Below are 72089 nucleotides of genomic sequence, written 5' to 3'. Positions count from 1 at the left end.
TATTTATTAAGAAAATCTCTGAGAGTTAAATAACTTAACCTTAAGTCTCCAGCCTGAGATACACTGAACCCTTATCTAAGATGGCAGCCTGTGGGCCACATTACCTATTACCTTTGCATATTTTCCCACAGATTTTTCAGTCATCTCCCAGGACTATAATAACCAATGGATTATAACTGTTATGAGAATACTTATATACTATATTACCTGGAGAATAATAGAAATAATAATATGCCCAACAATACACATTTTTTCTCAGTCTTTGCCATGCATGTTTGGTGGAACCCATGGGTGGAGAACCCATTGATGGGCTGACTGTGAGATCAGCTCTGATTCACTCATGGCTCCAGATCTTTCCAGCTTCCTTCAGACCAAGAATAACTTCCTGGTTCTAGATGGCTGTAAACCAAGGACATGCAGCATTTCTGACAATCAACTACAAGTGGTGCCATGGGTCATGATGTAGCTAATATCAGGGAATCGCAGTGCTTCTTTGCGGCAACAGTGGCCAGACTTATGAATCCATCTTGGTCCACTTCTTTTTTGAAGCTGCACCTCACTCTACCCTTATCAGTCATCTTCTCTACTAGGGGGTTTCTATAGCCACTGTCTTGTATACTTTGCCTTTTCAGCAGACAGAAATCCTTCCTGAGTCCGTTGTTTTGACATTTATTTAAATAAAGATTCACACTAAGCATGAAGCCAGGAAAAGCCAACCATTCTTACTTCATATTTTCTCTCCACTCAATTGATGTTAGGCCTGGAGCCCCATGGCAAGAGAAGACTGGGAGACACTAGCACACACAAGGGTAGAGCCTTCAATATTTGATAACTGGATTCTGATGTGAGCATAGGTTATGAAGACAGGGGAAGGTATCTTGCATTAGTCTCTTGTTCTATCCTCTAGGCACTGTTCCCCTTCACCCATGCTTCAATTTTTCTTCTTGGAGGAGGAAGCATGTTTGGTTTGAAATTCCCTTCTGGTAGTGGTTCATGTTGGAGCCAGTTTAGTGCTTGATCTTCTGAGAAGACAGCTGAGAAGTCAATTGGCCACTTAACTGTCTGTGCTACCAAGTGTCAGAGCAGAGATAGCCACGAAGTCTCCTACTGCTGACTTCACCGCCCCTTTCTACTGCCCTCCTTTGTCTTTCTCCATGTACAGCTGGTGATGGTTTATGTACCAGGAATTTATATACTTGACCTGATAAAGAATTGTTTTTTTTCCTGAACGGTGACTATTTTTATATAAGAAGCTTAGCAAGGTTATAAAAAAAAATGGAATCATCTTTAGTTACACATTTAATGAACTGCCTTCTTTATTGAAAAGAATCAGGTTACCTGAAACCAGGATGGTCTCTGAATACCAAGAATGTATCTTTTGCATTAAAAATGTGTAAGAGGAGAACTGACTTCTAGCACTCTCTCAACTGTGGCTGTGGGCATATCAGAGCTGGCTTTTCTTTTATTGTGTCTCCAAGGTGTTTTCTTACAAGTCTCCCTGCCTCTCCACCTTCAAGTCCCTTAATATATTCCTCCTATGTGTTTTTTTTAACTTTCTGTGCAATTTCGATGGATTTCTGCTCTCACCGAAGAGTTTCAGTCAAATTTACAACTTGTAGCCCCCAGAATTTCCAGGAAAGTGTTTAATGTCTATGAACTGACTTCTACCTTTGAACCAAGAAAATGGAGACATTCATTTACCTGTGTCACATGACATTATGTATGTTAATGCATGGAAAACTGACAGGGTTTGTTAATGGAGACAGCTTACAGCACATTGAAAATGATGAAGCCTTGGGGAGCTGGGAGAGAGCGTGGAGATCTCATAAGTCATTTGCCTGCTTTGAATATTCTCACAATGAGTGAGACCCAGAGTGAGGTAGAATGTTCATCACCTCACTAGCAGGTAACAGGAGATTCAAGCTTAGGTCCATGAATAGGAGCTCCATGTGGTTTTCTCTTTGGCATTCATTCTGTTCTGATCTCTGAGTCTGTTTCCAAGAAGACATATATTCCAAAGCTGTCTTTTCTTTTAATTTATGGATTGGAAATTGCTGTCTTGGCAATAGATTGAGGAATGAGTAACATTAAACAATGGTTGAAAGAGCAGAGAAGTTCATTCCAATTGAATTTCAAGAAATCTGAGGGATTAATTGGCCCTGCCATCAACTTTAGGACTTAAGACTTCTTTCTACTCATTGTTTCATCAAACTTCTTAACAATAGCTCTCATCTTCATGAGCCACAGTGGCTCCTGGAACTCTAGCAATCATACTACACACTGGGCCAAATATCTCTGAAGGTGATTTTCCAGAAGCTGTTATCTGCCATACCAGTGGCTGGGATTTACTCACAGTGTTACAACTAGCTTTAAGGAAGCCTGGGAAATACTGTCTTAGTTTCTACAGATCTCAGGGACTAGGTAAACATGATAGGTTCAGGGCAAAGGAAAAATAAAAGAATGCATGTTGTGGGATTATTAATCTCAACCTCAAGATGAAACTTCCGTAGTTTAAATAATGATTTTTGTATGCACATAGATGCATATGGATCCCCAGATCACTGATAGTTCTTCTGTTTTGTTGGTTTTTCTTTTTTTTTTTTTAATGTCAGTACTTGGGCTTGAACTCAGGGCCTGGGCACTGTTCTTGGTTTTCTCAAGGCTAGTGTTCTACCACTTAAGCCAGAGCACCATTTTTGGCCTTTTCTGTGTATGTGCTACTGAGGAATTGAACCCAGGGCTTTGTGCATGCTAGGCAAGCACATTACCACTAGGCCATGCTCCCAACTCATTTAGGCTTATCTTTTGAGTTTCAGTCTAATGAATGTTTCTCAAGCTCCTTCCAAACTATGATCCTCCTATCTCAGCCTCCTAAATAGCTAGGACAACAGGTATCCACCAGTGGCATCTAGCTTCACTTGAGTTTTTTCAATTTTTTAACTCACTATATTGAATATGCAAATCAAACTTCTGATGTAAGCACCTTTTAATTTCTCTCATTTTATAAATGAAGAAACTGGTCCTTAGATTTGCCTAAGAGTTTACACAGTAAATAAGTAAATAAGCCTGAATTATAGCCCAAATTTATCTACCATCCACATTCAGTGCTCTTCCTGCTTCACAAGAGCACAGAAATGAACTAGGACAGCTGAATTTGCTGGACGCAACAGAGTGGTGACAGTCACAGGAATGGTCACTGTCTGAAGCCACCCACTGGCCATGTGGAATTACTAACATGGATCAAATATCTGATGGACGCTGCTATATTTGGTAGAAACTATTTTATTTTTATGTGTGTGTGCATGTATGTGTGTGTGTACTTACGTGTGTGCACATATGCACAGGCATGCACACCTTGGAGCCTGGACACTGTCTCTGAACATTTTTGCTCAAGGTTAGAGTTCTACCACTTGAGCCACAGCCTTGCTTCCCATATTTTGGTGGTTAATTGGAGATACAAATCTCACAGATTTTCCTTCCCTGGGCTGGCTGCAAACTACAATCCTCTGATGTCAGCGTCCTGAATAGCTATGATTATAAGTATAATCCACAGACGCCCAGTTCTAATGAGACTAGCTTTTATTTATGAACCAAGACAGAGCCTTCTTGGCTTCTGAGAAATGTCCAAAACCATGAATGCTCTAAGCTACGGAGGAAAAAAGAAAAAGGACAAAGGAATAACAGGGATAATTTTTCGGGCTGATGAAACTCTCAGTGTAAGACTTTCTCTTATTGATCCTACCCTGCATACAATCATGTCTATTCCATAAATTAGAACACCTTGGTTGGCTTTCTGTTTACTTATACAAGTAAGCCTGATTTCCTCATGGTGCTACATTCAAAGCCAGGCCGAACAGAGATCCTGGCCTTGATGCCTGTTGCTGCTGCACGCCGACATTGTCTTGTTATAGTATGTCACTGTTGCTTGTGGGACACAGCAATGCTTCTCTTTGTCTTGTCAGTACTGGGAAAGGAAGCAGTCCAATAACTCTCCTAGGGACTTCTTCCACACCCAGGTGGATCAAGACTATTACCTTTGAGCAATTACTATTACATTTGTAGTCTTCTGTGCTCTCCTTCAGTGGCCTACAGCTTTCAGATTATAATTAGCGGTCATTACCTATGAGAAGTATGTTTTTAACATTGGGTTGTGGCTTCTAATTCCTTTCTCCTAAACAAAATATCTACTCTACAGGACACACACACATTTTACCTTTTAGAATTGTCTCTTTATGCATCAGCCTGGCTTGGCTGTTGCTCCTAATCATGCATTGTAAAGGTATCTTATCCAGGTAGTTAATATACATAAATGATTGCTTTTAAGTGAACAATAATCTCCAGTAATAGTAATTTGGAGTATGGAGCTCCAATCATTTTCAAGGACTTAACAACTAAGGTTTCTAGAAGAAATTATATTTTCATATTGTAACTCCAACTTTGTTCTAGAGTTTCAGCCTACTCTTTTTGATGGCCTGCCTTACAAACTTCAAACTTGCCTCGCTAGTCTCAGCATCATATAAGCTGATTGATTGAGATACATTACAAAACACCTTCTGTTTTTCTGGCCAAATTCTAATGAATACACCTATTTTTGTTAGGATCACTTGGCTAGAAGACCATATAATAATAATCTGTACGTTCTCTGAAGTTAATTTTTCAGAAGTAGCCTTTCTATCACACAATTCCAAGAGTTTCAGGCTTCAAGAATTGCAGAGTTCTCTTTAGCCCAGTAGTTACGATGCATCTACACAGAAGAAAGATGAATTTCTCATCATGCACTACTCTCAGTCCAAGAACATGTGAAGAACTCTTTTTGTTCTAGAAATGATTTCCTAAAAATAAATTCTTCATAGTCAGGCAAAGATACTTCATAACTCATATTTTCTAAGCTCTCCTTCCTTCTGGTTTTGGAAACATTTTTAGATTTTAAAAAAATTTTCAAAAAAAACCTAGTACCTTTTCCCTTTTATCCCCCCTCTATAGCAAACATTGTAGTTAGTAGCGAACAATTAGGAGAACTGTTTTTAAAAAAGTGAGGAACAAGAGAAGAAGTTCTAAAATGTGCTTGTATTTAACATGGCTATAATTATCCTAACCTGTATAATGGCTATGGTGAAAAGAAGAGGAAAAATTTATGTCCTCATTCTCTAAAAGAAACCAAATAATTACAGATAAATGATCAGAACTAATAAAAAGTTTGAAGAATATATCTGGGTAAAACAAAAATACAAAAGAGTGGGTGGGCGTGGCATCTGGGTGGGGCGTGGCAAAAAAAAAAGAAAAATACAAAAATCAATCTCATTCTGATGTACCACAAGTGATAAAATATTAAGTGTGAAGATGATATAAAATGTGAATATCCAAAGAAATCAGCTAAAGGAAAATATATGTAAAGTCGTATATAAACAAAACTTGAAATCATATAAGAAAACATAAATGAAAAGATATACCATGCACATGGATAAAATGACAAATTGATTAATTTTTTAAGTAGTCATATAGAGGAGCTGTCATTTAACGAAGTTTATGAATATAGTATATCTTTCATCAATGTTTACTATCTGATTGGCTTCAATTTAGAAGCAAATAATCCAAGAATAAAGGAGAAGTCCCTTCTCTTCAAGTTGCCAATTGACTACTATGAAAGTCAGCCATATAAACAAATATCCTGCCACGGAACAAATATCAACCTCAAATTTTTCCTTTAGAATAAGACCTGTTAATAGTTTGAATCAACTTCTGTGTTGATTTTCAGAAGTATTAGCTTTTGTGATCAGTTCAAAAATTTTCTGTTCCAGCCCCAGATGCTTGGGTCTAAAGAGGAGGAAACGGCTTGGTTAAAGGAAGTTGAGTAATTTTTGTTGTGTTGTTCTTATATGTGTTCAAGTAAGTTTAATGGCTCATGTGAAAACAACAAGTATTGATTTAGTTTATCCTAAAAAATTACCATGAATGTGACCATCAGAGAGAGCTATGAAAATTAGAGACAGGCAACCTGGATTCGAATTCTGGTTTTGCCACTGAAAATCTCAGATTTTTTTCAAATGCTGAAACTAAACTGAAAACGATAATGAAGTATACATCTTGTAAGTAGACAATTAGGGTTAACTGAGTTCATATGTAGAGAATGAATAGAATTCTAGTAACAATGTATCTACTGCTGTAATACTATGAAGTACAGTAATAAAAGCTATTGAAGTAGTAAATATAAGAAGTAAATGTATGCACTAATAATAAAAAAGCAAAATGTGCAATGAGTCACATAAGGCATGAACTAAATTTTAAGCTGATGCTAAGAATATTTCTTGCTTTATGGTGATGTCTCTACAGATGAAAAAATTTCAAAATAATCATCTCCCTCTATTTTTTCATGTTCTTTAATGATATTTTGAGGACTAATTCAGCTTTCCAGATACTTCAGGTTTAGAAAAGTGGTGTCATAGAAAACAGGAGGTCTTTCACCACAGAAAAGTGGTAAATTGGCATTTCAAAGTCAATCGTGTGTGAAATTAGTGTCAGCATGTCACACACAAAAAAATCTCCTTTCCAGAAGCATCAATACGCTCATGTTCTAGGATATCTAGGACTGTAGACCCATGTTGAATGTATGCAAACAATGCTTCTTTGGGGGTTCCTTAGTTAGGCTTTCCTTGGAACCATTCTTTTGTTCCGTCATTTGCTGGTGCCTACAATGCTGAGTTCAACAGGCTATGCTTTAGTTCAAATGGAATAGCTAAGCTTACCCATCTACGATGAAATGATGGGTTTTCCACAGCAGGGATTATGGGCTGGAAACTCAAAAAGTTTAAATCTGTCTCATATGCCTAGCATGGTTTCAGGCATGTAATTGGAATCAACTCATTTGTGCCATAGAGTGTTAAATTCCCAAGATTCAGGGGGAGAAAAAAAAAGCCTTCAGGAAGAATATGTTTAAACTCCTTTTATAAAGAATAAGAGAAAATGGAGTCAAATAATCACATGGTCTAATGGGTTGCATGTAATTTTAACCTAGAAAATCCATTGTAACTTCCTGTCTTGGGGGAAAAATACTTCTTTGTATAGAATACTATTTCCAATACTTTCAAAATGTTCTGATTTGCTAGTAGTCGTGAAGAAGAAGGTCATGAAATTTCTCCTTCCAGAAATTTAAAAGAAAGGAACGCCATACAGTGCAGTCAGAATGAGGGGGATTCTGATGTCTATTTTTGAGAAAAAGGTCAATTTAAGGTTAGAAGACATTGTAAGGAATTGCCAGAAATGAGAGACTATGCTTCCTGTGCTTTAGAGATTGTGGCAAAAACCTGACCTCCTTGAGCTTCCCTTAAAAGTGTGAGACCTCTTGTTCAGTGATCAAGTGCAATGATATCAAAAGGAACGATGGGTGTGGTAGGGAGTACTTGTAATCCCAGTTTACTAGAGAGGTGGGAATCAGGAGGAAGATGGTCTAAAGTCTGGGCAAAGAGGCACGACAGTTTAGCTAGAAATAACTGAAAGCTAAAACAAGCAGGGCATATAGCTCCCACAGAGGAGTGTCTGCCTACTACGTACAAGGCCTTGACTTCAGTATGGGAGAAAAAGCTGCTATGTTTTCAATTTGAAACAACAAAGCATTTACCTGCTTTTAAAAAGAGTCTCAAGCTCCATCTGGGAAGGTAAAAAGAGAGAAATGCCTGTGATATTGGATATATTTTCCATTTCATTGATTTCTTCTTTTGTTCTTACTACTTTATATATTCAAAATGTATATTTAGGTTGGTTTCATGGAGAGTTTTGCATTTCTTCAACTAAACTTAAAGGTTTCCACTTTGCCCACTTGACAATTGCAAGATGTATAAAATTATAAGCGCATGTAGGGTTCTATTTATATTTGAATACTTGGTTTGGATTTTGTTTGTTTTAAGCAAGTAACTTCTTTTATTACAACTTTATTAGTAGACTTTACTCATAAAATTGACTTTTTGAAAATGGTTTTCATTTCATTTGTTTTAGTCACATTTTATGATACTCCTACATGTTTAGAGACAGTTTTTCCGGTATTGTCTTTTCTCTGTATTTGATCAAATCTAATAATATATTACTAAAGTTCATATCTTTATGTATTTTGCTGGTTTGATATTTTTGAGAATTTGTTCATGTTTTAAATACCAAGTTTGTTCGTTTCTTTTTTTTTTTTCCTGTACGTCACAAAGTTTGAACTCAATTATTTTGTTGTTAAACTTTAGGCAAATAGAAGTAATTTCTTTGTGGCTATATTTATCAAAAGGAAGTGAATATTTTCTTTTAATTCATTTTTTTCACTTTGAATCTTATTTTATACGGTATGAACTTGATTGTGTCTTCTGTGTGTTTACTCAGCATCTATACCAAGAATTTGCACTCCATTTAAATAGAAATATTATTTTATCTGGAATTTCTAAAAGTATCTAATGGGTGAATTTTAAAATTAGAATCTGAGCCAGGTGTTGGTGGCTCACGCCTGTAATCCTAGCTACTCAGAAGGCTGAGATCTAAGGATCTTGGTTCAAAGCCAGCCCGGCATAAAAGTCCATGAGACTCCTATCTCCAATTAACCGCCAGAAAACTGGAAGTAGTGCTATAGCTCGAGTTGTAGAGCACTAGCCTTGAGCTGAAGAGTTCAGGGACAGTGCCCAGGCCCAGAGTTCAAGCCCATGACTGACAAAAAAGAAAAAAAGAAACAATCTATAAGTGTGAAATTTTTTCATGCCTCAAAAATGGACTTGAATTTGAGGCTCTCACATTTTTGCTCACAGCTAGTATTCTGCTGCTTGAGCCACATCTCATGTCTACCTTTTTAATAACCAGCAAAAATGGAAGAGAAGAATCTCTTGGGTTTAATCATTTTTACATACCTGATCCTCAGATCTCAGTCTTCTGACTCTCTAGGATTAGCGATAGAAACTTTTACCCATTTAAAGTACAAAAGTCAATGAATTTTCATAAACTTACAGAGTTAGAAGGCCATCACTATGATCTAACTTCAGAATATTATTATCACACGGGGTGGGGCATGGTACTCAAGAAAATTCATGGGCCATCATCTGCTGCCATCTTGCCTCTCTTTTATCCTTTATCCCTAATAAAGCAATAATATCCCTTCCCTGGAGAGAGCCACTTAATCTGGACACTTTGTATTAATGGAATCATACAATACGTGGTAACTGGCCACCCCATTATCTTCCATAAACTACTGGGTTTTTATTTGAAAGATTCATACATTCCCCCCCCCCTCCTCACCACCGTGGATCAGTAATTCAGCCTTTGTATTTACACTTCTACTCAGCTGGGTTGGCAAGTGCTTGACACCACACCCAGTATTTTACTGGTTCAGATGAGATCTTGCTAACATGTTGCCTGGCCTAGCCTTAAACTGTGTTTTTCCTGATCTCAGCCTGAGAGTTAGCTAGGATTATAGGTGCACGGATGACCTGACACATATTTTAGTTACATCTTATTCTCTCTCAATTCATACATCTAATCTTGCAATCTAGTAAATCTATGTCAAAACCATCAATATATTAGTCGATTAGATTTTTTCCCTACACTTCATTGTTTTATGTGTGTCATTTCTAGCTTCTTAATTATTTCTACCTCTTATAAAACATTCTCTAGCATAACTTTTCAGAGTATATGGGTAACACATTTTGTGAATTCATATATTTCTATAACTATTATTTTTCATAATTTTGAATGGTCAGAATTCTAGATTTTAACTCATTTTTACCTAAGATTTCTTGTTTTCATTTAACTAAAGCAATAGCTAATAATAATCTGATTTCTTCCTTTATGGGTGAATTTTCTTTTCTTTCTCAGAATGGCCTTTGATTTTTCTTTCTCCCATTGAGTACTGACATTGTTTGTGTGAGATTGTTTAATTCTTACCAGGGATTTTCAACTTGTGGAGTTTGATTTTCTCTACTTTTGGGAATTATTATTTTCTTAAACATTTATTTCTTTTAAACCACATAAGAAAGAGGTTTTAGATACTTGGTATCTGTTTTCCATGGTTCTTAACCTTTATTTGCAGATTTAATCCCCTTATTCCCTTTTTTTCTGCTTTCTGTAAGATTTCCTGGGCTCAATCTTTCAGCTTCTAGTTTCTCTTTTCAGTTTGGCCCATTGTATTATTCAGTTGATCTATTGAGCTTTTTTCTTTTATTCAGTGACTATCTTTTTACTATTCATAATATAGAGTTGATGTTTTATAGCTATAAATCCCTTTAGCTCTATGTGAAGTTCTGTTCACTCTCACCCCACTGATTGACTAGGTATACATTCTGAATATGTTGTTTTTCATCATATTGGATTTCCTCAAATTATTTGATGAGAATGGATTAGGAATTCATCTTTGCAGCTAACTTTCTCCGCTTGACTTTGCCTTGTTTGTTCACACTACATATTAGAAGGGGTTGACTTTTGGGGGAAGTTTGGGGAGTCTTGGGACCTGAGTTTCATGTCTTTGTGTGGTAACTTCTGTTCTGATGGGACAGTCTCCTTCGGGGTGATCAGTCATTTCTGGTCATACCTGATTTTCCCAATCCAAAATTCTCACAATGTAGCCTTTGCCTGGAGGCAAACACTCTTATAATGTCCTGCTGCCCTTGAGAGGGGGAATGGAAGTCAGATCTGTAAATTATGTCACCCCTGGGCTTTCTCTTATTCTCTGCATCTATCCCTAAGGGGTTTTGGAACTTTTCCAACAGCACTTCTTTTGTGTCATTGGGTTGTAGTTCTCATTTTCACACCAATCTCCTGACTTTCGGCTTTTAAAGAATTCTTCATGGCTTCTGGGACCATGGAGGGCTTTGCTTCTTAGTTTAGGACCTCATTTGGGATTTAGTTAAAAGCATTTTTTTCCCATGATTTTAACCAGTTATTTTTGTGTGTGGGACAGAAAGTGATAGAAAAGTTGAGGTTGTCATCATGTATCAAAAACTAGAGGTGCCTCATTGGAATGTAGCATTCTGTCACCACTGTCGTCTTCATTCAGTTGAATCTTCTGATTGAGAGAAAGAAACAGTGAGAGATGAAGTTGGTGAGCCATTTGAGAGGCATTTGAAGAAGGGGCATCTCTTAAGTAGCTTGGGGCTGTTGATGCTATTTACATGTCCTGTAATGACAGGTGCCACCTGCAGCCAAGGAACAAAGAGGGTATTTTTCAGAAGTATGGGACAGAATCAGAAGCCCAGCTATAGACAAACCCCAGCTGGCTTCTTTTCACCCTGTCAATAAAAGGCCCCGTGCTTGCACTGTGGTTCCATTATCCCCTGCAGCTTCAAAGCCAGGACAGGCTCCTCCTATCTCAGATGCTGACTGCAGCTCTTCAGCAGAGCTCTGCTTCCTGGTGCAAACGCAGCTGCGTACACTCCACTGGCTCTTTGAGTGTCTTCTTATTCTTTCCTCATCCCTCACCAAGGTCGGCAAGATGTTTCATCCAATGGAGTTAAACCAGAGTAGATCCAGTGTCCAAAAGTCTACTTGCCACATTATTTAATTCTTTTGCAGTTATCTCTACTGTTACTTTCTAATCTTCTGGGTTTTTTTTAAGCCACAAAAATGATCAGGAAGGATCTCTCAGACATACCAGTGGCAAGTCCTCTGGATATAGAAAAGGTGTGGGAATCTCATATTCCCAGAGGCACAACATGGAGAAGGAGAATCCTCAAGTGAATGCACATTTCACTTCTTCCACAAACAATGAGAGACTCTAGCTCTCCAGAGTATTGTAGCAGAATTTTAGAATAACCTTAACATTGACATTTGTTTCAATTTCCTTTTTCTTCTACCAGACTGTGTATTCTTTGAGGGCAAGGGTTGTGTCCAGTTCACCTCTAAGTTGTCTTGGTCACCATGCCACTTAGACATGACTTGCCCATAAGATGAAAGGGACCATGCATGGGTGTGGGGTGGAAGATAATTCTCATTCCTGCCATTGAGCCTCCTAATCTTGTCTCCTGAATCTGTGTTGTACTGGTTCTCTGATTCTCATGGTGAGTATAAAACAAACCCCTTCTTGTGGAGGAAAATGACTGCCGTGGGATCTTAGAAATAGGTCTAAGGAGGTCCTTTATGCCATGACAGGTAATTTACTCTTATTCAGAGTAATGAGGGAACATCAAGCATATGTTTGGTCAGGTGATTTAGAAACATCACAAGACAATAGTATAGAGGCTGAACTGGATATAACTTGAGGCTGAAGACAGTAAGGAAATCAATGTGGATGCCTGATCTAGGTCATCACCTTGGTGACAGAGCCATAAGGACAGAGGGAAAAGGACAATGGTCTTCCATTTCCCCTCACTCTTGCTATCCCCAGGATTCAATTGAACCTTCTATCAAATGGCCCTTGGATCTGGCTTTTCTCATTCTTCTCTGTCTTGTCTGAAAAACTCACAGTGCCTCTAAATCAGGAAAGAGCAATGTTTTCTCCTTGCCCTCAGAATCCTTGGGAGTTACATCTTTGTCAGCACTTCTGTTTCCAGCTCCCAACAGATCAGTTAATGTTTCTTTTATGAAGCGAGGACACCTGACTTCAGTCAGTGCAGAGCTTGAGGCCGCCTCATCAGCACTGCCTTCCTGGCTGGTTGTATCAAACAGGCAGATGAAGAGAAGCAACCAAACCCGTGACTGAATGCCAAGAGGGCTCCATGCTGATTGAGAGGGCAGAGCTAGATGAAACTGAAAGGTCCCTTAGTGCTAGGGTGACATGGCAACAGTCATGGGGGATTTGTGTTCTAGCGTTAAAGGAAAAGCCAGCTATTGGTTATTCAGTTCCTCTATGAGGTATCAGTGATCCTTGAACATCTGTGAACAGCTGTGTCACACACAGCTTCTGTAACCCATGACAATCACAAGAGTAAAGGCAGCCCTTATTCTTCCTGGGTAATTCATATACTTATTTATTTAGTGAATAAACTAATCATTTATTCATTCAAGACATATGTCATCTTTATCCTTTGGCAGGCTCTGTGCTCGGTCCCATGGACACAAATATAAATGAGAGGCACTGTGACTCTTAAGAGAAAGATCCAGACATATGGCTAATCACCAGAAAGTGACAAAGGTAGAAGAAAGTGAATAGGACTACGGAGTCCAAGGATCATTACTGAAAATTTCCCTGTGGTTTATCTTCTGCCCATCCATTATTTTTCATGAACACATTCTAGACCTTCAATAAATGAATGAAGCACCATTTTAGCTTGCACTAAAAATGAGTAAGTTTTCCCGGTAAGGAAGGGAAAGGGAAAGTGTTCCAAACAGAGCAACTATATGGAGTAAAATCTGTTAGCTGAATGAGACTGGGCCATCCTTGGAAAGGGTGAGCAGTTCTCTACCCAGAATGAGAGCACCATCAGGTCCTATTAGGAGATATAGTTGGAGATCTGAGTGGAGGGAAGATTGAGCTACATCAAAAAATTTAGGCTAAAGCCAGGTGCTGGTGGATTATGCCTCTAATACGAGCTACTTAGGAGGCTGAGACCTGAGGACTGTGGTTCAAAGCCAACCCAGGCAGGAAAGTCCATGAGATGTTTATCAGAAGTTGAGCTGTGGCTCAAAGTGGTAGAGTGCTATCTTTGAGAGAAAAAACTCAGGGATGGTGACCAGACCCTGAGTTCAAACCCCATGACTACCACCACTAACAACAGAACGAACAAACAAACAATCTTGGGCTATATCTATACCAATTGAGAACCACTGAAAAATACATCATGCCAACTTCTGAAAGGCCTCCTCTGACTTGATGTCAGTGTACTCCAAGGCCTAACAGGGGCCCTTCTCCAACATGGTGCTATTCTTGGTTGAAAGCCAGCTGGAACAAACAAAGCCATTCCAAATCTGGATTCCCTTCCATCTCAACAGACTAAAATAAGTCAAGGACTGCTGATGATCCTAATGAGTAGGAGTAGATGATTTAAAGGGCATTGTGATCTAAGAAATGTCCTTACAGAAAGAATATATCAGAAAACTCACAATTGCTTGGACACTAAAGTAAAACAAAAGTTTAACCATTTGAAATATTGGGCTCATCTCCCCCCCACCCATCTCCACTAGCCTAGATCTCTATTTCACTAACAGTAATAGCCTTTATTTCTATGTTGCATATAAAAACACAAAACATTTTGGTTAAAACCAAAGCAGAACCACTGGACATGGTCAACTTTATGGAGAAACTACTTAATATCCCTATTGTTTGGTGGGAATTTCACAGAGCCTCATAGAAAAGACTCTGATCATGATGTCTCAGCAAGTACGTAGGAATCAAGTTTCTTAATTTCAAAAACTTTGTCTTTTCCCATGGCTCTAGGCCTGTGGCTGTGGACATCACCTGAAATACTCAACTTACCAAGATATCACCATTGTGCTGACTTAGTTCCCAAAAGCAGGGTTACTTTTCTGCTTGAAAACCTTGCTTGTTCACAGTGGATGTTCAAAGTGAGAAAAAAAAAGTGGCATCTAGTGCCTTTCATTCTCATATCCTTCTCTTGGTGCCAGACTCATTTCTCGCTCTAATCCTGAGAACCTGGCTCTCCACTTCACCTGGGAAGCTTTTGAAAATTACATTGCTCCTTAGACTATACCACAAGGGATGTTGGAGACTGACACATGGGTATAGCATGATTTAAATCCCCCATGTGATACTAGTGAACAGCTCAAAAGGAAAACCACTGCTAACTCATAGCTGTCTCTTTCTATTATCTAGGTCAGTCTTGCCCTCTCTGACACCTTGGGCATAGCATCTTTTTTCTGTCTTGTCTCCACTTCCCCACTTGGCCTTCCTCTGAGACTCCAGAATGGATTCTCCTGCTGCTCTGGGTCTTGGTACATGCCACCAACGTAACACATCCTTGCTTAGGAACCCTGCAGAGATTGTGAGCTCATCAAGGAAGATACTGTTCTTATCCTTTCTTTATCATCAGAATCACTGGGCCTGACACACAGTAGGTGTTTAGAAAACAACTGTGGTCTAAATATTTTTCTGAACTTCAGAAAGCTCCACACATTCTTAGAGTGGTGAGTTATAGGGTCAGTGCATCTGAGAATTCCCAGAGTGCTGTGCTCCAATTCCCAGAGTTTTGAGGCCCTAATCGGCCCTCTCCATTTCCTATTTTTCAAGGAAGAGAAATGATCAAAAAGTTGTACTCACTGAATCTTCTTTTCATGTGGCTGAGCAACCTCAAATAAGAAATACAAGAATATTTTGACCCAGACAGGCACTGGTTGGAAACTCACAGCCCTTATAAATTACGTGATGTGGTTAACTGGAGATAGCTAGGCCTCTGAGAAATAATGAATGGAAGTTCCAAAAAAGAAAATGCCTGATGTAAAGTGAACTCTCAATACATGTGAGTTCCCTTCCTTTCAGAAGAAATAGTTGTAAGAGTCCCACAGCATCCCCTACCACTGTATTGTACATGTGTATTCCCTACCATCTTTTCACCTTCCCTCTCTTCCTTTCTGTGATTTTTGTTCTTCTTGACCTTTTTTATTCTTTCTCCTTCACACATTCCCTCTCTCTATTCTGACTGGTTCTCTTAGGATTCATCCCAAAAGAAGGAATGGATTCCTCTGGCACCCTTCCTTTCCATCTGTGTCATTTGGGGACAAGATGAGTGCAGCCAACAAGTAAAGAGAAAAGTCTAATTCTGACTTTTGTTACAATCTCAGTCCAGAGCAGCAAGAACCTGGCTTCCTTGCACTTAGGAAAGAGAAGGGCAACCTCTGACATAAATTGTGTGCAGTGTGTTTTTATTACTGCATAATCCATGCTCGTGCCACTTGTCTGCATACCACCAGTAATGGAAACCTCATGTTTTACTGATCTGGGCTGCATTGTGGTTAACTCTTGCAGGTCCAGGTATGCACCCAGGCCAAAGGAAATCCTTTCCAGAAGGAAGCTGGGTTATCAGACAGGCAGGCGCTGCCTCACATGTTGAAGGAAGTCCCCATAGGGTGCGGTTACCGATAAAGGCAGGAATGCAGCAGGCAGGCACCGGTCTAGACCTGTCTGCAGAGCTGCTCCTGCAGTTCCATATGACATGCAGATCCACTCTGGCAGAGACCATGAGCTACCCCTGGCTTCATGGGATTGGCTGTTACCTCTCTTGTGGTTCTTTCGAAACTTTGATTCATGTGGTGAGAAGAGTTTAAGGAGTCTGGACACAGAGCCAGGCACAAACTTAATGCATGGGACAAAGAGCTGTATGGAGCTCCAAGGAGAAAACACTAATCACTCCTGGAGGTGTCAGGAACAACATTCAGAGAAAGGGATGCTTTATCTTGAAGGTCTTCCTAAACAAAGAGATGTACTCAAAGTCAGACAAACCAGGAAGAAAAGCCAATCAGCCCTATGCCAAAAAAATCTATGTGTCCAAATCTCAACTATTTCCTCAGCCAGGTAATGAAGAGGTTAAAGGGATTACACCTTCTCAAATCCCAGTCTTCTTAACCACTTTATGACCCAGTTTTATAACCTCTTTACTTTTGTTTCTTCATCTGTAAACTGATTGCCATAATAGTGTCTACCACAGAGTTAGCTCTGAAGAGATGAAACAGTCAAATCTACAAGGCACTTCGCCCAGTCCCTGGCACTTTAAAGGCCTAGATAAATGCTAGCTATCATTGCTATCCAGAAACAAAGAACAGTCTAGAATGTTCAGAACATATGTTGTCTGGCTAGTCAGGGGCCAGATGGCAGAAGAACTAGATGCTGCATTCAGGATTTAGACTTGATCCTCTGGGTCACGGGAAACCACTGATGATCAACTCATTCAAATACTGTTTGTTGCCCTTCTTGAGAGACCCTTCCCACAAAGCCTTTTTTTTTTTTATCCTTTCTCAGTGATCTCAATTGCCTGGGTGATGCTTGTCTTTCTCCAAAGAGAAACATTATCCCCATTCACTACCCGCCCTTCCACTATCAGACCAGCTCCATCTGCCTTAAGCCTGCAGGATATCAGGTTCAAGAGCTGGCACCTTCATTTTGCTTCTCATCCCTACCAATGAATGTCCATGATTACAAAACTAGGCGAGGGAACCAGGTCTAGGATCTCCCTAAAATTTCAGGCCCCCAGGGTAAGTTTACAAAACACTGTCTCTTTGTCTGAGTTAGGGCAACTAGTCTGGCCTGTGAAAACTTCTGGAAATTTGCCACGGAGTGCTGATGTGTCCAGCAAGTAACACTGATGGGATTTGAGCAGCCTTTCACTCATGGAGGCTGCAGGTCTGTTTGTGGGGTTATCAGGGTAATGGATCCTGGCATTCTGCTCGCACCATCTTTACAGACATCACTTTCACTTTAGTGTACATTAACCTCAATCTCTTCACAAGCTCTAAAATAAAACTTCTTTTGCAAACAACCAAGGTCCATCTGGTGTGTTGTTAAAAATACTCCAGCATGAAAATAATACTGGAGCATTAGATAAATCCATGATAAGAGACAGCTACAGTGGACCCACCTGAAAATGCCTGCTTATGATGAGGAGAAATCAGACTTTCCTTTGGGTTGAAGTAAGACCTTGATACCCAACCCCCATGCTCACAATAGAGCCCCGCAATCTCCCAGATCCATTTCACATAATGCTTGCTGCTGAACTTATGAGCCCATACATAACTCTTCAATAGAGCTCCACCTATCTGCTGGCTGGCAGCTTAATTCTCTAGGTAGGAATGAATGAATGATCTAATGAAAGATGAGCAAGTAAAAGTCTATGACCTCAGTGAGTACACACAACTTTGATCTACTTCTCTTTCCATTCCTTGGTTAATTATTCATAGCACGGAGAGAACTCTTCTCCATGTTATTGCTGACCCTCTGCATGTTCTGTTCCATTTTCCTCTCTAAAAGAGCAACCCCCTATCAGTGGACATTTAAATTGATCCAACTCGGCTGCCATACTGCACAGTTCCTCTATCACAGCAATTTGTACAAATGCCACTCTCACAGCCAGTCCTATGTATCATGTATTTTGAGATTGCACAGCTCCTCGGCCTTTGTAAAGCAAACCTTTCATGAATAAATCAGGAAATACCCCGATGCATGCTTTATGTAGAGGAAGAGATTCTATTTAGGTCACGCAGGGAAGTTCTGCCAAGTTTGCTAAAATGAACAAATCCCCTGAGCGCTGTCTACCTCTACACATTCCCACACACAAGCCAGTATCTCCCAGGCCCCTGCGGCTCTGCTCTACAGACATGGAGGGCTCCAGGTCTATAAAGTATTAGTTTGATCACCTGAGGCTCCAAAGACTTTCAAGTCAGAAACCAGGCAATGACTTTTACTAGTCCATGGGAAGAACTTTGCAAATGGGAAATTTGTCTACTGTGTGGAGCCTGAGGCAAGGAGGAGTTCTGCAAGCAAGCAAGGAAGGAACAAGAAAAATTACAGTCTGTCTGTGGTCTCAGCCTGTATTTTGAATCCACTTAAGAAAGTCCCCTAGTTGGTTCAAGTCCAAATCATCGCTATTGACTCCTTTCGAGCCTCTCCCAGAGTACAGGATGTGGCCTAGTGTACCCTCCCCCTTCAGCAATGGAAATTCTCCTGATAAGTATAAGGATTTCCAGATTTCCAGCCAACCTCGAATTAGAGGAGGCTATCTGGGGTAGAAGAATGCAGAACCAAATGCTGAATGAGTCCTTTTAACGAGGGCAGGCAGACCCACTCACTTTTGCCTAGGAAAAGCTGCATGGACTTAGAAGAAATTATTTGAAGAAACAGATGGAGCTACTAACTTGGATGCTGGGTGGTCAGAATATGGCATAAAGAAAGTGGGCAGGATGCTTACAGAGGGTGTAAGATGACTGTATTTTGTTTCAATCAAGGACTTTGGCTTATTAGTTCCCAAATTTATCTCAGGCAGTGTGGCTAATAGTAGTCATCTACTTAGGTACCAAAGTTTCTGAACAGAAGTTTCAAAAAACAGTCTAAAAACAAATAAGAAAACAATCTAAGCAGCTAAATTGATTGCTTGGATCCTTTCAGCCTATACTTTGATGCTTGGGAAAGTCAAGAATAACCTAAAGATTACTGGTAATTATAACACTAGAACAGAGAGACTTTGTTCTTATAGATGTCCCTAACTCTAGTCCATAGCATTGCCCCTTGAATTGTTCTGACTATATAAAGACCATATCCACTTCCTTCCTTCTGTTTCCAGTACTCTCTTCCAAACATCTGTCTTTGGTTGAAGCTTTCTTCCTTAGATTTGCCAATGGCCAGATTTAGAAAACTGGAGTCTTCGAGAACCCTCTTTAATGGTCTGATTTGGTCCCCCTCCCAGATTCTTAACCTCTATTGCCATTTTGTTGCCAAGGTAAAGATTTTACTTATGGTTGGTCACAGTAATTTAGTCATTTATGATGTGTGTGTGTGTGTGTGTGTGTGTGTATGTGTGTGTGTACATGGGCTCCAATTCAGGGCTTTGTGATTTTGCTTAAGGCTGATGCTCAACCACTTGAGCCACACTTCCACTTCTGGCTTTTTGCTGGTCAACTGGGGATCAGAGTCTCATGAATTTGTCTGCCTGGGCTAGGTTTGAACCATAACCCTCAGATGTCAGCTTTCTAAGTAGCTAGGATTACTGGTGGGACCTCTGAATGCCCAGATTATAATTCAATTTCTTACTATAGTTGTTTCTTGGTATCCATAAAGACTGGTTCTAGAACACCCTATGTATACTAAGATCTGAAGTCCCTTGTATTTCAAGTATAGTATTCACATCCTCCCACATACTCAGCCACCTCCAAACTACTTAAAATCCCTAACATAATATCAATGCAATGCAGATAGTTGCTATACCATATTGTTTAGGTGAATAATGACAAGAACAGAGTCTGCACATGTTTAGCACAGGTGCAATTTTTTCAGGGCAATTTTGACCCACAATTGGTTGAGTTCATGTTTTGAGAACACGTGTATATGACAGGCAAACCCTACTACATTTTAGAAATATCGTGAAGTTTCAAGTTCTTTTGACTGTTGCTTTCATGCTGTTATACTATTCACATCATTTAGAAGTTAGAGTTCAAACTTCTCCTCCTCCTCCTTCTCCCTCACTCTTCCTGCTATTTTTTTTTTCAGGGATAGTGTTGAACACAAAAGCTTACACATGCTGAGCAAGAATGTCACCAGGCTACAGCGCTAGCCATGACTTCATTCTTAATATCCTAAGTGACTTTGGACAAGATTATTCATTCATAAAATGTCGACCACAACACATATTCTTTCAAACCTATAGAGGAAGACCACTGAAGCATGGTGTGAACTGCAACTTGTTATATAAATGGGAAGTGATTTTTGCTTTTGGGAATTACTTTTGGAATAATGTCTCTGGGTTTTTCTTTTATTTCTTAGCACTTATCTTTTTTTTTTTAACACAGGATCTGTCCTAGAGTAGCTAACCAATAAGTTTGTTGCTTATTGATAGTTGTGTAAATGAGAACCTGAATCCAGGAACCAATTTTCCAAGGATGAGGAAACAGGAGAGGACTTGAAAGAAATACGTACATTTGTTCTCATTATAAAAGTTACAAACTCAAATGATAACACTTAGAAAATACACAGGAAGGAAATAACAATATTCTTTATTTGTAACCAGTATGCAGGTTTAGTATGATATACAACCCACCCCTTTTTCCTCCACCCTCTCTTTTTCTCATCCCATCTTCTCTCTCACTTGTATGCACACATACAACCTCAAAGCACAAAATTGTCTTTTGAAGAGCTCAGACCTAGAATATGATTTTTTCAGCAGTCAAAGAATATTAGTTATCCAGTGAATCTATTAGTTGATTCTTAGTACTTAAAAAAGTCAGGGAGATCCTGTGATGTAAGGTAATGCAATAAAAATAGTAACAGATAATATTTACTCAGTGCTTACTGTATACGATGCCCTGGCCTAAGCCTTTTTCTTTGTATTAACTTGCTTTAGCCTCATGGCCATGTACATTAGAAAGCACTGCAGATTCACCATCCTATATCTACAATTTCACAAACCCAAGAACCCTGAATATGGGAAATTCTTTTGCAAGTTTGGTGTAAACTTATGTGGCAGCAGACTGACAATATGAAGCTGTTCGTGGTCCTTATTCATCTCACCTAGAAACAATCAAGTTTCACTGGAAAAACAAACATTGTGCTTGATTACAGGGTGTTGTTCCAGAACCTTCTAAGGATTTCATGTATTAAATTCTATATATAATTACCCTTATAAAAAATTTAAAGCTATGTTCTTCAGAACATATACTATGCCAGTGTTTGGAATGCTGAACGTGCTTTATTAGCCCTAGTGAACCCATTAAAAATTAGAGTCATTAAGAAACTTACTGACGTTGGATCAGGTGTCTATTTCTGACTGACAACTGTCTTTAAATTGCACTAAAACTCCTCATTGCATTTGGATCTCACTCAGCTCTTCTCAGCATATTAACTTTGCAACTCCTTCATACATTTTTTAAAAATACAGTTTAAAAGCAAGAGATTTGGGGAAATTACAAGACCCATCAAAGGTCTCAGAAGTCTATGACAATAAAAGTAGGATTGAAGTGAAGGTCTGCTGCCTCTAATACCACACTATCTTAGTGCTGTTATGCCTGATCTAGGATTACCTGGACAGTCATTCAACTCACATCATAGCAGAGAGTTAAGTTTTCATATATACCAGCCTGGTTACAAAGGCAGCCCGAATAACAATAATTCTACTTCATTCCAAGATACCACTCATCAGAAATAAGCTGATTTATGCTTTTGGAGCTACTAAAAGTAACTGATTTACATACATATCAGAATTTCCTTGCCAAATCCACCAGGCCAACCAGCATTTATCATACAGATACTCCAGAAAGCAAGGAATAGATTCTATAGCTAACAATCCACTTTGCAAAGGGGAAAGTAAGTGAGGAAGAGAAGAAGAAGAAGAAGAAGAAGAAGAAGAAGAAGAAGAAGAAGAAGAAGAAGAAGAAGAAGAAGAAGAAGAAGAAGAAGAAGAAGAAGAAGAGGAGAGAAGGAAGAGGAGGAGGAGTAGGAGGAGGAGGAGGAGGAGGAGGAGGAGAAGAAAGAGAAGGAGGAGGGGGAAGCAGCAGGGAGTGGTGGCTCACGCCTGCCTGTAATCCTAGCTACTCAGGATCAAGCTACTCTGAAGATCAAGGTTCAAATTCTTGGGAATTGGGGCTTGGCTAAAGGGCAGGGCCATAGCCTTGAGCTGAAGAGCATCCAGGCCCGAGGTCCCACAGGGAGAGAGAGAGAGAGAGAGAGAGAGAGAGAGAGAGAGAGAGAGAGAGAGAGAGAGAGAGAGAGAGAGAGAGAGAGAGAGAGAGAGAGAGAGAGAGAGAGAGAGAGAGAGAGAGAGAGAGGGAGAGGGAGAGGGAGAGGGAGAGGGAGAGGGAGAGGGAGAGAGAGAGGAGAGGGAGGGAGGGAGGGAGGGAGGGAGGGAGGGAGGGAGGGAGGGAGGGAGGGAGGGAGGGAGAGAGAGGGAGGATAGAGGAGAGAGACACAGAGAGACAGAGACAGAGAAACAGACAGAGAGACAGAAAGAAGGATAGAAAGAAAGAAAGAAAGAAAGAAAGAAAGAAAGAAAGAAAGAAAGAAAGAGAAAGAAAGAAAGAAAGAAAGAGAGAAGAGTGAGCAAGCAATGGAATATGATGTCAGGTAAACGAGACATAGATCTGCTTTCCTGGCTTTGGACAATTTATGATGTTCTGAGCCTCTCTGAGGACAAATGAATATCCTATAGATGCTACATAAATGGTATATGGATCTTGAAAGCAGTTGCACGCAATGAAACCCAGAAACATCCTGTATCGTGACATAGAACATAAAATGAGCCAAGCTTCAGGACTTCATCTGGTCACTGGACATTTTAATCATGTGAATAGAGCTGAATGGTATAATTGACAAAGAATATTGCCCAGGTGCTAAGCCTGGAGGACAGAAGTGGCCATGCCCATCTGTGTTCAGGTCGGAGATACGTGGGTTATAATTACTGATTTCCACTCTCACGTACTAAGTCAAACCAAGATAATCCTTTCTGTTGGTTGTTTTCTCTCCCTTTCAAAACTGAATATTTAATAGGAATTCATTTCCATTCCAGGAGACTTGATTCCATCTACCCTGGATATTTTAACACAGCAATCACATTCAGACATACCACCCAAAGAGAACTGTCTATTTCCAGTTGAAGACTTGTTCAGAGCTCAAGCATAGCATTCAGTTCAATTGCTTTACTGAAGTTAGATTTGGACTTTGATCTGCTAGGGAGTGATGGAATTCTCTTTCTGGAGCAATTTCACAAAGTTGAGATGTTCTATGTCCAGATATAATATTACACGGCTACTGATACTGGTCACAGTGAAGCTGGAATAGATATTTAGAACTATACTTAATTTTAGCATTCAGAAATACCCAGCATATGGATCACCTAAGATTTCTAAAAGCAATCTCTAAGATCCTCCAAACCAATGTAGTCTAAATCTGAGAATGGAGGTCTAGGTATTGACATTTTTAAATCTATCCAGGTGATAGTCTAAGGCTGCTATGTCTGAGAACAATTCTCCAAGTGATGGTTAAATACTAAGTGTATGCTTGATATCTTTTCTCATTACTACCAGCTCTGTAGTCCTCAATCTATTCACCTACAAAGTGGGGATAATTCTATTTCCTTCCCTAGTTTTAGGAAGATAATGAAAGATGTAAACAAGTTTTTCTACAGTAGGCTGTTCGTGGTACTATTTTTGTTAGCCTTACTATTTTGCATATTGTTTGATTTATGTGCATTTACATAAGTAGCAAAATATTCTATTTCCAATTGTCAAGAGTTATTTCATACCTATAATGTGACAAGAATTGCAAAACCATAATATAAAAATGAGTCAGATCCAACAGGGAGCAAAGGAAACAATGAATCCAATTACCTACTATGAACCATAGCTCTATTTATAGATATTATGTCACATGCACAATTATTCACCTCACGAGTGGGTCATTATCAGTCACATTTAGAGACAAGGAAACTCAGGCTCAGAGGCATTATCCACATGGTCTCCACACTACAGCTCTAATTTGTGAGAGCCCAGCCTCCTGCACCATCATCACCAAGCCTCTTGTTGGCATATGTCAGATGTAGCCTCCCTCCTCTTATGTAATTCATAAGTAAGAGAAAGAAATGATGTATATCAAGGGCAGAAAGGACACCAGAGAAGGCTTTTTCAAGGAGATTAAAATGCAGTTGGACTTGGAAGATGAAAAGGATTTCCCTGGATGAAGAGAAGGAAGGTAAAGACATTCCTGGCAGAAGAAACCAATGGAAGCAAAACCAAAGGAACAATGGTTCACTCTGAGAAGCTAGAGCATATGTGCTTTGTGTGCTTTGTTTCTCCTTTACTCCTCACCTCTTGCTTAGCTTAGCTTCCTTCCTCTGGGGGAAGCCCTGAGAGATTGGAAAATGACATCAGTCAGTAACACTCCCCTAAGTGTTTTCTTATCAACAGCAAAAATCCCTTATACACGCTAAGCTAGTGTTCTGGAATCCCTGGGAACTTTACATGTCACCCAAATGTGAAAAGTGAAATGGAGAGTTCCAACGTGGAGAAGGGCTCTTGTCTCTCTCCTGCATGTCATAACACACACACACACACACACACACACACACACAAGGAAAGACTGAAAGCATTCTGTTGGGTCCAACTTTAGCTCCTTGAAACTACCTAGAAGGCTCTGCTCATTTTTCTTCGGTAACCAGACTGTAGGTCCCATCTGTTCCTTACAAAGCGCAAGGTCAATGCCAATTTCCCTTTCATCATCCACGTCTGTAGCTGAGCTGTCTGTGGTGGCAGAAATGAATTTTCTCCAGAGCTCTCAGCGCTAGATGGCCACTTCCAGCCTGCCTACAAAATGTGATTGTGTTACGTTACTGCCAAACAAAATATTCACTGCTCTGTTTGGTGTTCCCATGGCAAGGCCATGGGAGGGGAAGCTGCCCTACCACCCAAGGTTTGCCTGAGCCTGGTAACAATTGCAGCTCAAAATGAGAAAAGGAAAAAACAACAACAACAACAAAAACAAAACAGAGCTTAAGTGTGTATGTGTGTGTGTGTGTGTGTGTGTGTGTGTGTGTGTGTGTGTGTGTGTGTGTGCGTATGTTAAGTATACTGCCCTGGAGGTTAGATCAAAATTCAGACTGGAGGATGAAGTTAATCATGGGTTTATCACACAATAACCTGTGCAGGAAGGACTGTAACCCAGTGAGACAGCAATTCTGTAAAAACCAGGCTCAGAAGGTGATCACAAAGATTAGGCAGCAGGTTTCTGCAGACATGCTGCCTGGATTCCATAGGAAAGCAGGCCCTGAACTCCAGGACAATGCCTGCCAGCGAAGTGAGGAGAGGTGAATGCTGCAGAACTTCCCCTGGGCAGTCATATTTAATAGTGGGAAGGAAAGAAGCTCTTGGCAAGTTGGCTCCTGGACTTGTGAAAGGAAAAAAAAAATTCAGTCTTGGGTGAAGAAGACCACCTTCATTTGGAAAAGTCCAAAGAAAAAGGCGTTTCCAGCTCAGTGTTAAGAGGACCACTGGTCAGGCATATAGAAAGAAACTATTTCTCAGAGTTGGCATAGTAGAAATGAAAATGAGACCTATTACTTGGTTTACAAACATCTTAGGTCTCATGATTTATTTATTTATTTTTTGCCAGTTCTGGGCCTTGAACTCAGGGCCTAAGCACTGTCCCTGGGCTTTGTCAAGTCTGGTGCTCTACTACTTGAGCCACAGCACCATTTCCAGCTTTTTTTTGCCAGTCCTGGGCTTGAGCTCAGGGCCTGAGCACTGTCCTTGGACTTTCTCAAGGCTAGAGCTCTACCACCTGAGCCTCAGCACCACTTCTGGCTTTTTTCTATGTATGTGGTACGGGGGAATTGAACCCAGGTCTTCAGCATGCTAGGCAAGCATTCCACCACTAGGCCAAACTCCCGCCCCCACTTCCAGCTTTTTTGTGTGTGTGGTACCCAGGATTCGAATGCAGGCTTCGTTCGTGCTAAGCAAGCACTCTACCACTAGGCCACACTACAGGTCTCTCATGATGTTTTCCTAACAGCAAATCCTTAATGCTGGCTTTAGATTAGCCCCACTCTCTTAGTGGAGAATTAACCAGAACTCTGGAATCACAGAGCCAAGTATAATTCCAGGTTCTTCAATATATTCATCATTTGCCTTCACTCAAATAGTTTCCTTATCTGCAAAATGCAATTAACACAGGAACCATGTTTTGTGAGCAAAGGTATAACGTATAAGATAGTGAGGGCTATCCCATCCTTTCAACCTAACCACCCTTTCTGCCCCATGTACTACTTTCCCTTATTTTATCCTTAAACCACAGAGAGCTTCTGCGAATTTTGAAGCCCTGTTGGTTAGTCAATCAACAGCCATTGTGGATGGATGTAGCAAGGGCAGGATTTAGTTCTGAAGAATAGAAGAATGAAGAATTTTTAGATTTTTTTTTCTTGAGCTACAGAGGGTTGGCCCCATTGATTGAGATGGTGAATAAGTGGATTTGGGAGAAGAATCAAGAATTCTGTTTCAAGAATATTGAGTCTGATATATCTGCAAGAAATCAAACAGAAAGTGGCATCTAGGTTGTTAGGTATACATTGTGTAAAGAGATCACAAGAGAAATAACATAAATTTACTTTCGATGTTAGTATCTTTGGGCTAAGATCTAACATCTGTAAAGCATTAGGATGTAGCTCACTGGATGGGAACTGAGTCCTGGACAGTCTGTTGAATCCAAAAATTGAGGAGAAAGGAAGCATGGCTAGAACACAGAAGACAGAATGGCAGCCAGTGTCATAGAAGACAGTGGAAATAAGCTCCACAGCTAATGTTACAGTCCTCTGTGGATCAAAAGAACTACAAGGCATAGCAAGGTCAAATAGAATTTAAAAAAGCCCTAGCCATCTCTGAGACCATCTCTGAAGAATGTCAAGGCAAAAGCACTTTCCTAAAAGATCTGTCTTAAATCCCTAGACTATTGACCTTTGTTTAAAAAAGTTCTGGATGATGAAATATGATGTAATACCACTATGACAGGCAATATATATATATATATAGTGTCTGTTAAGCTTATATTAAGCTTTATAAGTTCCATTAGAAAAATTTAAGAAGGTGGCTAAGTTTACAATGCATTTCAAAAGTATCAGCTGATATTTTATATACCTCATAATATTAGTTAAAATATAGAAATATACATACAAAAATGTGGCTGGGTGTGGTGACTTACACTTGTAATGTCAGTGGCTTGGAAGGTAAAGATAAAAGAATTGAGTTCTTGCAAAAAAAAACAATAGCAAGACTTTGAAAGAGCAAATTAGATATTTTAGGGCATGTCTATAATTTCAGCCATAAAGGATATGGAAGTAGGATGATCGCAGTCAGAAGTACTCTGGGCAATTGAGCAAAACCCAATATGAAAAATATCTAAAAGCACAAAGGTAGGAGTTACAGAAGACTTACTTAGTAGATACCATATCCTGAAGTAAAAACAAATCAAAAGACAAAAACCTCACTTCTTCATAAGTTAAAAAATTCAAATTCTTAAAAAAATCTGCATGGGAAATGGTTAGGAAGAAAATAAAGAAAAGCTGAAAAACTATACTGAGCAATATAAATTAAGATTTGAATAAATGGAGAGGCAGATTGTGTTCCTATATGAGTATTATCCTAAGTATTTTAAGACTGTAAATTCTTCCAAATTAGTGCATAGGACTACAAAAATGTCAATCAAAACTATAATGGGGGTATATTTTTAGATGATGGTGAAATCATTCAGAAGTTTATCCTGAAGAATATATGTATGAGAAAAATGAGCTGGTAGATAAAGAAAGAAGCAGAGTCCACAGCCCAAGGTAAACTGAGAAGAGCTAAGTGAAAATCTTTTACACAAGTGTATCTACTTTGACTGTAGGTACTCAATCTTACCCATCTCTCCTAGTAAGAACCAAGACTAAGCCAAGAAATTCCACTGAACTAGACTGCTACCTTCCCCATTCTAATAGAACCTTTCATTCCAATATCTATCTTTTTTTCCTTTTCTTGTGTCAGTACTGAAGACTGATCTCAAAGCCTGAGCATTTTCCCTTAGCTTTCTCTCCAGGCTGACATTTTACCACCAAAGCTACACCTCCACTTCTGACTTTGTGTTGGTTAATTGGAGATAAGTATCTCATGGACTTTCCTATCTGTGGCTGGCTTCAAATTGTTATTCTCATATCTTAGCTTCTTGAGTAGCAAGGATTACAGGTATGAATCACCAGCCTCTGGCCTAGCCATTGTTTTTGCAATTATTTTTGGCAATTGGCGATTTGTTGTCATATTTCTATCCCAACTGTCTATCAATATCAGATACATTGAAATTGTTTCACACTATTTTATAAATAAATGAAGCAGTTTCCTGGAGAACCTATTGCCTTTCTGCTCTATTTCAAATCAAAATTTCATTCCACCAATATTATGGACTAATGCTGTGAGAAACCATCCCACAAATAAGAAATACCAAGTCTACTATGGATTTTATTACAAGTATCCTGGAATGTCGGTCACACATTCCTCTGAACACCTAAAGACCTGTTCCTCAACCCTCTGACATTTCACAGAAGTCACATAAGGAAAGACATACAATATATCCAACTTTTTTCCCCTAGACATCAGATCTTCAATCCTTAGTGTTTTGGCCATGAGGTAATTAAAAAATATTAAAACTTGATGAACTACTGTAACTTCCAGATTTATTTATTTATTTATTATTTTGCCAGTCCTGGGGCTTGACCTAAGGGCCTAGGCACTGTCCTTGGACACTTTTTGCTCAAGGCTGGTACCCTGCTACTTGAGCCACAAAACCACTTCCAGATTTTTCTGAGTATGTGGTACTGAGAAATTGAAACCATGGCTTTGTGCATGTTAGGCAAGCACTCTATCACTAAGCTATGAGTCTGGCCCCAGATTTTTTTTTAATATTCTTTGTTTTATTTCATAAAAATACTCACGAGAAGGTCATGGAAGTTTAAAAGTTTGAAATGATAAAAAGGAGAAATATTTCAATCCTGCTTCACAGTTAGAAAACTGGATCAGAGTTTTACAACCAATCCAAGTCTACTTTGACACAAAGCCTGAAGGAGCTGCTGCTTATAGCAGCTTGTTCACCAGGCAGTCGATTTTAAGGTCATCATGGAGAGTTATTGATTGATGTTCATTTTCAAAATCATTTAAAAATCCTGACATTGCATTGTCTACCTGCAAACTCAAAATAATATTGAATGAACCTCAATTAACTGCAAATGTCATTTGGTTATTTCTGCTTTGTGCTGTGCTCGTTGGTAAACTTCTAACTCAAAGACAGATATTTTGGAGTTTTTACATTCTGCTGTCCAAATGCTCCTTTCACAAAATAACAGCCACAATTAATTGTTCATGCATTACACATCACATAGTGGGGTTGGGCTTTGAGATTTAAAATAAAAAAGTCACTGGACTATTGCTTATACAACAGCCCTAAAGAGTGACTAAAAATAATAAAATGGTATGCCCTGCTTAGACATTCTCTACAGCAATTCACATACATCATGGCCCACATAATGCTACTTAAACTAGTCCCTGGCTTCTCTCCATGCCTCACTTCCGAGTGGGATCACCATCATTTCCTTTCTATAACTCTGACTTCCATCCTTTTTCATAAGCCCATCATATTTCTCTATTTCAGATAATTGCACCTTCTGTTCTCTTCATCTAGAGATTTCCAGATGAAGAGATTTCTTGAAATCTCTTTTCCTATACCTGGACGTAGTAATCTCTCTCAACTCAGACTTATCTCAAACTGACAATCATTTCAAATGATAACAATTACTGTATCTTCTCGCAATTATCCTTCCTTAACTTTCTTCATAACACTAGTAAATATCTAAGATTATCCTACATATTTATTGTCTGTCTGGCTCTTTCTATAATACATATTTGCATAGATTTACTTGAATTGCATTTACTTGAATTACATTTTTTTCTCCTCAATGCCTAGAAACATTAATGTATAAATAAAGATTTTTGAAATGCATGAATAAATGAATTTCTCAATCTTGTCTTTGGAGTGTATAAATATATACCATTATTTCTTTTCAAATTTCAACTCTGCTACATATGTACTATTACCAATCTTCAAGACATTAAACAGGACCACAGTGGTCAAATAATTTGCTTGGCATTTATCAGCTAGTAAAGTGACAAAACTCAGACTTAAACTTCTTTCAATCATAATATAAGTTTCTTCAGAAAAACAGATTAATTTTGCTGTGGTGGTTTTGGTAGCAGATATTTGAACTCAAGGTCTCATGCTTCCTAGGCAAATACTCTAACACAAGAGCCATGTCCTCAGTCCTTTCTGCTTCAGCTTTATTTAGAATTTGTGCTTTTTACCCAGGCTGAACTATGCTTCTATCCTCCTACTTATACCTCTCCCATAGATGCATGCAACCATGGTTGAGTTGGAATCTTGCTAGCATTTTGCTTGGGTTGGCTTTGAACTGTGATCTTCCTTTATCTCCTCCTCTAAAGGAGCTAGAATTAAAGTCATGAGAGGTCCCAGGTTCATCTCTCAAATAAGGCAATGTGGAATTTTCTTACCTCACATAAACTTTCCATTTATTTGATTGGTGGCACACAAATTTTAGCAGTTGCTCATACATACACATTTTATATCTTATACTAGATGCAATCTTGCACAATATAAAATCTAGTATACTATAAAAAATATGTGTGGGGAACCATATCAAATGTCTTGAATCAAATGTCACTTGAAACAGTGAAAATTGGAAGTAACCTGAAGATTCTCAGTAATAGGAAACTGGTATGGTCCACTTTAGGCCACTCATTACGGTGGAATGTTATGGCATTCCCAAAGGTTGAATTTTTTTTTGCCAGTCCTGGGCTTGAGCTCAGGGCCTGGGCACTGTCCCTGAACTTCTTTTGCCAGAGTGCCACTTCTGTTTTTTTTTGTTTATGCACTACCGGGGAATCAAACCCAGGGCTTCATGCATACTAGGTAAGCATTCTATCACTAAGCCACAGTCCCAGTCTTGTAAGATTTCCAGTAACAGAAAAATATTTTCAATATGCAATTTTTATTAAATGTATATTATAAAATTAAACATAAGACTTGTACTTCTGGCTAAGAAGTATAATTTGTATCAGACTAAGTACTTTACAAAAAAACTAACTTATAATTATCAAACAAATGACTCAGTTGTTTATCAAGGTGCATGATTCCAAGCCTATAATCCTAACTGCTTGAAAATTTGAAGTCAGAGGATCATGATTTGAGGTTAGCCTAGGTGAAAAGTTTATGAGTCCTCTACCTCAACAGAAAATCTCAATTTGCTGGCATGCAGCTGTCAACCTAGCTGTGGAAGTAAGTATAAAAAAGAAGATTACAGTGTAGGGCAACTCAGACAAAGAGCGATACCTTATCTCAAAAATAACTACAACAAGAGTGCTGGAGAACTTACCTAGTCCCAAGATGAAACTTTAATATGGTCAAAGAAAAACCAAGCTAGATGAGCAGGCAAAGATAAACCATGACATCCAGGATGTGACAGACCAAGATCTCACAAAGACAGGAAAGTCACTGAAGCAAACTGTACACGCACTTACTCCAACTTTCCTGCCTTGAAACAGTTGACAATGAACACATGAAGTAGAAAAGGAAAATAAACAAGTGTAAATAATTGCAGTATTAATAGATTGTAGAAACAGAATCAAAGTTTAGGTCCATAAGTGCTGATAGCACATCATTGGCAAAGATTCTAAAACAACATAATATAGGAACCTGATCCTGATTAGGCGAGTGGTTGCTTCTAGAGTCATTTTGCCAATGCCAGAGTAGCACACAGAAGATATAAACAGCTTGAAAGCTACATAGAAAGCTAAATCAAAATTCCATTAGGTTCATAAGACTAATAGAATAAAAATTAAATTTAAATAAGGAGTCCTAATAAATAACAATTCCAAATTATCTCACTGATTGGACTAAGGTAATCTGTCTACGCTTAAAGAAGAAAGTTGGATAATTTCAGGGAAGAAATAAAGTCATCCAGTGCTTCTAAAACTTTTTCAAACAAAGTGCTAACATTCAATTTAAAATTACTAGTTGTACCTGTAAATGTGATCAAACAAACCAAAGTAAAAGGCAATAATAAGAAGTCTAAATGCAAGGTGGCAATTGTAGCTATCAGACAAGAACTTCTAAATAAGTACAGTTACCATACTTAACAAGTAGATTTGAAAGTAGAGAACTTTAGTAGAGAACTAGAATTTATGAAGATAATTACATGAAAATACAAAAACTAGAAAATTAAATAAGATAGATTTAATGAACATAAGACAACCTCAAAAGAGAGATTAATAATGAAGTGCACAGGTCAGTACAAAATACATAAATTAAACCATAGAGAGATAAAATGGAATTCATGGGAACTAGTAATAAGAAATAGATTAGAAATGCTGAAAATTCAAACTTGTTATACATGTAAGCAGAATCCAAAAGGAAAGAAAAATAAAAATGAGGGATATTAAACTTGAAAATCCTAACTAAAGATTTCCCAAAGTAGTAAGAGCACATGTCCCAAATTCTAAGTCTGTTAGTAAGATAAACGTATTTAAGCATATCGTAGAAACTTCTGGAAATCAAAGACAAAGAAAAAATGGAAAGCAAGCCAAGATGGTGGGTGTGTGGTGGGGAGGTGGGGGTTGAGACTTGTTACACTCACAGATACGAGACTGAAAAGTCCATGACTGAGTTTTCAACCAAAATGACTACAAATAGAATTAAAGACAAAATCTGTAATTGGATAAAAAATAAGACTACTAATCTAAAATTTCATACCCATTCAAGGTTAAGAGGGGCTTAATGTGGTGCTGGTGCCCTCATAAGAATTTGCAGATTCAGAAAATTCGGACAGAGAATCACCATCCAGCCAAGGTTTTCAGGAAGAATCAAAAATGGTTGACAAGAGCCAGAAATTAGGACATACTGAGAAAGAATTGTCTTCTAGAACCTTAAGAAAGAGCATACCTGTACCCTTTTCCTTAATTTTAGATTCTGAGCCTCCAGTATAGTGAGAGAATATGTTTTTGTTGAGAGTTTGCTCAATTTCTCAGGCATTTGCTGTGTTAGCAATAAGAAACTAATGCAACTAATTATAAGTTAAATTACTTAGAATTTTATATTAAAATGCTAATTCAAAACCACTACATACCCAAAACAGTGGTAAAAATGAATAAAGACTAATATTCTTAGCATCAGAAATGAGATGAGTTATAGATATTCTCATATGCTTGGGGGAGATGTAGAATATACATTTACAAAATCTATTTGCAATAAGGCTTGATAATATCTGCTGTATCTGATAATATCGGATAGTATCATGCTATTTAAAGTTTCATTCCCAACAGATATGTAGATTTATATTCATCAAAAGGTATAAAACTAAACAACTAAATATTGTTAGTAGCCTTCAAATGGAAAGAAGGCAAATGTCCACAAACCATTGAATGATAAATGTGTTTTGGAACACTTAGAAAATGGACAATAACACAACAATGAGAATGGATTGGCTACAACTATTTCCCTACTACAGAAGATTTACTCATAGCAAAAGAAGCTAAATCCCCGAAAAGTAAGCTATTAGCTTCTGTTGATATGAATTTTGAATGCTGGAAAACCGTTTGAGCCTAGATGTCAGAACACTGGTTAATTTAGGAAGGATACTAAACACAAAGAAGAATGTGTAAAAAGACTTTTCAGGTTTCATGATATGTCATCACTACATGGTCTGTCAATGTTAAAAGGTTCTATGGAGCTATGTAGGAAGTACATGTATGTAGGTTTTGTATGTACAATATGATTCATTAAAATGGAATGCATATTATGATTTCTATTACATCTAGGTAAGCTATCTCCCCCCCCCTAAAAAAAGGATGGAGAATAAATTTATGAGTTGTGATATTATGCATGATTTTAATTTTGTTCACCATTTTGATTTTGATGTTTTTTGTTTCAACTTTTCTACAGAGATTAAGTTAGAGTTTCAGATAAAGGTAAGATATCCTACATGGCTTTGTTCTGGAATCATACAGTAAACTGATCACCATCATGCTAGAAGGACCATGGATACATATTTTCACTCAGTTCATGAATCTATGTTATTCATTCCAATAAGGTTAGGTACCATGGCCCATGCTTGTAATTTCAGCTACTGGAGAAACAGGGATCGGAAGGTTCTTAGTTCAAGGCCAGCCAGGACATGTCGTAAGTGAGACACCTCATCTCAATCAAGAGCTGGCCATGGTGGCATGTGTCTTCCTCTTATCAAAACAGTGATGACAAGAGAAGGCAGAACAGGCACAGAGGCTCACATCTGTAATCCCAGCTACTTAGCATTGGTAGTACAATTGTTGTCTGAGGTGGTCTAGGTATAAAAATGTGGGGAAAAATACAGAAAAGCAAAAATGGCTATGAGAGTTTCCCAAGTATGGAGTCCTTGCCTAGCAAGCTTTAAGGAAATGAGTTCAAAATCCAACACCAAGGGGCCAGGAGTTTGGCTTAGTGGTACAGTGCTTGCTGAGCATGCACAAAGACCCAGGTTTGATTCCTCAGTACCACGTACATAGAAAAAATCTGGAAGTAGTGCTGTGGCTCAAGGGGTAGAGCCCTAGCCTTGAGGAAAGCCCAAGGTCAGGCCCTGAGTTCAAGCCCCGGGACTGGCAAAAAAAAAATCTAGTACAGAAAAGAAAACGAAGGTGGAGAGGGAAGGAAGGAGGGAGGGAAGGAATCAGAGCTCTCAGAACAGGACTTTTACTGTATTCCTCAGTATATATGTAAAGTATGATTGGAAAAAAATCATATTAAGTGAAGTAAGCCAGACCCAAAGAAACAGGCTCCATGGTTTTCCCCTCATTTGTAACAATTAGTATATGTCTAGGATTCTCCTAAAAGTGGAGCACAATAGCACAAAAGCTGTGTATATATGGCCATATAGGATGAGACTAAGTGAAATGAAATCCAGAATATGGAAACATGAGATTTATCTTTGTGATTGTTATTTGTAATGTACTATGTGAAGCTGTTTCTTTTCTTTTCTTTTGCCTTTATGGTTTATCTCATATTTGTATCAGAATGTGGTATCTGGGATATTGTATATACATTTATTGGTTTATTCGAAAAAGGGAAGATGATTGGGAGAGGGTGGAGGGAGGGAAAGTGGGAGAAAAACATGGGAAGGGGTAACAATGTACCCACTACCTGATGAACGTATTTGAAACCCCTCTATATATCACCTCAATAATAAAATTTTTAAAAAATATGTTGCAATTACACACATTTCCAAAGTTTGCATAGATTTATTCTAATTATGTACGATTTCTAAATGGACTATCATCAAAGCCAGTGGCATAAACAACTATACTTATTTTGCTCACAATTCGTTCCTTGGATAGAACTTGATGAAGACAACTTGTGTTTGCTCCAATCACATCATTGAAACTGGCACCAAACTGTGGTGATAGGTGCTGGATGTTTGGTGGGGATTTCAACTAGGATTGTGTCTAGAATATAAAATGTGACTGCACATGGTTTCTCCTTGATTCTGCTTGGATTTCTCCCAGCATGGAGTCTAGATTTCATAGAGAAATATTGTAAGACCTGTACAGAAGCTGTATTGTATCTTATGATAAAATCTGAGAAATCATATTGTGCTCTGATCTCAGGCAGCTTCAGATTCAAGTGGAGTGAAGATAGACCTCCCAGCTCTCGGTGGGATAATATCAATGCCATGAAATAAGAACACAGGGAAAAACACATGACCTTGTTCTATCTTTAGGACAATCTGTCCCAGGTTTTAAACAATAAAGTTGTAATTTTTGCCTCACTACTGAATACTTGAAGTCAGTGTGGATCCAGTCTGATGGCTGTTCCATCTTGACATATGTTATCATAACTGACAAGGCAGGAAGAAAGGATGTCGTGCTGCTCTGGAAGCTGTTACTCCAAAGTGACATTTATCACTTTATCTCATAGTACATTGGAAAAAGTGTCACAAGACAACCTAAACATCAATGAGGATAAGCATGGACATTTCCCTAGAATGAAAGAAGGTCTGATGGCTAGCATACCAACCACAGAGCATTCATTGTTCAGAAAATGCAGTGGCCCAAGGAACACCAGGTTATTTATTACACTCTTAAAAGACTCGACAAATCTCATACTGTAATGATGCAGTTTGAAAATGCTGTGACTTTTTTCCCTATCCATATCAGCCCTGTAGATAAGTCCCTGAAGACTCTTACTAGCCTTTGCCAAGACTAAGAATCAGGAGCCAAGACTAAGATAAGGAATTGTTAGAATTCCACAGGCTATAGTGCCATTTACAGTACTTTGCCATTTCAGCGAGATTCAGAAAATGGCTGAAGTGTGGTGGGTGGTTCTTTTGGCCTCAGAAGCTTGGGCAAATAGGAATTACATAGTTTTATGAGGACTGGGAAGAAAATTCAGACCATATTTTTTTTTTCCCTTCTCACTACTAACAATGCAATCACAGGAAGGCAGTGGGTATCAGGCAGTTTAACAAAACAAGTTGACAGTCTTAACAGGAAGCAGACTTAGCTTTGGAAGAGAGAGCATGGTACTTCAAAAGATTCCCACATTTGAGGAAAGATGAACCATTGCATATGCCTTCCTAGAAATGTCTTTCCACTTACAAAGTGCTTCTGAACTAGTGACCTCTCTTCTTCATCTGTCCTTCACTCAACTTTGATGTGTTGGTAGCCTCCTGTGAAGCTTTGGAACAGACAAATCCCTTCTCAATGATCAGTTGCATTATTTACTACCTTTGTGTGTCTTGAGCAAATGGGTTAAGGTCTTTGAACCTAATTTCTCAGGTGTGCAAGATTGTGCAGGTAACTTCAGCAAATCACATGACAGGACTCCTGTGGGCATAAATAGTGAAATGTTACCTCTAGCTTTCTGTGTTTCTTTCCATATTTCCTGAGAAGAGCTCAATGATGCACCCTACTTGTTTTGCTCTTTACCTCTGATCTTTCCTCTCCTTACATTCATTGTTAAATTCGTATGATTAGGGACTCCTCAGAAGAAGGTATAAAGGATGCAAATTTTATTGGGCCAACTTTCAAGCTAGCTCTTATGTCAATAATTTTTCTAAATTTTAAATCAGTCTAGTAAGATAAATTATTTTTTTAATTAGTAAATTTTCTCTGGAATAATTTATATTAAGTGAAAATAAGCATTCTTTGGAAAAAAAACAAAATTCATCAGTTAGAACTTGTTTTAGATGTGGAGATAATTTTGTTATATAGTAGAAAGTCACAATCTCTACCATGATTTTTAATGTTTTTTCTTTTCTCACAAGCTTGAAATGTTCCTATTTTTCCATTTTACCAATGTTCTCAACCAGAATTTTTTCCAGTATTTTCTTTCCTAATCCCAAATCTCCATAAGAATTTACATCGGATTCTTTTATTGACTGATTAGATTTTTTTCATATATTTTATTGTAATTAATAGAAGGATTACATTATATTTGCCAGATAGAAGGTGCATTACTTCACATACATTGATACCCTTTCTCATGTCTTGGTCCCCATTTCCCTTCCCCCCACCCCACCCCTCATCTTGTTTTCCCCCTTCCCTATCCAATTTCAAATAACCAAATATGCATATATCCAATACATCAGATAACAAAGTGAAATACTGTAATAATATGAGATAACCAAGGGACAGCAAAAGAGATGAGAGATAACATAGTACATTAAGGATTTTCACATTTATTTTATTGTTGGGGTGATGCACAGAAGGCTTACAGTTACATTAACCAGGCAGTGAGTACATTACTTGGTTAGATTTTATTTATTTTATTTATTTAATTTTTTTGCCAGTCCTGGGGCTTGGACTCAGGGCCTGAGCACTGTCTTTGGGCTTTCTCAAGGCTGATGCTCTACCACTTAAGCCACAGCACCACTTCTAGCTTTTTCTACATATGTGGTACACCAAGGAATCGAACCCAGGCCTTTGTGCATGCTAGGCAAGCATTCTTATCATGAGCCTAACTCCTGGCCTCTGGTTAGATTTTTTATTTTTTTTTTGATCATGGGGCTTAAACTTGGCTTGGGCACTGTCCCTAAGCTCTTCAGCTCAAGGCTACCGCCCTACCCTTAAGCCAAGCTCCACTTTCCATTTTCTAGAGGTTAATTGGAGATAAGAGTCTCAGGTCCTTTTGTGCCCAGCTGGCTTTGAGCCTTGATCCTCAGATCTCAGCTTCCTGAGTTTCAGGGATTACAGGCGTGAGCCACTGCACCCAGCTTAGACTTTTTTTTTTAAGCCTAAAAATTTTGCTGTTTTCAAAATAATGGGACCTAAATTAATATATTATTTCAAATATTTTCTAAACTAACTGTTTTGTGCTTTTATAACAACATCCATTAGATCTTCTTTGGATTAAAGACTTCTATTCTTTCATATTTAAGCAAATGGCATTTAGTATTTTATATTTCTGTTTGACAACAGTTTTAGCTATAGTTGTTATTGCTAGATGTTCTTTTAAACATGGTCAAATCATTTATATTTTGTCAAATTTATCTTTGTCTCAATGGTACTTTGAAACAATGATATCTAAATTTCAATTTGATTGAAAAAATCTACTTATTAAAATTGTTCTAGTTGTTTGGCATTATAGATAAAAAAGTAGTTTGTACACTACATGAGAATAAACCCTCATTTTTTAAAGTGTTTGTATCTTAGCTAATAATCCTGTCTCTTTATTGTTCTATTAGGCATCCAAAGTGGTATATCTTCTCAATAGGAAAAAATGTATTTATGAAGTATATACCTAACTCTATATGTGCATGTACATAATTCTATTCTTTAGCTTGTAACTATCTCTATTTCTCTATTAATTATATTTGGCTGAAAAAAGATTAAAGTACCCTAAAACAACAAAACCAATTCATTTTTCCTTTATTCAATGTTTTTTTTTTTTTTTTTTTTTGCCAGTCTTGGGCTTGAGCTCAGGGCCTGAGCACTGTCCTTGGACTTTCTCAAGGCTAGAGCTCTACCACTTGAGCCTCAGCACCACTTCCAGCTTTTTTCTATGTATGTTGTACCGAGGAATCGAACCCAGGTCTTCATGTATGCTAGGCAAGCACTTTAACCACTAGGCCAAACTCCCAGGCCTGTTTTTTTTTCTTTTAGGAAAATTTGAATTTAATCTGTCCAAAAGAATTGCAAGCCTAGCTCTGCTTTCCTTTGCATTTTCTATCTTCATCACTAAATATAATCATTTTTCTCTCATTATTATTATTATTATTATTATTACTATTATTATTATTTTTGCCAATCTGGGGCTTGAAATCTGGGCCTGGGCATTGTACCTGAGCTCTTCATCACAAGGCTAACACTCTGTCGCTTGAGTCACAGTACCACTTCCAGCTTTTTCTGTGATTAATTGGACATGAAAGACTCACAGACTTTTCTGCCCTGGGTGGCTTCTAACCACAATCCTCAGAGCTCAACCTCCTGAATAGCTAGGATTAGAGGTGGTATGAGACACTTTGTGCGTGTGTGTGTGCGCGTGTGTGTGTGTGTGTGTGCCAGTTCTGGGGCTTGAACTCAGGGCCTGGGTGCCATCCTTGAACTTTTTTACTCAAAATTAGTGCTCTACTCTGGAACCACAGTTTCACTTTCAACTTTATTTTATCTTGTGATAATTGGAGATAAAAAATCTCACAGAACTTCCTGGCTGGGCTCTTGAATGTAGTATCATCCTGGTTAATGTTGTAGGGTATAGAAATGTTTTAGAAATGTTTGAATTTAATTGTGGCAACTTTAGCACACTCTCTCACACACACACATACACACACACACACACACACACATATATATGAAATGCTTCAGCTGATATATTTTCTGTCTTTTTAATAGTTTGAGTTTGTACTATTTATTTACATTTATTTATTTATGTATTTATTTACTTATTTTTTTACTTATTTATTTGGTTGGTCATGGGACTTGAACTCTGGGCCTGAATGCTGTCCCTGAGCTCTTCAGCTCAAGGCTAGCACTCTACCATTTTGAATCACAGCACCACTTTCAGTTTTCTAGTGGTTAATTGGAGAGTTTCATAGTCTTTCATGCCCGGGCATGTGGTTCAACACAATTTTCATATCTTAGTCTCCTGAGTAGCTAGGATTACAGTTGTGTGCCATTGGCACCCAGCTTACACTTAATTTTTTTTAATGTTCCATTGGTGTTACTATTATTTGTTCTATAGTTTGAACTATATATTATTTGTTTTATATCTTTTATTATTTTATTCAACAAAAACTAATTGCTTCCTATGTGACATATTATGACAAGCTTCAGGCACAAAAAATAAATAGGGAAAAAATATTTCCAGTCCTTGCTGGGGTGAGGCAGCAGATAAGTGGGGGAAATAGATAGTAATCAAGTAATTGCAATAATTAAACAGTGATTATACAATGATAAATGTTCTAATAGGAGATAATGTTGTTCTATGAGCGCATGACCAGGATTGCTGATTCAGTCACAAAAGTCTTAGAAAATTTTCCCAAGAAATTAAATAAGACCTGAAATATGAAGAATAAGTAAGTGTTTGCACTTTAGCTTAGAGATGGGTGATCAAGGAGCATTCTGGATGAAGAAGAGTGGTTGAAGGACATGTTGAGGATTCTAGATACAATTCAGCCTCAGCATTAAAAAAGAGACCATAGCTATAGTTCAGAGAGCTAAGGAGATCTGATGTGAAACAAGGATTATAGAGGCCAGATGCACACATCAACTCCTGTCTCTTTAAATCTCACAGTTAGAAATGAAAGTAGGCACTGTGATTCCTCCAACACCAAGAAATGTACTGAGAGTTTTCTTCCCACTTCCCACTTATCAGTCTTAAAATATAATTTGGAATTTGGCACACCAGACTGTTTATCAAATTATTCTTTTGTGCATCATATATCTTCCAAGTCAAGAATTTTAATTGACATTTGCATTTTTTGAAACAATGATTTCAACCATCACTTTAGACTGACTATACTCCAGGAACTAGTTTCTGTGCCTACCTGCTTCCCTACTCTTTGTTAGCACCCTATAGTGACAAATTCTTCAGGCTTAGATTACTTTTCTGGTCTATTTTTAAAAATTAGCATATAATAATTGTGAGGAGTTAAATCATGACTCTTCCATACATGTTTATAATGCACTTTGATCATACTCACTTCTTTGATTTTCTTACTTATCCCCTCACTCTTACTTTAATTACCTTGGTTTATACACACACACACACACACACACACACACACACACACACACACACACCCCTCCCTGATTCCTACTCTAGCTCTTATAGACATGAACAACCATGCCACACTTTTTTGTTTTTTGTTTTGGTAAGATTGGCTTATTTCACTTAACATAATGATCACCGGTTTCTTCTGATTACTTAAAGTATATTTCAGAGTCAAAGATAACATTAAGTTTTCTGTACCCACTAATATGTCATAAAATGTCTAAATGATGTGACTTCCTTGATACCACAATCTGATTGGTTATAAAATGTGGTCCGTCGTAATCGACTTTTCTCAAAACTCTGTAAAATGGTTTTCTTGATGTTAAGCATTTACCATTCAAATAGAAGTTTGGGTTAGCTTGATTATTGTTCCTCTGTAAGTCTTCTGTTTTGTATTGGCATAGCTTTCATGCTTACAAATATTTCATGCTGATGCAAATATTTTAGGCCTGGCAATCTTTTCACTCATGCTGCCTTGAGCTGGGGGGAGAAAATGAAGCTTAAAATTTGCATATGTAATGGAAATGCTCTTTCTAGATAGCTTGCTTAGGCGCGTTTACTGTAGATCCAGACTTTGAGTTTAATCCTAGTTTATCCTTCACTAGATCTGTGGTCTTGAACAAAAGTTTTGGGAAAGGGACGTCAAGATAAAACACAACTCCATCAACTTATATTTCAATTTTCTCTTTTGTGAAATGAAATGAATATAATACCTAGTTAATTATATAGTTATAAAAATGTATGAACACAGATGAAATATCTGGAGAGAAACTGAGCCTACCCTACGTGCCTTAGAAATACTCCTTAGATCTTGCTCAGTCTCCTTCTCCTCTGTTAGCTTTTATAAGGTTTTCTTTACTTGACTTTTTACTTTTACACATACTGTAATTGTTCAGATTTCATGACATTTGATCTCCATTCCCTCTCACATCTATTCTTTCTTTCTTTCTTTCTTTCTTTCTTTCTTTCTTTCTTTCTTTCTTTCTTTCCTTCTTACATTCGTTCTTTTTTGGTTGTTGTTGATCATGGAGCTTGAACTCTGGGCCTGGGTGCTGTCCCTGAGCTCTTCAGCTCAAGGCTACTGCCCTACCCCTGTAGCCATAGCACCACTTCTCATCTTCTAGTGGTTAATTGGAGATAAAAGTCTCACTGTCTTTAGTGCCTGGGCTGGCTTTGAACTGGGATTCTCAGATCTCAGCCTCCTGAGTTATTAGGATTATTAGATTATTACAGGCAAGAACCACTGCACCCACTATGCTTTTTTTTTATGATGTCACCTGTTCATTCCTTTCCTCTAGGGCTAGAAATATTTCTGCCTCAATTGTGTTTCATGACTTGCTTTACTCCATCATTCCTGCTTTTTACTGTCTCCAAAACTGTGAAGTATGTTTCATTTTTACTGCCTTTGGAATTCTGCCTTGACTAATTCTCTTCTAAATTTATCTGTTATATCTCATTTTGTTGGCTTTATTTGTAAACTTCTCTCCTTCAAGACATTCTGTTCCTCTCTCAGAATGCAAGACTTCTTGGAAATACTAATTTTAAAATATTTCTCTTGCTTTCTGTAGTTAATATTTACAAAAGTTTTACCACATAATTTCTTTTCAGAATTACTTTTTTCCCTTCTGCAAAATTTGTGCTAGTTCTTTTATTATTGGTGTATTTTCTATTTAATTTATTCTAGAAGGTGAGATTTCAATCCCATTAATGTTTAGCAGGTGTCAGGGCATGTACAATTCATACAAATTGCTTCACCTCTACTTCTTTGCAAGTCAAACTTCTTCCTAACATCTGCAGCCAGGAGTTAAAGTGGAGTCACCAAAGTTAGCAAATGAAAATACAGTCTACCAAGTTAAATTTGAATTTTAAAACTTACTGGTTAATAAGGTTCTTGTATAAGTGTGTTCCAAATATTCACAGAGTTATTTGTGTTCAAGTAATTTAAAAAAAAGTCATAAATGCTAAAATGAAATTGAACTTCTTGTGTTTTACCTGACAATACTTGACTGTTTGGGTAAACCCTAAGCCCAGTCAAAGCCTCCAAGCAGCTAGCTTCTATCTGGTGCACCTCTATTGAGGGAAGTCCTTTCTCTCCTTCCTGCTTTGGTATGCTCTGCTATGGGCTCAGGATGCCCTGCTCTTCTTTCCTCCCTGTCCCGTTTCCTCCCTGTTAGAGAGACTCCATTTCCTAGGTCACTATTGTCCATTGCTTTCTCTCTTCCTAATTCTTCTTTACCACCTTGGGAATGTTCATGTCCTTCAACAGATCCAGCTTCCAAAGGATGAGTGAAAATAATGCATACTTATTGTTTGCTGTGTTTCAGGCAGTGGGCTTGATGCTTTGTATGGATTTCATCTTCCTGGCTACTCTGTGAATTTCATTTTCAGATGATTAAACAAGACTTAAGGAAGAAAATGGCTTGACCAAATGATGAGAAAACGACATGGACTGCCATTAGTCCCTGAGTACAAGTATTTAATGCCTAAATGACTGTAATGCTGGTCAGAAGGTAGCTTGTACCAATGACATAGCATATCTCCCTACCTCATGGGGGGGCCCTTTTATGAGGTCATACAGGGGCAGATTTCTCTCTTCTAAACCGTATGCAAATGCTCTCTTCAGGGTATAATTCTATCAGATTCTAGAAATAAACTTCTTGCCATTTTGCTTCTCATTTGTTGTTCTTTCTGTGAGACTTCATTAGCATTTGCTTTATAGAGCATTTTAATTTTTTTCAGAAGATTTTTTTTTGTAAATTGACAGGATATTTTTTGTTACCTTTAAGTAGTTATACAAGAGTTGCCATTCAACAAAGCCATCTCTGAACACAAGGCATTTTGATCACTGTCATTCCTGTCAATTTATGATGTTTTTAGTAGAAATTTGGGACAAGCTGGGTCAAGACGGGTATAGTCAGTTTCCATTTCTATCTGCAAAATATAGTTTATTTATTGACATTCTCCCTTCTCACATAAGTTTTACTTTTTAGACTTTTTTTTCCCTTTCCTGTCCTGAGACTTGAACCCTGAGCCTGGGTGCTGTCCCTGAGCCTATTGTGTTCAGGGCTGGCAGTCTACTATTTGAGCCACAGTACCACTTCCAATTTTTTTCTGTAGTTCACTGGAGATAGAAATCTCACGTACTTTCCTGCTGAGGCTGGCTTCATATCCCTGTCAGATCTCATCTTCCTGACTAATTAGGATTACAGGCATGAGATACTGGCAACCAGCTACTTTTCAAACATTTTTAAAAGACTATTTTCAAGTTTAGGCATTAAAACTGTATCCAGAGTCCTTACACAGTTACTTTTCCCAATTCCTTACCAAATCCATTTTGATGACAGTGTTCCTTTTCCTGCTCCTTGTTAAGGCTGAAGTTCCTCAGTTGATTTCTTTGATCTTTTGAAGGATGATTCTGTCAAAGAAAGTTACAAATGAGCAAAATATTCTGCGTATGGAGAATCTCAAAAGACATGGGAAGCAATCCACATTCCCAACTCTCAGCCAGCTTCTACAATAATATCACATTAGTCTCCTTTTCTTTTTCCCTTCACTTGAGACCCTAAACAGCCTTATAATTCAATGGTAGGCAGTAATCAGATATAATTCCACTGCTTAATTCTCATCCCATTTTGTACATTTCTACTTCTTTTAAATTCATTTAACTTTCACTGGTACTTTTCATTCTTAAGCACCTCCCACTCCCCACCAGGTTACAGATGTATAAAATTATCTGCCTTTGTTTGTTTGTTTGTTTTTAACTTTCTTTCTTCTCTTTAGCAACCCCGGTCCTGAACCTGTTGGCATGTACACATGGAGAGGGGGTTGAAAAATTTACTTTCTACTATATTTTTATCTGTAAGTTCCTGTAATACTTCACACCAACACTGCTCCTTTCTTGCAGGCCTATTGTACTCATGGACATCTGTTTTTGACGTTTTATCTGGGATTTCCTTCCCTCTCCTTGAAAGTCAGATGCTCAGGCCAGGAGAACTCTCTTGCCAAATACATTCCTTCCAATCTTTGTGAAGTTCCTCCAGGCCTGTAGAAATCCTACTTCAACCCAGTGGAGTGGAGTGGATCCTTTTTTTTTTCCTTTTTCTTTTTTTAACTTTGCAAACAAAACTGCTGTATGACTTTCCTAGCTCTACTAGGTTGAGGTCATATGTAAAGATCTCATTACTTGTGACCTTGATCTCACCCTGAAAATAGTATATGCCGTTTTGTTAAGGAGCCTAGTATAGGCCATTTTGCTTTGAAATGGAAAAGGAAACAGCTGCACCAAAAAGGAAGAGAAAACAAATTAAGACAAACTTAGAAACTACATTCTATGGCGTTGCGCATCTCTTCATTGATTAATAAAGCCAAACTTTAATGTTTGTTTCCTATCCTTTTCCATCAAGCTCATATCAACAATTACTATTGTATATTATTGGATAATCATAAATTTAGTTGAAATTCTATTGATTTCATTTTTTCCCAAATATTTCATATTTTAAAATAAATATGCCTCAAATTCATTAAGTATATCTTTTTATGAAAATGCTTATATACTATGTATTTCTAGGAGGCTTAACTTTTTTTTTTACATTTTATAACCTTGCTGAAATTAGCCAGTGGGGTTTTTTTCCCCCTTGATATGGGTTCCTTAAGCATTTACAGATATGAACTCACATGGCCAATTATGTGTGTTAAGCAATATTCCCAAATTACCATTCTGAAAGTGTTACATAATTGTAAGAAACCCTCCAGTTGGTCCAGGCCAAAGAGGTTTTATTGGAGAACAAACTCCACAGTGAGGGTCCATGACAAAGGGTAACTCCTGGCAGGGTCTAAGTTTAAGTAGGGAGGGAGCAGGAGGAGGTGTGATATGGTGGTCCAGGATGTGACTTCAGAAAAGGAAAGGTGCCAGCCTCCAGGTGTACCAGTTGCCTAGGTAACACAAATATTGCATGGAAGATTTAACAGGATTAAGTAGAAGGAAATTTCTGCACCAGGGTCCTGAGGGGGTTCTACACCTTACATCTCAGCCTTTTGATAATTACAAAAAAGGAGGCATGGGCATCTTCCCTGATTGACCTTATAATAATTTTATTCAAAATACTGAGTCACCATGTCAAGTCTTTCCCATGCCAGTTCACCAGTACAGTATATCAATGTTTTACCAATTCAATTAAGAGATAGTTGTATGGTAGAAATTCTAATATGGCTGTTCATTGTGTTCCTTCTTCTAGCCAGAGAACTAGACAGGTTTCTCTGATGTCTATTCTGTGCTAAGATAGAATTTTAACAGTCCTCTCTACATGGTAAGGTAGATATTCACACATGGAATCATTTAGAGTAGCAAATGGTTCAACCAGCCTGGAGAGTAATTTAATAATATACATAAAAGACTATGACGATAACTTCTGCTCTCTGAAAATTAGTTTACAATGAAGCTAGCCTAGTCTGATATGTATATTACTGTTTATAATATTAAAATTTAAAGTACCCAGTGTCCAACAGCTGGGAACTGCTCAAGTAAATCACAGTACAAACATACCAGAGACTACAAGAAAGTAACTCATGAAATATGGTAGATTCAGAGGAGAATTTCAACAGTGTAATTCCTTAGACAGGTGAAATCAAAGGTTAGCAAATAAGCACCAGAAAATGGGTACTTGAAAAGGGTGGGGTAAAGTAAAAAAGAAAGGTTTAGATGAATAAAGATGCAGAGAGAGTATAGTCATAAAGTCAAGGCATATTCTATAAAAAATTAAGAAAAATAAGGGAAGGGGTGGATTGGGAGGGGTGGGTGAGAATGGTGATAGTGGTGACATTGATCAAGATGCAATATATTCACAAACCACTCTGTTGAAAAAAGAAAAAAAAGGGAAATAAATAAAAACTGCTCTGTTGAATGGTAAATCCTTTGTTCAACGACTTAAAGATAATAAAAATATTTTAAAAAGCAAGTACCATATCAGACTTAGAAAGTCTTTTTAATGGCATAATAAAGGGAGGAGGAGAAGCATAATAAAGCATTGCAAACCCTTTATGACAAAATAATTATCAAAATAAGTTATCACTGAATGATTTATACTTTTCCTTCTTTGGGGAAGTTTCTAAATTATTCAAAATGCCAAGCTTTCAAACCAACAATCAAGAGGAAACTAAGAGAATCAAAAGGGTGGAAAGTGGGGCTGTGGCTTCAGGGGTAGGGTGGTAGCCTTGAGCTGAAGAGCTCATGGACAGCGCCCAGGCCCAGAGTTCAAGCCCTAGGACCCCTCCCCCCCCAAAAGAATCAAAATGGGGAAAAATCTGGTATCAAAATACCAATGTACTCATATGGCAGTTGAATCAATCAGATTGTATTCTTGATTTAAACTCAGAATTTTCTTCAGCAACCTTGTTCTATATTAGCCAGGCACACAGATGCTGTCCTCCTGATTTGTAGACCTTACCTCTTCCCCATCCCAGTATCTAAAACGGTCTCCTGCTAAAAGCAGTACTTTTCCTTCCTTTGCTTATTCCCTTAGTCATTGAAAAGAAAGACATTTAGCACATGGCGTTCTAGGCACTATCATATGGAGAAACTAATACAAGCTACAACTTTTCTCCTTGAGGAACTTAAATAAAATCAAAAAGAAATACTATCAAAGCTGTAATTCCAGGAAAGAGATGATAACAAGTCATTTCCTAGGCCAGTCACATCAATTCAATTACTGAAATGTCAGGTTGCCTCCTTTACTATAATGCCACTTCTCTTGCCCACCCCTCTCTCTCCAATGACTCTTCCTGCTTCCAGGGCTGGGACACTGCCTGGATAATTCAGCATCTGCTGATGATGCCTTTTCTACCATGGCCACAATCTTGAACCTAATTTTAGGCTTGGCCTCTTCCATAAGCCAAAGCTATGATGGCCTCACCAAGTGTTGTTTTAACTCCTTTTGAATCTCTCCTTCTTCTTCTTCTTCTTTTTTTTCCCCCTAGAAACTGTGGAACACCTAGGACCTTGGAACTAGATAGACTTCCTCACTCTGCCTCTAGGACTTGGAGCCATCATCCCTAAATCTGTTCTCCCTAAGGAAATGCAGTTTTATTCAGCATTCAGACACACCAGCCAATGTGAGAGCCTCTTTCTGTATGTTCTACTTTTCTTCCACAGAACAGGCCCACTGAGGGATACTCATTTTTAGCTCTCTCCATTTCAGGGATGCCTATCATTCCAAGATATATGGTAGAAATGAGGAAGCTCAAGAATGGAGGGTATAGTAAGAGCAATCTGCTGGTGTGGCCTTTCAATTAGCTTATTCTCATGTACTTGTGCCTTTTTTTCCTTCCTTCCTTCCTTCCTTCCTTCCATTCATTCTTTCTCTCTCTCCTTCCTTTCTACTTTCCTTCCTTCCTTTCTCTTTATACTTCATTTCTTTCTTTCATTAATGTAATGGAGGGTTTAACTGATGGCCTCATACTTGCTGTCACTTGATGCATGCACCCGGTGCTGGTTCCATGTGATTGAACAGATACATGATCAAAGTTGCCATTCCTCTCCAAAAAGACTTCCAGTTATATAACTAGGAGAATGATGTAGCCTTATCTATTTCCATGTTAGTTTTTTTCCCCCCTCTTTCCTTTCTCTGTTTTGTAGACTGGGTGTTTTTTGTTGTTGTTGTTTGGTTGGTTGGTTTTGTTTTGTTTTTGGTGGAATCAGCTTCAAGGCTCTTCCAGAATATGGGCCATCAGAACTTTCTCTGCAATATCTCACCAAATTGGACTCAGCTTCTGCTTCCATACTTCCCAGGAGGAGAACTTCGTTATGTTACTAGGCAGCCTAATCCATCCCCTACTACTTGGGAAATGCGAATAGTTTTATTCTTAGTAGTGGAAACTGTTTCCCTTCTACCCCACCCCTAATTCAAGCTCTCAATTATTATGCAAATCAAATTCTTCATCCATATGGAAGCCCTTTTAATACTTCCATTCTCTGTGTTTGTGCTAGACTTCTTTCTACTTTGAAATCCCTTATTTTAGAACATCATAGAAATAAATGAGAACAAAAAAAGACATATAGTCTAATTTTCCTAGCAATGTCGAGAGATAATGACTAAATTACAGCAACAGAAATTCATTTTATCTATACAACAAACATTTACTTATAGTTTTCCTTGTCCTGTCTTTCCTGCAAAGACCTTTAATAGAGAAGTGAATGCAATTCATCCCTTGCACTCAACAAAATCATGGTCCAGATCATGGTGGCTAAGAATAAAAAGTGTCCTGAGTTAGTTTTAATTCCTTTTCTATCATGTAATGTCCATAGAACTGCAGAGCAGTTACTAGTTCTTAAACTCAGATATTACTACCAGTTCACAGGTTTTATAAGAAACAAAGGGCATAATCCATGAGCCATAGCTCATTGATATGCCAACACATTCTGGCTGTAATTGTTCGGAATCCCCAGAGAAAGATGTTCAACTTCAAAACTGGGGAACTTGGGTAAAACTGGAAAGTTACTATGGCAGTTCCCATCCAAGACCCACTGAGAAATCAAGACATGCTTAGTTAAATCTAGGGAGATGGAAGAATTTGGGTGTGAAGAAGTTTCAGATGGATGTTACAGATGAAGTTTTGGGGCCATGCAAGTATGTGGATAGACCTGTGGGCACTTCAGTGTTCAGTCAAGTATGAGCGATCCAGACCTCATAAGGGACATGTGGATTGTGACAGCAGATGGAATCAAGAATTTCCAGGGATCATAAATTAAAAATCTTGTATGCCATACTAGGAGAATAAACTCTGTCGTACAGGTCATGAGGAGCTAATGAAGGATTTTATGTGGAATGACCACATCTGCTTTAAGAACTTTCAAAAAGAGGGTGAACTGGAGAAAAGTGAGTCTGTTAAGTATGATGGATTCCTCAGAAGAGTTAGGCTGGTGTGAATGATACCAAGAACGAAGAAGGATATGAGCATGTGATAGCTATAAGGTTTACCCAGAGTTTTACAAGCAATGAAATACAGAAGAAAATCTTTTATCTACCAGCATAGTCAAAAGCTTTGTGTTTTACAGTTGATGTTATTTTGGTTTTGATTTACAGAAAGCAACTATGGGGTTGTAGTGGCGAGATCATTTGATGGCCTTGATACAATTAGGGACCAAAGAGAAAAACTACATTAGAATAAATGAGAGTTAAGAAGAGCCAGGATTGAGGAAGACAGCAACACTAGAGAAGGGACAAAGTACAAGGAGACAACAGTGACAATGAAATTCAAAATATGTCAGTTACCTGGCACTGGTGGCTCAGGTCTATAATCCTGGCTATGTAGGAGCCTGAGATGTGAAGATTGAAGTTTATAGCCAGCCTGGGTAGGATCATCCATGACATACTCTCTAATGAACTTCCAAAAAGTGCCAGGTGAAGCAATGGTTGACGTGGTAGAATGCTTGCCTTTAGCAAAGAAGTGACCTGAGTTCAGGACTGGCACAAAAAGAAAAGCACTTTCTTTAGTCTTCTTTATTATATCATATTCTCCCCCACACACCCTTTCTCTCCTTTTTATGCTAGTACTGGGGCTTGAACATAGGCCCTTGTGCTTTTTCTTGTCTTCTTTGCTGAAAGTTGGTGCTCAACCACTTGAGCCACACCTCTATTTCCAGCCTTTTGCTGAAAGATAAGGAGGCAAAGGTCTTTCAGATTTGTCTGCCTAGGCTAGCTTTGAACCTTCATCCCCAGATCTCAAGCTCTTAGAATTACAGGGGTGAGCCACTGGGGCTGGGATTATCATGTAGTCTTAAACTGTTGATTTCTCTGTAGCATCTATCATAACAGCAATTCTACATTTACTCTTGATGACTAAAGTGGTGGTGACAAAGCAGGATTGTGGGAGGTGAATAAAATGTCTAGTTGGCTACCTCTCCATTATCTGCTAAAAACAGAAAAGTGAAGAATAGGGTAGAAAAGATGCTCTGTAAATTCTAGGCCGACGTCATTCAGACTTCAAGAAAAAAGAGGCATTTTAATGGCTGAAGAATACCAAAGGACAGAGGAATGAATGCTACCCTAGGAAGAAGGAGCTCAGGCTGTGGTCTTACAGGTTAGTTGCTAGTGTTATGGCATGTGTCTTCCTATGCCACAACACCTTTATAAAACTAAAGGAAGTAACGCCTTGTGAAGAAGAGAAGTAGAATTATTGAAATTACCTAGTTGGAAGATACCTTTCCCTCTACTGCCTATACATCCCTTCCATCTAATATGCAAGCCATGGAGTATTACATTTTAGCACTGCATCAAACACTAAAGATTGAAAGATACGTAAAATCAGGCACCTGATCCTGAGAAGTTTATCATTTACTCATTTACTAAAGGAATCGCATAAAGAGTTATTTATAGCTCAGTATTTTTAAGGACAAAAATATATGCAGGAAATACTCTGAAATTAATGTGATAGAGGAGGCTTTCTAAGAGAAATGAGCCAACATTTCTTAAAAGATAGAGATTGTGTGTGTGTGTGTGTGTGTGTGTGTGTGTGTGTGTGTGTGTGTGTAAAATAGAGAGACAGAGAGATGGAAATGAAGAAACAGAGATAGAAGGACAAAGAAGATAGAGGCATAGATAGGAAGAGAAAAAGAGAGCAATGAGAGGAAATGTGAACAGGATAATGTTTCGGAACTGGAACAATCCATTGTTGCTTGGGTGTCACAGGTAAAATGGATGAAGATGAGAGAGAGAGCTAGAGAAGTAAACTGAGGCCAAGTTATGCTAAATTTTTTAGATACTCTAGGTTTTATCTTTTAGAAAATAGGAGATATTGAGCTTTTTAAAAAAAATTTAAGAAAGATGATCCAGTCGGGCTGACGTTTCAGAAACTACTTGCAAAATGTTTATAATGATGCATCAGCATGAGATATAACGTGAGGCTTTCCCTGTTTATTTTCCTGTTTACCAGACCCTGAGCCCTTGTTTAATTCTGGGCCACAGATATGGAGAGCCACATAATCTGAGCCATGTAATCTGCATCTAGAATTCACCACCAAGTCATAGCCAAGTGGCTCCTTCACCCCCCCACCACACACACATACACGCATACACACACATTATTGTCCTGCACAGCCGACAACCCTCTGGACATGCAGACACTGGCAATTGCCTGTGGTTTTATTTCCTCAGGTACCTAGTGAAACACAGCTACTGCCTGACAGATCTAATCACAGGCAAGGTCTCTTTCGCAGTCACCCCAGAGTAAAAGCTCAGCGTGTTCCCAAGGAAATGACTGAAACATACAAATCAATTGCCCTTTTCTTCTCTCTTTTTTGACCCCATTTTGAATGCAAGTATGAGGTTTGATAACAGTACCAGGAGAGGAGGTAGATTTCATATGTCCAGGGACTCATCAAAAGGAAAAAGACTACACAAAGATAGAAGTGCTCAGCCTTGCATTAGCCTCAAAGATTACCACAGCCACTCTGCTCCTGAGAATAGCCAGGAACCCAATCAAACTCTCAAATGTCAGTGTCAGAATGGCAGAAATCATTCTGAGCCCTCACCATTCCTTACAGCCTTCTGATGCAATTTTTATCACCACCGCCATATCCATTCTCCCTGTTCTCTGTCAAGGTCCCTAGTTATCCAAGTTATTATATACCAGTGCTACACTTCATCACATATTCCCAGGTATTCACAAATGTCACCTCATCTGATGATGATCTCTTAAAATTTCCACATCATATTTTTTTTCTTTTTTGGTGCTGGTCATGAGACTTGAACTCAGGGCTTAGATTTTGTCCTTGAGCTTCTGTACTGAAAGAGTACTCTATCACTTGAGCTACAGCTCATGGAGGATTGGAAATGTGGCTTCATGATAGAGTGCCTGTCTAGCATGCATGAAGCCCTGGGTTTAATTCCTCAGTATCACATGAACAGAAAAAGGTGGAAGCGATAGAGCACTAGCCTTGAGCAAAAGAAGGTCAGCGATAGTGCGCAGGCCCTGAGTTCAAGCCTTAGGACTGGCAAAAAAAAGTGTCGTGGACTTTCCTGCCCAGGCTGACTTTGAACTGTGGTCCTCAGGTCTCAGATCTCAGTCTCTTGAGTAGCTTAGATTATAGGCGTGAGCCACTAACACCCAGCCTAAGTGTTCTTTTAATATGACATTCATCTCTTTTGGAGTATTTTGGATTTGTCTTCCTACACTGGCTTTGAACTGAAATTCTCAGATCACAGTAATTGGAAGATGTAGGTTTACAGGTGCCATCAGTGCCTGGCAAATAGATATAGATAGATGATAGATAGATTGATATAGAAATTATATGACATTTTTGTGCCAGCACTAGGGTTTGAACTCAGTATCTTATACTCTTACTTTGCTTCTTTCCTCAGGATTGGCACTCTACCACTTGAACCATACCTCCATGTTCTGCTTTGGTGTATTTTACAGCATGATTGAGGGTTGGCACCTAGAAAGCACTGGATTAAAATTTGTTAATTACGTCAGGGAAGTGGAACTAGAACTCACAGATAGATGTGACCCAATTTTCAGTCTTCAGGGATAATATTTAATCATGCAAAGAACTTACAGAAGACCTACTTGTCGCAGAAAGAGGCTAGGTAAAAAGGGACCATACTAGAAGATTCCTGTTTTCTTGCCAGGAAGTAAGTTGTTATTTTAAGTAGACTCATCCCAAAGGCTTGTCTTTCTGTGCTAGGTCAAGGAGCATTGTGCAAAAGTTGGAACGATTATGTGTTTTAGAGGCAGATCTATCTGACTGGAATCTTGAAGCCTGTGTCTCATGTGGCCAGGAGACATTTATCTCAGTCCATGTATGAAGAACAGTAGTTTCTACCCTAGGCAAATGCCATCAAGGATAGATGTGTGGAGTGCTTTGCACAGCCTCTCCAACTTGTTTAGAATCACATTCCTCTCTCATACAGAGATGTGTATTAAAGAAATATGCTATGTCTGCCATTTTTTTTAATTTGAGATTCCTTGGAAATGAGCCTAGGTTTCCATATGCATTTTGATATCTTGCTGAGGGCATAGCTCAGTCTAGCATGCACAAGGCTCTGTGTTTAGTTTTCAGTACCACAAAAAAATGGGGAAAAAAAGTAAATCTGGTGTCTATATGCTGATCTCATTTGAATAGGGGTAGGAATTTTTTTTGCCAATTCATGTCTTTTCAAATAAAATTCTGGATTTATAGTCTTAAACCACTGAATCCATTGACTGAGTAGTTTAGACATCAAGTTATTTGGAACCAGATTAGATAAAAGGACACTTCATGGTGACCAAAGCCAACTAAGATCAGAAAGGTTAAAGCTTGTTTATGTCTTTCATATGTTTTCTGATCACAGTGAAGAACTTAGTTCCAGCTGTCATTTCTCACCTGGACAGCCACTCATATCAGTTGAATTTATGTCTTAATTTTCATCTCTCAGAGAATCAGATAAAACCATTAGCTTCAGGGCCATGAGTGTAGCCTAGTGGTACAGTGCTTGCCTAACATGCATGGAGCCGTGGGTTCGACTCCTTGGTACCATATACACAGAAAATGCTGGAAGTGATGCCGTGGCTCAAGTGCTAAAGCACCAGTCTTGAGAAAGCCCATGGACAGAAGCAGGCCCTGAGTTCAAGCCCCAGGACTGGCAAAAAAAAAATCCGTTTCTCTGGCGCATGAATGAAAGATTCTTCTAGAATTGTATTTTGCAAGACCTTTCCCTTCCAATGGTTCCCACTGAGTTCTTGGAACTCAGTGGAACCCACAGAGTTCTTTTCAAACTCTTCCAAATAAGTATGCACAAGCATAGAAACAAATAAATACATATAATCATGAGGTGTACAGTACCAGCAGAGATGGAAGGAGGCCATTTGAACATGAAGTCACTTACAGTGGGACTCATTGTTAGTACCAATTGTCAGTAATCTATTAGGCAACTTCTTTTACTATTTCAAAGAGATGATACCATACTAAATTATCTCTCCTCCTCTCTCTTTTCCTCTCTTTCTTCTTCTTGCCACCTCTTTTCTTTTTTTCTTTTCTTTCTCTTTTTCCCTACCTCTGTTCATTCCCTTTCTCCTCTTTTCCTCTCCCGTCTTTCTTCCCACTCCTTCTGTGGAAAATATCTGAGGAGATGGTGAGGGGGTTATATCACTCTATCAATAAATACAGAGTAAGCACACCTAATTGGAGAACCTTAACAGTCTTCCCTCATAATATTCTCATGACATTGTAATAAATAAGGACAGATTTTATTCTCAATTAACAGCATCCACTTTGCAGTACTGATTTGCATGACCAAAGTATATGGGTATACTTCAATGGCATACAAATGGATAAAGGATTTTTGAAACTCAGAATTCCCCTAATAAAACTTCATTATTCAGTTCTCATACAGTACTTTCATAAAATTAAGAAGTTGGCTAGGTACTTGTAGCTCATGCCTGTCATCTTAGCTACTCAGGAAACTGAGATATAAGGATCACAGTTCAAAATCACCCTAGAAAGAAAAATCTGTGAGATTCTTATCTCCAATTAACTACTAAAAGAGCCAAAAGGGAAGCTATGGCTCAAATGATAAAGCCTTAGTCTTGAGTGAAAAAGCTCAGGGACAGTGTCCAGGACCTTAATTAAAGCCCCAGGAAACTGCACGAAAAATTAAAAAGTTAGTTTGGTCTTTAGTTTGCTCATAAAAATATTTGCAATATTTCTAGGAAATGAATGTCTGTGGATCATTTTCTAACCATTGAAAAGAACAATGAAATTCTTCACTTGAACTAGGTTTCCATCCTTTGTTTCATTTCCCCATTTTCTATGATGCAAAGTTATTTAAATCTTTACCAGAAAACTGTAACTCAGTTATTTTTCTAGTTGAGCCAACATAGATTTTGAATGTAATTTTTTAATCACATAATTGATTCAAAAGAATCAATTTCAAAAGAATATTTGTGCTACTGTTTATTAAATATGGTTTCTCATTTTTCTAACATCACGGAATGGATTGAAGTTCAAGAGATGAATCTTGGGGGATGGTTCATTTTTAGGGAATAATGTGGAGGTGATGACGTGTTCAAGCATACATGCTGCTCTTGACGCCAGCAATGAGCAATCTGAGCAAACAAGTTTTTAAAAACACATGCAGTAATTTTTAAATTTATAGATCATTTAAAAATGCGTCTGTTATTTCAAAACTTTTCAAAGGAATAGTTTAACCCAAATATTTTTTGATATGCAGAATTTTCTTTATTCATTTTTTTCCTTTTTTATTGTCAGAATAATGTATAGAGGGGTTTCAGTTATATTCGTCAGGTAGTAAGTGCATTACTTCTTGCACATTGATACCTTCTGTTTTTGTCCCCATTATCTTCCCCCCACCTCCTCCCAATCATCTTGTTTTCCCCCCTTTCTTTCTCTATTTCAAATAAACAAATAAACATATATACAATAGCTTGGAGTTCATTTCACTTAGCAACATCCTAGATTAACCCAAATATTTTAAATTTAAAGAAATTACTGAAAAGACAAATAAAATGAGGACAGTTATTGCTAGCTGTCTACATAAACACTGGCAAATAAAATTAACTTCAATTTTTCCATATATTTTTATTGTAGTTAATAGAAGGGTTACATTATATTTGCCAGATAGAAGGTGCATTAATTCACATACATTGATACCCTTTCTCATGTCTTGGTCCCCATTTCCCTCCCCCCCACCCCCATCCCTCACCTTGTTTTCCTCCTTCCCTATTAACTTCAACTTTTAACCCAGTCATTCAAAAATGTAACTCTGTGCACAATAAAACAGTATGGATGGTGACATTCAATAAAGCGTGATTCTTTAGTCTGGTTGCCTTTTTGTGACCCAAGTTACATTTGGTCTATCTCCATTATGTTCCTACTATCTACATTTCACCTTTAGAGATAATCTTAACATTGAACTCAAAAGTTGTATTAAGCATAGTGTGTTCACTCTATCTTTAAAAATATCATATTGGTCCCATACAGATTGTTCTTATGAATTCAAATATAACACAAAAAAGAATGCCAAAATGATGTATTTGCACATTTGTGATTCAGTCTTCTTTTTTAGTTGTTGGTTGTGGGGCTTGAACTCTGGGCCTGAGCACTGTCCCTGAGCTCTTCAGCTCAAGGCTATCACTCTACCACTTAAGTCACAGTGCCACATCCAGTTTTCTGGTGATTAACTGAGATAATAACCTCAGGGACTTTCCTGCCTCAGCTATCTTTGAACTGTGATCCTCAGATCTCAGTCTTCTGATTACAGACGTGAACCACCGGTGCCTGGTCAAAGTCTTATTATTCAAAATATAGCAAAGTCCAGGCACCCTGAAAATAAAGGATACACTAAGAAAGCTTATATTTAAGAAAGATTTGAATGCAAATTTTTTTAGGTTCCCTTCTGAAATGAACTATTTATCACTAGTGTGCTTCTTAATACACCGGGCTCCTTGTCGAAAGTATAAAATGAGGAATCCTGGGGGGGAAATCATGCTCTATATCTGGATATAGTTCATTTTACAGCCTGCCTGCCTGCCTGCCTTCCTTCCTTCCTTCCTTCCTTCCTTCCTTCCTTCCTTCCTTCCTTCCTTCCTTCCTTCCTCCCTCCCTCCCTCCCTCCCTCCCTCCTTCCTTCCTTCCTTCTTTCCTTCCTTTCTTCCTTCCTTCCTTCCTTCTTCCCTTCCTCTACTTTAAGTTTATAGTTAAAATGTCCCATATTTAAACACTGAAAAATGTTCTCAAACTCAAAATCATACTTTGAAATGAATCACAATAAATTCCCAAACTGTGGATGCACATGCACATGCATGAGTGTACACACACACACACAGATACACACACACACACACACACACACACACACACACAGGAATTGCCTCTTCTCTTGTATTGATTGAGAATTCATTGACAGGAAATACAATTGAGCATACTTTTTTTGTGACTCCTATGCTAATAAACAAACAATCTGAACAAATGCAATTCTTCAAATTAGGTTGTTGCTTATGTTGATTTTATTCCATGTGGATCAAACTCACTTCATACATTTCTATAAAATGTCTGTTTCCAAAGTGATACATATTGGCCTCTCATAAACCCTTGGCAATGCCTTTCCAGCAGTTTGCCAATAAAAGATTTATCATAGCTTATACAGTCCTTGCCCCTCTTTTCATCATCACCTTTTAATTGCTCATCCTCCTTTTCACCTTGCTTTCTGACCTGAGCTGTCTACAATTTTTGTCATTGTCTTGGAGCCCATGAGCAAAGTTCAAGAGCACAGTCTCCCAAGTCAGACTGACTGCCTGAGTGAGAATCAGAAGTGTACCTCATTGATGGCACAGGATATATATTTAGCATATCTGAGCCCTGGTTTCTTTAGCTAGAAAGTGAGGAGAATAATTATATAACTAATGGGGCTACCATGAGGATTAAGTGATTTAGCACTTATCATAGTCTTAGAACAGCACCTAGCCCAATGCTGTGAAAGTTATTTATTAATTCCTATGATGGCCTACGTGGCAGATCTCCTCCAGAGCCATCATCCTTGACTATGACCTCTGCCAGTATTCCTGTGCTCAGAGAAAGCCAGTTCCAGGCTGGCTGGACCACACGTCTTCTGCATTTATCTCATTATGTTGATCTCCTAAAGATTTCAGGCAACTGGATATCCTACTGAGTTTTGTTTTCCCTTGCCTTCCCAGTGTATAGCCTAGTGATGGGCACATTCCAGAAACTAATTAATGGATCTTAGATACAGCAAGGAAAGTCACAAAGAAAAGAAAATGAGATTGCATTTGGATAACACCAGATGCAAAATACATGTTCAAAATTACCCATGTTCAACATTACCTTCTTAGTGTGTGTGTGTGCGGGGGCGGGGGTGGTATTGGCAGGAAATAGCTATCTTCTGAAGGCTGTTTTCCTCTTGTCCTTGAGCTGCCACCTTGACTACACTGAATTACTTGCTCTCCCTTACTTGTAGTCTGTCTTTCTGGTAGTTCATCCTGGACTAGAACAACACATTCCACTTCATCCTCCCTCGGAGCAGTGCTTTCCCCGAGGTCTAGTGGCTCGTGCATGGAAGGATCCATGACTTGCAGTGTCTTTGGGCAGAGGTGATTCTGTCAATAGTTTGGAGCTGCAAAGAAAAGAAAGCATATCTTTATGAGCTAATGAAACTCTAGTATGCTTGGATTCACAAAGAGGATGTGGTTATGTAAGATACTATCTAAGAAACTTGACTTCTGGGATAGAAAGGAAGAATTTGAGGTTCTCCTTAAGCAACACTGACCTCTGCTTTTACAGTAGCTGGCAAGCCTCTTTAAACTGTCGCTACCCCATCACTCCAAGAATGTAGAATAAGGTATGTCTGAGAAACTCAGCTTTGGCTGCAGGACTCGAAAGAGCTCAGAGCTTCTGGATGGGAAGCAAGCACTGGCTTGGATTGTTGGAGGTATGAAGGCTCTGAGAGCCTGCCCTGTGACTGTCACACACAAATGACGCCAGGAGTGCAATCATCATACCTGATCGTTCCTTTTCGCAATCAAAGAATTTCAGCTATTGTATCCAAGACCAATTTATATCTTGAAATGGAGCCAAATGTTACTAGGAAATTAGCCAAAACTTAAGCTTTGATGGTTAGTTCCGTTTTATGTTTCTTTAGTCAGGAACTTGATCTAAATGTTCCTCCTTTTTTTTCCTGGGGGAACTTCAGAGAAGATGAGGATGCTGGTAAGTTGTCCATGTATGCATTAACCTTCAGCCAAGCCACCACACTGCAACCTAATCAAAACTTCTGTGAGACACAGACAGAGATGGTGAGGGGATGGCAGGACAGAATCCCATTAGCCAAGTGTATCCTTAAAGTATCTTGGAAAGATATGATCCATTCTTTCTCCCAATGTTCCCTGCTCTGTTGAGACTTGGGAATATCTGGAAACATTCCCTTGGCTCACCCCTATGGAAAGAATGGCTAAAGCCTAACTTCTTCCTTCTCCCTCTATAGATGGGAGAGAGGACAGCTGTCTAAGGTATAATCTAGCAGCTTTTGCACATTTTATGAGATTGCATGAAAGCTCCTGCTCTCAGTTTCAGAAGCTGGGAACTACCGTGTTCTTTACTTTTGGCATCCTCTACCACAGGTATGCTGGGAACTAGATATCAGAGCTGAATAAAAAAAGTCTCCATGAACAGATGACCATGACTCCTGGGAAACAGCATCTGTCACTGTAGAGAAGGCCTCTTTTTTATTTTTTGTTGGTTGTGGGGCCTGAACTCGGCCTGGGCCCTGTCCTTGTTTTAGCTCAAGGCTACCAACTTACACCTGGGCCTGGGCATTATCCCTGAGCCTGGGCATTATCCCTGAGCTCTTCAGCTCAAGGCTACCACCCTACCCCTTGAGCCAGAACACCACTTCTTGTTTTCTAGTGGTTAATTGAAGATAAAAGTCTCATGGACTCTAGTGCCCAGGCTTTATTTGAACTGTGATCCTCAGATCTCAGCCTCCTGAATAGCTAGTATTATGGACATGAGCTACCGCACCTGGTTGAGAGGGCCTCTTGAATTTTTACATATATTTTTATTGTAATTAATAGAAGGGTTATATTATATTCACCAGATAGAAGGTACATTACTTCACATACATTGATACCCTTTCTCATGTCTTGGTCCCCATTTCCCTCCCCCTATCCCTGCACTCATCTTGTTTTCCCCCTTCCTTATCCTATTTCAAATAACCAAATATGCATGCATCCGATGTATCAGATAACAAGGTAAAATATTGTAACAATATAAGATAACCAAGGGACAGCAAAAGAGATGAGAGATAACATAGTACATTAAGGACAACAATCACTCATTATATGGCTCTTGTTTCTATATCCTGGAGGTCCTTTCATTTAGTGTCATATTATATGGCCTTATGTATCTAGGTTTTGCTCTATTGTAAATCTCTGCTAGGAGAGCCCAAGGTTTCTACTGATTATGACAAATGAGGGAAACCATTGAGTCTGGCTTACTTCACTTAATAGGATTTTTTCTAAGTCTTTCTATTTCCTTACAAATGGGGCAATATCGTTCTTTCTGATAGCAGCATAGAATTGTGTATAAATACCACATCTTGTTGATCCACTCATCAACTGAGAGACATCTGAGTTGGTTCCATATCTTTGCTATGGTAAATAGTGCTGCAAAGAACATTGTTGTGCTAGTGGATGTGTTTCTGGATGATTGGTAAATGCCAAATAGTGGAATTGCTGGGTCACAGGGGAACTCTATGTTTAGTCTTTTGAGGAACTGCCCTACTACTTTCCATAGTGGTTGAACAAGTTTGTACTCCCACCAACAGTGTAGTAGTGATCCCTCCTGGGCATATCCCCTCCAACATCTGTTGTTACTAGATTTCTTGATCATAGGCCTCTTGAATTTTAAACAGTGTTTTGGGCTGCAGATACTCAACCTGTTCTAATGCAGATGCTTCTAATATAGTTGCTTCTTTTCCCAAAATTGCGGGCCTTCCTCAGAGCTGACATACATCATATGAAATCAGAAAAATGCTAAAAAACTGAGTTGATTTGGGGCTTTCTCCTATATTGCAATTTGGAGACTTTGAATATTTTTTTTACTTTGAAGGCAAATCTTAACCTTAATTTTATTTTTGAAAAATTTTATTATCAAGGTGATGTATAGAGGGGTAACAGTTACATTCATAATTTAGTGAGTACATAACTTCTTGCACATTATTACCCCTTCCCATGTTTTTCTCCCATTTTCCCTGTCCAAACCGCCTCCCAAGTTGTAAAGTTCATTTCCAACATATTTGGCTTGTGAATATCACAATTACACAAGTTCACCCTTTGTCTTTTGTCTCTTCATCTTGTTTTTCCTCCTCCCTGATTCAAATAAACAAATAAATGTATATACAATACACCAGGTACCAAAGCCAGATATAGCAACAATAGGGAATAAACGATTGGGGGGAAAAGAAAGAAAAAAACAAAAGTAAAAAAATAACTTTACATAGTACATGAAAAACAATCACAAGGATAAATCTCTCTGTCTCTCTGTGTCTCTCTCTGTCTCTGTCTCTGTCTGTCTCTGTCTCTCTCTCTCATCAGTTGTAGGACTACTTGAACTCTGGGCCTGGGTACTGTCCCTGAGCTCTTCAGTTCAAGGCTACCACTCTACTCCTTGAACCACAGCACTACTTCAAGGATAAATCTCTCGTTTCCCTATCCTGGATTTCATTTCACTTAGCTAATATTAAACAAAAGAAAAAACAACTACAACAACAGGACCAGGAGTTTGGCCTAGTGGTAGAATGCTTGCCTAGCATGCACAAAGACGCAGGTTCCATTCCTTGGTACTACATACATAGAAAAAGCCAAAAGTGGTACATAGTTCAAGTGGTAGAGCTCTAGCCTTAAGGAAGCCCAAGAACAGTGCTCAGGCCCTGAGTTCAAGTCCAGGACTGGCAAAAAAATATAAGAAAAAGACAAAATGTCTTTAGAATCTTCAAATAGTTCTAAGAGGCATTTTCACGTAGCTCAGAATAAACTGGTTGAATTTTTCTATTCTTTTTTTTTTCAGTTGTAAAGGGGATGTACAGAGGGATTATAGTTACATAAGTGTGAAAATGAGTCCACTTCTTGTTGAACATTGCCACTCCTATTTCCCTTCTCCCCAACTCCTGTCCCCTACCAAGTTGTCAAGTTCATTTCCAACATAGTATTTTGTGAGAATCCCTGTTGCATTGGTTCACCCTTGTAATCCCTTGAACATTCAGGATTGTGGGTACATTCTAGATACTCAGTGAAGCCTTGCCACTCTTCACAGGCATACAGAATTTCATGATGAATGTAAGTACATACTTATCTGTCCATCAATTTGACCTCATGAAAGCCCTAAATTATCATTACATCCATTTTACAAATAAGGTAAGACCAAGATACAAAGTGGCAGAAAATTGCATCTAATTTAGGTTATAGAGTGTGCTAGGTACCTCTAGAATATTTAAATGGATGTACAAGAGGTAGTTGGCTCTGAACTCTAGTGATGAGTGGTATAGAAATATACATTTAGACATTTTATTATATAGAAGCAATGAATAAGGAAACATTGAAGGAAATCCAGAGAATTAGGAGGGGAAAAAAGGATTGGTAGTACTTTGTCCATGCTACGGAAAGAGAGCCTCTCAAAATGAGAATGATCAACATGATCAAATGATATATATGTGTGTGTGTGTGTACATATATATTGTATGTGTGTATATATGTGTGTATATATTGTAGATGTATATATAATTTAGATGTATTTAATAATTTAGGTATACATATAATATAGATGAATATATATATATATAATTTTTAAGATGGGAAAAAGTTGAACCTGTTTAAACCTAGAGGAACCAAAAGGAAGAGAAAATGGAGAGATGCAGAAGACAGGACATCCTGGTGGCACAAGGTCTTGAGGAGCAGAAGGGAGGAAATATTAAGTCTTGGGGGAACACTTCACTCAATTTTCCAGAGGGAAGGGAGAAAGGATGGATAAGTTCAGAGGAATTAGAAATTTTTGCTGGTTCTTTCTTTTTTACAAATGAGATGTGAAGATCTCTTCTATTAGAAAGGATGGTGATGGCTAAAGGGAAGGGTTTTCCTTCCCTTTAGGGAAGGGAGGGGAGATGGTTGTGAGCATGGCTGAAGAGTGCAGCAGAGAAGTAATGGGACAATCTCACAGAAAGCATCTGGGCTCCCTTATCGATGTCTTCATTTTTGACTTAAAACTTAGAAACAGCTGAACCTTTATCTTGGCTCAGCAGTGTGCCTAGCTTGGTGAAGAAGGAACAGCTGAAGTGAAAAACAAATTGGCTGAATGTTCATGATGTCATTTGGGACCATTTGGGCAGACATGATTTTTTTATCCGTACATGGTGAAAGTTTTAGCTGAAATGGGGAAATTATAAGTGCCTTCACCCCCCAATACGCCAATATTATGAAAAACAAAATGTCTTCCTCTTACAGACTGTGAGACAGACGTGGATGGTGGGGGTTGGGGGACAGCCTGCTGCTACCTAGCAGCAAAGTGGTCAGCAGGTAGGTTTGTGCCCAGCACTCAGTTCTGGTCCTGCTCATTCATGTTGAAACATCTTCTTACTCATGGGAGGTCTCCAGGCAGCAGGGAGCTCAGTCACTTTCATCTGTCCAGTGTCGCAGCAGCAGTGAGAACTCAGTCTTTCTAGATTTCTGTATCCTGTGGTCAAGGGCCCATCTCACACGGCTGCCTTGAAGGCCCTGACCCACAGTGGTGATGGAACTGAAGGAAGAGGGGGAGACCAGAAACCTCCTCGGGCCCAGGACCCTTCACAGTGATGCCAAGTGCTATAAATGTCTCCAATGCTTAGCCCCTCTGCTCAAGCGCACATCTGGAATGCTGCCTAACCCTTGCTTCTCCAGCCTCCTTGGTAAGGATAACTGCCTGGAGTACTTTAATGATTCATTGTTATAAATAGTATCCTCTATCTCCTTTTTCTTTGCAAAAAAATGTTTTAAGCCTAAGCTTCCTGCAAAATCAGCAAATTACTCCAAATCACAATTTTATCAAACACACGAGGAAAAAAGAAAACAACATACTTTCATACCCTGAGGTAGGAAAGGTTTGGGAGATTTATGTCTTTTCTTGAACACACAGATTTATAACAGTGGATAATGTACATTCATTTCATCCATATTTATACCAGAATTGATGCAGAGTCTGGTATCCATTACTTTAATCTATGTAACTTGATCATCAGAAATCTGAACCATAATTTTTAACACATATTACAAAGAGTTTCTTTTGGACTTAAAGGAAAATGATGGCAGAGAAGAAAAGCCATTAAGACCCAGCTGCAGTAACTTATTCCTGCTACACTTTCCTGGTCAATATGTGTGGGTCCCCCCTCCTCCTCATTTCCTATCAGTCCCTTTCTGGACACATATCCATTCCTCCTTCCATCTCTGCCATGGAGTATGTCAAGACTGGAAAACAGAGAGAGAAATGGTGGACCTGACTGTTCCGGGGAATTCATATGAATAAATCTCTAACATTCCCTCCAACTCAGAATTCACATGGAGTGGTGGTAATAGGCCCATAGTAGCCCCTAGTCACTTAGTAGAAGTGAAAAAATGCACAATCTGATCAAAGCCTCCCTGTGACAGACAGTGGAAATTAAACCCAGATACCAGCTCTCAAACTGCATGGCTGGCACTCAACACATGGTGTCTGTCCAATTTCTTAGCACCAAACATTGGCTGAAAGTTCCAAATGCCTGTCTTAGACTAAAGCCAGGTGGAAAACATTTGAGAGATCTGGGGCTCAGGATTATATTAGGTGGAGGATGAGGAATACAAAAATCTGAACATTTACTGGAGTAGCTATGTGGCAGATAATCCTTTCCCTGTGCTTCCATCTTTGGGCTTTGCTAAAGTCATGGAAACACCATGAGAGCCAACTCAACTTTTGTTTTTTTTCTGTTTCATTTACTGATGTGGTTAAGGGTAGCACTTAGTAAAGTGCTTGATAAACTTTAGTAAGTGAAATTCCTTCATCAAAGTAATAAACTGCCAGTAGATTTTATATAATAGCAGAAGATGAAGTCAGTGGGTTTTTATGGAATCAGGGGTGTTGTAACAAAGGACTAATGTGCAAATAAATCAGTGAAAGTTGTTTCCATTATTGTTTCCAAACCCTTTGCCACTGTTAGCACATGAGTGACATTGTATCTTGTATATTTATAAAGCAGGATGTCATTCAATGTCCATGGCATCTTATAACGTGATTAAAACAAATTCCATTCCCATTTCTTGGATACAATAGTTATGAATCAGTGATTCCATAACTGCCTTGTGCTACCTACCTACAAGGCTGCGAGTGTTACTGCCTTCTAATTCTCTATCCAATGTCCTTTCCAATACAGGGTGCCACAGGGATCTATTCCCAACAAGAATAAAGGGCACAGTAAGCAAAGGGGCCTTTTAAGGGTGCCTGGAGACAGCTAACCTGGCCCTAATTAGAATCCAGGAAGATATTGGCAACGCACAAATCACTGGGGATGATAAGTAGCCTTCTCTGGGGATGGATCTAGATTTGACCATCTCAAGGGAATAGATTCCAGCTGTCAGTCTTTGAAATCAGATAGTATAATATTTGGGGTTGGTATTTTTCCAATGAAAGTGATTTTTTTCAAAATGAAAACCTATCTTTAAAAGGGGGATTGATAGAGCTTTTCTTTTGTTGGTGTTGCCTAATTTTTTTTCTTTTTACTACAGGAATATGCATACGCCTGTTATATATGTTCAAATATATAATAAACTTGCTGTGTATGTTGCTATATACACATAAGATATAAGCAATATATTACAACAAAATTATATATAATTATACATAAGCAACACACATAAGCTTATGTATAAACAACATATTATGATAAAATTATATATAATACATCCTTAAAATTATAACTGTAATTATTACTAGAAGAAAACTTGCTACTATAACCTGTCCTACAATGAAATGGGCCTCTTGGAAAACTCCAGAAACCAAGAGTCAGTTGAAGCTTCTTATACCCCATGTAGCGGGCCCTGTTAAAACACAGTGAGCGCTTACAGTGGTCATCCCGTCATCTCAGAATTTTCACTCCTGTTTGTAAAAAAGGATCTTAAGACTCAGAGTATGTGTCCACTCATATACTCACGTAGAGTAAAAACTACTCCCATTTGTTGGGATTTGAGCGTGGGCTGGGGTCTGGCCCAAGCCCATGATCTAATTCATCCATGTCTACCTCAAACACATTTCTAGCAGTTGCATCTGGGAAGCAGGTGAGAATGTCAAGCTTGAACAACTTAAAAGAAAAAGTTTCTTTAGCTGCTACCGTTGGATAGTTGCTACAAGAAAATGTGAGCTCTGCCACCTTTGAACCTCAAACTTTCATCTCAAATTTATGGAAAACATATATCCCAGTGGCTCTTGTTTCAGACACTAACTGTGAGAGAGGGGCTGCAGATAGGATATTGCTTCACTCCATCACCATTAAGCAGATGAACTGACATTCAGAAAGCTGGTGACATGGCCTAGATCAAACAGTGAACCAGAACTCACCCAGAGGCTAGGGTTCTGCCTATACTCCAAGCCCAATGTTTCTGTTTCCAGAGCCACACTCCCGTTGACCTACTGAAATTAAGAGGACGGCAGAACACGTTACACTTCCCTGAACTGTGGTTACATGAGTCCTATATGCTAGTGAAGTAGCAGCAAGGTTCTAGTAAACATTGTGTACACATTGTGTGTCCTGTGCCTAGTAGAGAAAGGAGAACTCGGAGGACAGGGAACTGGGAACCCCCGGTCCTTTGCTCCAGGAATTCATCACAAAGCTGAGAAGCAAAACTAAAAATATCTGTATTAGCTGGTCCCAGAGTAGCCTGTTGCACTCTTTGGTGCGCATGAAGTTGATCAGGTTTCCTATGTCTCTGAATCAGACACTTAAAACACAGCTTTTGCTTGAGTCTGATATTAAGCAGATCAGAGCTTCTATAAACAGCTGTCCCATCACATCTGCTGGGCACCTGGGACTCAGTGAACATTTGCCCAACCAAAGGCTCAAGAAATCTATATTTACAACCATTCGATCCCACTGTATTCTTCCATTCCATCTGTAAGGTTTGGACTTGCCCCTTACTACTGCCAAAATAGCATTCATTGAGTCTTGATTACAGGCTGGGCATTATGATATACACATTGTGCTTGTGCTCGTTAATCCTCAACACAACTATGAATTGGAAAGAGGAAGAAAATTGTGGTCTTCTCTTTGCTATCAGGAAAATGCCCAGAGTCACCACCTCCCATCTAAGCTTGGAAGATAATAGAGAAATACAGAAAATCATAAACAAGGAAAAAGGAAGAATGTTCTAGTGTGCTTACATTAAAAATCAGACAAGCGTTTAGAAATGAATCCTACTTTCTTCAAAGTGCCAGAAATTCAACATAAAATTTAAGGATAGCACCCATATTAGAATATGGTCTGAGATCATTACCCAGAAAAACAATAAGAAAATACACATAATGTTAATGTTACTAGAGCAAGAACTTTTAAAATGTTCTTCCTTAAGTTTCAACTATTTATTCATGCCATAATAATTTCTATATGCTTATGATGTTCTAGACTATTTATCTATAAAACCTCACTTATATAGGAGTATTCATTTTACAGAAGAACTTCCTATGTTTATATTCATACATACACATTTCTAGGTTATGGTTTTAAAAACATACGTATACTTGCATATTTAACATGGAGATGAACTAAATCAAGCTTCTACTTTAAATGAAAGAATTAGGATTCCAACTCAACTCTCTTGGCTCTAAACATTGTGAGGATTCCATTTATTAAGTTGTCATTTCCCAGCATGCATTTCGTGTTAAATCATTTGGAAATACCTAAGAGCTTATAAAATTCTGATACATGAATCCCATGCTGAGATTCTGATATCACGGCTTGGGTAGGATCCAGAAAGAAGACTTTTGAAAGCTCCTCTTCTGACTATAATGCACACCAAGGCTGTAAACCACTGATTCAAGCCATCACAGCATGTATTTGTTTCTTATTGCTTCTGTGACAAATCACCACACAATAGCTTAGTATTGCAGCTCAGAAGCTGAAAATGGATCTTACTCAAAGGTTAAAGTCTACATACCATTGCGGTCACCTTCCTTTCTGGAGATTCTACAAGAAATTCCATTCCCTTTCTAGCTTCCAGAGGATGCCTGTGTTGCTTGGCCTAAGGCCCTCTTCATCCATTTTCAAAGCTAATACAGCAGCAGGTCAAGTCTTTACACAAGACTCATCTTTCATCCAACACTTGTTCTATACTTAAGGGCTCTGGGGATTACACTGGACCTACCTAGGCCATCCAGAATCAACTCCCTATTTTGTCATGAGACAATTAATAACCATAATTCCACCTATTTTCAAATTCCCCTTTGCCATATAAGGTAACATGTTCACAGGTTCTGTGGGCATTTGATCATGGATATCTCTAGGGGTTATTAGCCTGTCTACTGTAATTGCAATGTTAAATAAAATATACATACAAAGTTTATAGTCATTGCATCTTCTTATGAATGAAATGTGAGTAAAGCCAGCAAGTGGTGTGTTCTTTCATAAGAGAGTCAAGTCATAGCTTCTGGGTATATAACATCTCTCTTCTATGTCCTCACTCTTCTTTCCCACTAGTAAGAAGAACAGTGAGAGCCTGTCATTCTCCAACCTTCCCACAGCTGCTGTCACATCACTTGAAAACGGAGCCCAGGTGACTAGCACTCCCAAACCACCCTGAGACGACGCAGAATGTAAGCTGCCATATGCCCTGGTAGGTTCTGGAGGATGCTGAGCAGGTGTATGGCAGCCGGGCCAAGCATCTGGAGGGAGGCAGATTCACAGAGGGGAGGTACCATTTTCAATTTACCCAAAGAAGGCCGAGGAAATAGCAGAAGGCTGGTGGACTGGTGTAATCCCCCTCAACACTTTTTTTTCTCTCTCTCTCCCTCCTTGTAATTATGTCTTTGGAAAAAGAAGTTTGTTCTGGTTTTCATTCTGAAAATCCAAGGAAACACTTTGAACATGATGCTCCTGCTCACTTAAAAATTATTCTGTGAGCTCTCTCACATTCAGAAGCCATCAATTATCAAGATGCAGAAGCTTCCAAATATTTATAATGACAGCACTATCATTATGTTAAGCTATTATGACAGGAAGGGGAGGAGAGCAGTTTAACCTCAGTCAAGGTGTATGTGTCTGGATAAGTGTGTGTGTGTGTATGTGTGTGTGTGTATGTGTGTGTGTGTGTGTGTGTGTGTGTGTGTGTGGCCTATGTATTAATTTAGGGCTCCTATCACAAGTTTATAATGTACTGTCAGATCTAAATAACATTTTTTTAATCTGAGAAGATCATTGTGCTTATATACCTGAGCATTTTTTCATTTCTATATATCTATGGAGGACTTCTTTTTTTTCCAGTCCTGGGCTTGAGCTCAGGGCCTGAGCACTGTCCTTGGACTTTCTCAAGGCTAGAGCTCTACCACTTGAGCCTCAGCACCACTTCCGGCTTTTTTCTATGTATGTGGTACCGAGGAATCGAACCCAGGTCTTCATGCATGCTAGGCAAGCACTGTAACCACTAGGCCAAACTCCCAGCCCTATGGAGGGCTTCTTAAATTAAGTGTATCACTTACAGTGGCAGGTGAGGAGAAAAGAAGGGAAAGTTATATGAATGACATTGTAGAAATGACCAAAGTTAACTGACATTAGTTTCAAAAGATTCATCTTAATCTATATTATTGCCTCTGATCTCATAAAAATGAGTGACTGGGACACTAAAAATGTGCCATCAACCCTTACCAAAAAATAAGCAGTTTAGACTATTTAGTTCCAGAAAATGGTGCTGTGTATCATATATCAAACTGATGCATTTTCTGTGTGGCTGACTTTGGAAACTCTGAGTTGACAAAGGACATTTCTAATTATTTGCACCCTTTCTCAGATTGTGATTGAATGATGCAGGCTCTCCCAGAGGAGCTTCAGAAAGGACATTGTGTGGATTGACTGGAAGCAGCTGAGAAAGATCCACTGGGCTTTCTAATACACACAATGCACTGTATAGAGGGGAGCCAAAGGGGATGGAAGGATCCTGATTGGAAGATTTGAGTGTGTTCCATCTGTCACTGTGCTAGCATTTTCATTAATGCTGAGTAAAAGCAAGCAGCATCACAGCTGGTAGGAGGCTCAAAGCTTGTATCTCCTCTTCTATGGCCCAGCTGGATGATCATAGGGGCCTTGCAAGTGTCTTACCTTCCATTTCAGGATAGAACTTAGCTAAACCTTCCATTTCAGGATAGAACTTAGCTAAACTGTTCGTGGGAGAAGAATATGTACAAGCAGTGTGAATCAGATAGCCTTGGGTTTGTCTCACAACTCTTCTACTTTCTCACTATAGGCCCACTAAGGCATTAGTCATGCATGGTAAAGGTTAGCATCCTCATCTGCAAAAAAAAAAAAAAAAGGAAATTCAGTAATGTTAAGTTCCTGTACTATAGTAAGGCAAATCACTAAGCCTTCAGTAAATACTGTAGTAAGCTCCTTTTTAAAAATTTCCTTCCATGCTATCTACATTGCATATGGATGAAGATCAGGAAATCAAAAAGAGGCAGCAGGTTTTATACTTCTGAAGATTAAGAAAATGAAACTTGCATGCAAATAAGACATGAAGTAGAACCTTCAAATGGATTCAGGCTTTTCCCCCATGTCTTTGTTAATAGTTTTGAAGGCACAGATATAGAGGCACACTGCCTGGCCTGGAATTCCAGTTAAAAAGCTCTCTAATTTTGCACAAGTAATTGAAACTCTCAGGCTCTCAGTTGTGTGAGGAAAATTGTACTCACATTGTACTCTTGGTATGCGGATTAAATATATTCATATATGTAAAGCACTTAGAATAGTGCTTGTTCCATAGTGTGTGTGTGTGTGTGTGTGTGTGTGTGTGTGTGTGTGTGTGTGTGTGTTGGTTTGTTTGAATATTTGGGAATTATTATCTTCACCTTTATTCCATTTCCCTAGATCCCTGTTCAAGCTAATTCATTTCATTTCCATTGAGTTGTTAGTAATAA

At 38.6% G+C, this 72089-nt stretch overlaps 1 long non-coding RNA gene across 1 annotated transcript; it reads right to left on the bottom strand.

The window, feature by feature from the left end:
- Positions 1-44768: 44768 nt before the first annotated feature.
- On the bottom strand, positions 44769-64569 carry LOC150065738 (uncharacterized). Its single transcript, XR_016534798.1, has 3 exons — positions 64413-64569; positions 59247-59535; positions 44769-44828 (listed from the first exon to the last, which is right to left on the bottom strand). It is a non-coding gene; the product is annotated as an uncharacterized LOC150065738 (long non-coding RNA).
- Between the last annotated feature and the right edge of the window lie 7520 nt (positions 64570-72089).

The sequence above is a fragment of the Megascapheus bottae genome, chromosome 3, assembly GCF_031878675.1.
Source record: "Megascapheus bottae isolate mThoBot1 chromosome 3, mThoBot2.hap1, whole genome shotgun sequence".
NCBI lineage: Eukaryota > Metazoa > Chordata > Mammalia > Rodentia > Geomyidae > Megascapheus > Megascapheus bottae.
The sequence above is the reverse complement of the archived record's forward strand: the minus strand, read 5'-3'. Positions and strand labels throughout refer to the sequence as shown.